The sequence below is a fragment of the Pelodiscus sinensis genome, chromosome 22 (assembly GCF_052426305.1).
Source record: "Pelodiscus sinensis isolate ZL-2025 chromosome 22, ASM5242630v1, whole genome shotgun sequence".
Lineage (NCBI taxonomy): Eukaryota > Metazoa > Chordata > Testudines > Trionychidae > Pelodiscus > Pelodiscus sinensis.
Genome location: NC_143073.1, coordinates 13,946,561 through 14,015,255, shown reverse-complemented (window position 1 = coordinate 14,015,255; position 68,695 = coordinate 13,946,561). Strand labels below are relative to the sequence as shown.

The following is a 68,695-nucleotide window of genomic DNA, read 5'->3' as shown; positions in this document are numbered from 1 at the left end:
TCCGTGCAGCTAGGCTGAAGCAAAGAGGAGCAGCTGCCCGGCCAGCTGGCCGTGGTGTTCAGCCCAGGTGCACCACGCTCCATGTGGTCTGGCGCAGAGCAGAACCTGCCTGGCCAGCTGGTCGTGGAGTTCAGCAGACTACGCTTCGGCTGATCCGGTGGCTTCTCCTCTGCTCCAGCCCACGTGGAACTTGGTCCAGCGCAGCTGCCCTGCGCTCAGCCCCGGGAGCCTGCACCTCGCTCCAGCTGGGTTGGAACAAAGAGGAAGGGCTTCCCTATCAGCAGGAGCGCGGCGCGGCCTCCCCGGGCTGAGTGCAGGGCGGCTGGGCTGGAGCAAAGAGGAGCGGCTGCCCGGCCAGCTGGCCATGGCGCTCAGCCAGGGTGCACCACGCTCCAGGTGGGCTGGCGCAGAGGAAAAGCCGCCCGATCAGCTGGAGCGGGACTGGTGCCTCTTCGCCTGAGATACGACTCCCTATTCCCCTCCCCAGTGCACCCACCCTGCCGCCCCAGAGGAGTCACTGATTCCGGGTTCACCCCCCAGAGCACTGGGGCTCTGCCCTTGAAATAAGATCCCCACGTGGCTCTTACTCAATGGGACAGGCAGAGCCAGCGCTCTGGCCGAAGCGGGACCAGCTGATTTCCAGCTCAGCCGGCCGGTCGGAGCGCCACATGGCTCTTGCCCAGGGTAAGGGGTAGCGGTGGAGAGATGGGGATAGGGGACCAAGGGCACCTACCTGTTGCTGCTGCTTTACCTGCGCGGATCCCAGACTGCCAGAGGTCAGGCCCCGCCTCCCGCTGCTCCTATTGGCTGGTGCCAGCGCAGCGGGAGAATCTTTCTGCGGCTCCCTGCACACTTGTGTCCCCGGGAGCGGGAGGGGGAAGAGCCGCGCGCAGCCGCTTCTAGCTGCGCTCAGGCATCGGGAGATTTTCAGAGACACGGGACGCCCTGGCTACGGAGAGGACCCAGAGGTCCTGGCTCGGAGCCGTAAGCGAGCAGCCCGCCCTCGCCCGCCTCTGGCCCGCAGTTACTGCCTAGCAGGGGGCGGGAGTCTCCTCCTCCGGCTATAGCTGCGCCTGGGCTGCCCGAGGCTGGGGGGAGAGGGGAGCGCTGTGTGCAGGGCACAGGAAGGGGCTGGAACAGCTGCGAGCGGGGCGTGCTGGGAAGGAGGATGCAGGAGGAATCAGGCAGCGCAGCCTGGAGATCCGACCCGGGCAGGTGGAAGTGAGGTGGGAAGAGAGCGCGGGGACCCGGCTGCGTTTCTCTTGGGTTGTGGCTACGGGTGTCAGAGGGGCAGGTGGGAGACTGAACTGTCTGCAGCCTGGGAATTCAAGGGGGAGGGGGGAGTTATTGAATCCTGTCCCTGGTTCTGCCACTTCCCTTTCCCATAGGGATCCAAATTCCCTCTGCAGTTCTTCCCCATGGGCTGGCTGTAAAATACCCGGAGATTCCCTGATACTCCCTCCATTGATCCACGTTCTGTTGTCCTCAGATCTCCCCCCCCCCCCCCGCCCCCAGACTGGGTCTCCATTATTCTCTGCTGGCAATTCAAAATCTGTTGGGAAGTCAGAAGAGAAAACAGAATGTTGGGGTAGAGAATAAGACAGAATATCTTATTGCCTCTGTAAAAATCCATGGCACTCCGATGTCTTGAATACTGCCCGTAGATGTGGCCACTTCATCTCCAAAAAGGTATCTTGGGGAAAAAGTTCAGAAAAGGGCAACAAAAATGATTAGTGGTGTGGAATGGCTGCCCTATGAGGAGAAATTAATAAAATTGGGACTTTTCAACTTGAAAAAGAGATGACAAATGGGGGATATGATAGAGGTCTATAGAATCATGCCTGGTCTGGAGAAAGTGAGTAAGGAAAAGTTATTTACTTGTTCCCATAACACAAGAATAAGGAGTCCCGTGACACCTTAAAGACTAACCGATTTATTTGAGCATAAGCTTTTGTGGGTTAAATCCACTTTGTCAGATGAAGACTACAAAGCTACCCCTCTGAGATGGAAAGTAGGGGTCACCAAATGAAATAAATAGCAAGCATGTTTAAAACCAACAAAAGGAAGTATTTCTTCACACAACACACAGTCATCCTATGGTGCTCCTTGCCAGAATATGTTGTGAAGGCCAAGACTTTGACTCCTGGTCTACAGTAGGGCTTTATTTCAAAATAACCCCCCATAAGTTGAATGAATAAGTGGAGCATCTACAGTACTGAGACCATTATTTTAAAATAATGGGCCACTTATTTCGAAATCTGTATCCCTGCTTTTCTTGGGGAATATTCAAAATAGCGGTAGTGTGGATGCTCCGGTGCTATTTCCAAATAACTATTCCCAGGAGTAATTCAGACTAATTACTCCCCAGTGCTTCCTGGGGCTTTAAGTGGAGGTAGCATATCCACGTTAATGGAGCCTGCTTTGGACTTATTTTGAGGCTTCTCCATACTGTGGATGGGCTATTTTGATTTTGTTATTTCAGGAGTTATTAAATCAATGTTAATTATTTTGAAATAGTTTTCTAGTATAGGCCTGCCAAACAGGGTTCAAGTTGTATCTTCTGTAACCAGGACTCTGTGGTTTGGCAACATCTGTGGTCCCTGGATCACAGAGTCCAGGTATAGGGAGGTCAGCCCACAGGACAGGAGCGTGGCAGAGGAACGGGGACTCATCCAGGAGTCCCATGGAGCCAGGTAGCACCACCGTGGTCTGATCTGGCCCGAGCAATTGGGCAGTAGCAGGGAGCCGGCAGTGGCCATGCAGCTCCAACTCTGATGGCAGCCAGGAAGCTCTGACCCTAGCACACAGCTTCAGCCCTGGCAGCAGTGAGGCCAGCAGAATCTGGAGAGCTCCAGCCCAGGGAGTGATGGCTGGCCAGGCAGCAGTGGGGTGGGGGGGCGGGGTAAAGGGCGCAGTGGTTAGCACAGGCCTGGAGGGGAGGGACCCTTCCCTAGTGTAGCAAATCCCCTTGTCCAAGACCAGTCAGGTCCTGAGGGTGCCGGACCAGAGAGGTCCAACCTGTAGATAAATTCTACAGATTCATCAATGGCCCAGGAAGGGCAGGGACGGTGTCCCTAGACTCTGACTGAAGGTGGGAATGGGTGATAAGAGACGAATCGCTTGATAATTCCCTGTTCTGTTCATTCCCTCTGGGGCATGTGACATTGACCGCTGTCGGCAGACAGGACACTGGGCTAGATGGACCTTTGGGCTGACCCAGAAGGGTTGTTCCTCTGTTCATATTTGAGGTCCCCTCTGCCCTCGGTTCTGTGGAAATTTGTCCTTGTTCAGGGAGGAAATGGTTGCTCTCAGTCATTCCCCAAATGGGATCAGGGTTGGTGGGGAGAGCCCTGAAGCATGGCTAGTTCTGGGGTGAGGTGGCCATTCCCTGCCAGGGCATGGAGTGAAAGGACGAAACAAGTTTCCTGCATGGAGACTTCCCAGACCCGGGTTACCTATTCCCAGTTGCTATATCTGACTGACAACACAGTTGCCCCCTCACCAATCCCATCCTCCTTGCTCTCCCGTTCCCTCCTCTAGGGAGCTGGCTGAAGGTTGTGAAGTCCAAGACTATAACAGGGTTCAAAAAAGCTAGATAAATTCATCAAGGATAGGTCAATCAATGGCAATTAGCCAGGATGGGCAAGAGCCCATCCTGCCACTGCGCAGGGCAGAGAAATGGTTGTGGTGGGGCCAGTTCAGATAGGGACTACTGGGGAGGGGGTTTGCCACTGGGTTCGCACTGGAGCAGGGAGGGGCAGGAAATATACAGAAGGTGGGAGTGTTTGGGAGTTTTGGAGGTTGAAGCAGGGCAGGAAAGTCACAGGGTGGAGAAAAGGAGGCAACTAGGCTGTGGCAAACCTGCTGGGACTTGTTTAACACGTGGTCTGGATTCTAGGGACAGAGTTTGGAGGTGGAAATGTCATAATTTGTGGAAGAGAAAACAACCCACCTGGGGGGACCAGCAAACAGACCAGACTCTCCAGCCTGGTCCCAACCAACCAGTCTGACCCAACTAGCCAGTGGCTGCTGGGATATATGAAGGGGGCCCCCAGCAGGATGGTTCAGGGGAGCTGCCCCTCCCCTCATATCCAGCTCCTTGCAATGAGGGGGGTGTTGGGCTTCCTACCAGGGAATTGTCCCTCGGCCCTGCTGGCGGCTGCATCTCCTGTATCAGTCCCTGCCTAGTAGGGGTTAGGCTGGATCTGCTGGGAGAGATAAGGGGCTCTCTCCATCCCCTCACCCTGGTGTTTCCTGGATGCTGATAGGTAAGGAGGGATCCGTTTTGACTGTGGGCCACCCAGACTTCGTGTGATTGGCTCCTCTCCTCCATGATGAGTGGGGCTGTGAGTGAGGCAGCAGGAACTGAGTGTTGGGCTCTTGCTCTTTCAGGGTCCGGTGCCCTTCGAGGAGGTGGCTGTGTATTTCACCAGGACCAAGTGGGCTCTGCTGGACCCGGCTCAGAGCCCTCTACAGAGCCGTCATGCAGGAGAACTACGAGAATGTGACCTTGCTGGGTAAGGAGTCCTGGCCCCACAGTTCTCAGAAGGGGAAACGAGTATGGAAGATTCACATCAGTCCTACAATGCAGCCTGTCCTCTGCCCCATCTCAGCATCACCCCAACATGCCCATGACACACACACTAGTGCTCTGCCTGCCCTGCTACAGAACACTGGGATCAGAGCACAGGAGCAGTTTCGCACAATGCCAGACATCTCCTCTTAGCTAAGGGGAAACTGGGGCTTAGGTCCAGCATAACCAACAGAAGCTTCCTGCCCCTGCCCCTCACTCAGATACGGAGCCTGCTCCACCCAAACCAGCTCTGACTTGCAGAATGACGCGAGTCCCTTACTGTCAGCTGGGGGATTCCTTCTGAGTTGTTGCCATCCCTTGCCCCTCACTGAGCCCTGGGGACCACTAGCAGGAACGACACCAGACAGCTGACAGCCCTTGGGGCAAGAACTGCCCCTTGTGTGCCTCTGCTATCACAGCCTGCAGCATTGAGCCCTAAAATGGGGGCAGATGAGGTCCCTCAGGGTTCATACCATAGAGCAGGGGTCTATAACTTATGGCTCTAGAGCCAAATATGGCTCAGGACAGAACGAAATATGGCTCTTTTGTCATTCCCAAAATACACACAACTTTTTAAATTAAAATGAAAAATTAATTCAATATTTTAAAAGCGTGTAATTATTCATGTCAAGATTTTTTCTCTATTTCATCTTTAACTGTTTGTTTTAACAACCATCCATCCTCTCCATTCATTGGGGGTCATTCATATTCTGTTTTTATTTGATTGGTCAAGAAATCTTTCCATCATCATACATGATGGTGAAATCTGAGAGACCCTTAATAGTAACAATGAGGAAGGGAAAGAGAGATGACAAATACTGAAATTTTCAAAAGGAGAGAACAGACTTGTATGCATTTGCGGATAGGCCTGGGTCTCCACACTGTCTCATTTGTAGAGAGAGACTGTTCTCAAACATAAAACATGAATTTCATGACAAAACATGCAGCAATTTCTACGAAATACTCCGAGGGTGACCCACACATAAAGCCTGTGAGGAGCTGCAGTGAAAAATGAACATTGGACAAAATAGCCTGCTGGCATGGTCTAAAAAAGGTGGGAGCTTAAACTCCACAAGCTTTGAGGTCTCATGCAGCATTATTTGAAAGGGGAAGCCTTTCACTGACAGGGATTATGTGAAGATATTCATGCTAAAAATTGCTCATGAACTATTTGATGAGTATCACAATAAGGACAAAATCTTACAGAAAATTCAAGACACGCCATTATCAGCATTCTTAGACTGCCTTTGTTGACCACTTGCTCTGAGTTTCAGTGTAGTTTGGCTCTTTGGTTTGAAAAGGTTGCTGACCGCTGCCTTAGCACCATGTTTCTCAAAGAGGTCCACAAAACCACTTTGAGAAATCTGCTAACTGACTGCTCTGGCGTGTTAACTTACCAGCACTGCAGGCCTGGAGTCTTGCGGCTCCTGTTGGCTCCAGTGCACCTTTGTTTCCTGTGGCTCCTGTGGGCTGCAAATGATGAATCGGAGCCACGAGGTTGCGTGGCTGTGGCACTGGTATGTAAATACAGGCAGTCCCCGGGTTACGTACAAGATAGGGACTGTAGGTTTGTTCTTAAGTTGAATTTGTATGTAAGTCGGAACTGGTACATATTGTAGGGGAAACTCTAGCCAAACATTTCTCCAGAGCTCAGTTTTATTCTCCCACACCTCACTTCCCTCAGTCCTTTATTCTCAAGCTGAGGTGTCTGCTGAGAAAAGCCGCTCCGCGTCTCCCTAGTCTGCCAACCTTCCCACAGTACATTCTACTCCCTCCTGGGTGAATTGGTGAGCTAGGTTAGTTCCTGTGGGCTAGCCATGTTAATCTGTAACTGGAAGAACTTAAAATCAATGAATGGTCCTGGAGACTAACAAAAAATGTAGATATCATCATGAGTGTTTATGGGCACATCCCACTTCATCTGAAAGCTCATCTAAAGAAGTGGGTTGGGCCCACAAAAGCTCATGATACTATCTACCTTTTTAGTTAGTCTCGAAGACGCTGCAGGACCATTTGTTGTTTCTTAAAAATGTTTAGGTTAATACCTATCTCCCTACCCTTCCTGGTATCTTTTGGATAATCCACAGTGCCATCTACAGGCTGATGTGCAGCTTTGCAGGCCTGCTTTTCTTGTCTATAGGTAATAACTGCAGCTATATCAGGGATAGGGAATGTTTTTGGATCGGGAGCAGTGTTCCCTCTAACATTTTCTATCCTTGTGTGGGTTGAATTTTCTTTTGGGTGTGTTGAAATTTCTTAGGTGCAACACCAATATTGAGGTAGTGTGTGGATGTGCACCACCAATACAAACAAAAACCATATGTGTATATATATATATATATAAATAACAGTCCATATATGTGGAAGAAAATATATTAAAACGAGATATTTAACAAGGAGCAATGCTTATTATATTTAATATGAAATTAATAAGATGAAAATGAACACTACCCTTGGAGTACATGTATCATCATCTTTTCTAATAACTCAAGCTAGAAAACACACCAGAATGCATATTATCCACACATAGCTCTGTTTTAAGATGCTAAACAAATCTAAAAGTCAACTATAAATAGTATTTGTAATGGGAGCATGACTAATACAATATTTACTGACATTGGAAAGGTGAGTAAAAAGGCATTCACTAAGGCTTATATAGTTATCTGGGGAATGTTTAGGATTCATGGTGTAAAAACAGATAAAAGTTCTCTGGTTTTAAACTTTCACCTTTTGTTTGTCACCAACTCAAAGAGTAGAAGCCCCAGAACAAATTAACACATGGCTTCAGGGTTTGTAGACAGATGTATGTTTCAAAGAACTTGCAAATAAGGTTTCAGCCTACAAAAAAACTAGCATCACACCTAGTACTTGCTACTTCTAACTCATAAGAAACAGAGCTCTACCACATAAAGATCTGGCCTTAACAAAATACAATATACCATGTATTAATTAGTAACACAGGAGTTTAAAAAAATCATTAAGATCAGAGCTTTAGATATCTGCAACACTCCAAAAAACTTCTTTTAAAATAATCTTTTTCTTTCTTTCCATAAGCCATTAACACCTATGTAAACTTTGACATGTAATCATGCAAATATCCTCCTGGCACCGCCCTCCCCCCCCCCCCCATGCAACCTATCCCTCCCCTTCCAACCCAGCCAGACAGGACTGCAGCAGGTGAGTCAGGAGGACACCCCAAATAAACTCCCGCCCCCACCTCACTGCACAGATGCCAGCACCCACCCATCTCCTTTCTCCTACCTACTACTGTGCAGTCTGCTCTCCCCAGCCCTGCTGGGAGCTGGGATAAAATCCTGCTTCTCAGACTAGCAGGCACCAGCAGTCTAAGACAAAATCAGCAGAAACAAATTATCCACACCTCCCCCACCTCAGGACACAGCACAAACAAACTCCCCTTCCCCCCCACCTCACTCCAATGACAGCACCCCCCACCTCTCTTTCCCCACCTACCCCATGCAGTCATACCCTTACCTTCCTTCCCAGTGCAAGAGACTTGAGGAGACTGCTGGGTTTCTGCCTCTCCTTTTCCTCCTAATAGGACTCTCCAAACTCCTCTCTCCTCTGATTATCTCCCCCCCCAGCCAATTAATTAACTACTCACTTCCTCTCCTCCAGCCACTTATTTTCTCCTTAGCATGCTTACCTGCTGTGGGAACTCCTCAGTTCAAGCACACAGCTAGCTTCATTTAGCTGCTGCTCCTTTGACAAAGTGTTTGAGACGTTTGTCCAATTTGTTTGTCCATTTGTACATTGGACAAACGTCTCAGACACTTCGCCAAAGGATCAATGCCCACAAAACAGATATCAGACAGGATCACAAAGAAAAAACAGTTTCTTGCCATTTCAACCAGAAAGGACACTGTCTCAATGACTTAACTACCTGCATCCTGCTACAAAGACCTTTCAAATCTGCATTTGAAAGGGAATCCTCTGAACTGTCATTCATGCTAAAATTCGACACTCTACATCTGAGTTTAAACAAAGGATCTAGTTATCTTACCCATTACAAAGATAGCTTCCCCAATTATCACCTCTAATATCATTAGCCCACAGACATTCACCTCCCCCCCCCCATCCCCCTTCTGTTCTGAAATGTGATTTGTCCTTTTCATATGTGTTCATTTTTTAAAATTGTATCCTTTGGTATATATGGTTGTGACTATTTTCTTTCACTACTTGATCTGAGGAAGTGGGTCTGGCCCACGAAAGCTCATCATCTAATAAACCATCTTGTTAGTCTTTAAAGTGCTACATAGTCCTGTATTTTGCCTCATAATAAGTGTTCTCATCTTTGAGGACCTGGAGAGCATGCCCTGGGATTTTATTGGAGTTAACAGACTAACTTTTATGTCTAAGTCTTATGAATTATGCTGATCTCATTTGTTGTCTTTCCTATGACCAGGATTTCCAGTTTCCAGGTCTGATATGATCTCCCAGCTGGAACAGGGGGAAGAGCCATGGGTCCCAGTCCTCCAGGGTTCAGAACAAAGAGAGATCCTGAGACATCCCTGCGCAGGCAAAGAAACATTAAACCAACTCCAAATCTGTAAGTGCCTAAAAAGAAACATATGGGATACTCTACAAAGAATTTGGGAGCTCTCTTAGTTCTCTCAGGATTGTCACCAGCAGGTGTGGTACCCTTAGTGCAAATATAGCTTATAGAATCATAGAATCATAGAATAATAGGACTGGAAGGGACCTCGAGAGGTCATCGAGTCCAGCCCCCCGCCCTCAAGGCAGGACCAAGCTCCACCTACACCATCCCTGGCAGATGTCTATCTAACCTGTTCTTAAATATCTCCAGAGAGGGAGATTCCACCACCTCCCTTGGCAATTTATTCCAATATTTGACCACCCTGACAGTTAGGAATTTTTTCCTAATGTCCAATCTAAACCTCCCCTGCTGCACTTTAAGCCCATTACTCCTTGTCCTGTCCTCAGAAACCAAGAGGAACAAATTTTCGCCTTCCTCCTTGTGACACCCTTTTAGATATTTGAAAACCGCTATCATGTCCCCCCTTAATCTTCTTTTTTCCAAACTAAACAAGCCCAGTTCATGAAGCCTGGCTTCATAGGTCATGTTCTCTAGACCTTTAATCATTCTTGTCGCTCTTCTCTGTACCCTTTCCAATTTCTCCACATCTTTCTTGAAATGTGGCGCCCAGAACTGGACACAGTACTCCAGCTGAGGCCTAACTAGTGCAGAGTAGAGCGGCAGAATGACTTCACGAGTTTTGCTTACAACACACCTGTTGATACAACCTAGAATCATATTTGCTTTTTTTGCAACAGCATCACACTGTTGACTCATATTCAACTTGTGGTCCACTATGACCCCTAGATCCCTTTCCGCCATGCTCCTTCCTAGACAGTCGCTTCCCATCTTGTATGTATGGAACTGATTGTTCCTTCCTAAGTGGAGCACTTTGCATTTCTCTTTATTAAACCTCATCCTGTTTACCTCTGACCATTTCTCTAACTTGCTAAGGTCATTTTGAATTATGTCCCTATCCTCCAAAGAAGTCGCAACCCCACCCAGTCTGGTATCATCTGCAAACTTAATAAGAGTACTCTCTATCCCAATATCTACATCATTGATGAAGATATTGAATAGTACGGGTCCCAAAACAGACCCTTGAGGAACTCCACTTGTTATCCCTTTCCAGCAGGATTTAGAACCGTTAACAACAACTCTCTGACTACGGTTATCCAGCCAATTATGCACCCACCTTATCGTGGCCCTATCTAAGTTATATTTGCCTAGTTTATCAATAAGAATATCATGCGAGACCGTATCAAATGCCTTACTAAAGTCTAGGTATATGACATCCACCGCTTCTCCCTTATGGCTTCTTACAAATCTTAGCTGAGACCTGGCATTAGCTTTCTCCCTTCCCATTGATAATTTGAATGGGATGAGAAGCCAGAATTGATTCCTCTCCTCTCTTTCGTACGGGGGATGACTATGGGGAAATTCAGTACCTGGTCTTTGTGTGACTTCTCTCCAGCATTTATTTTGGTTGACTTTCCATTTTCCATCCTTGTTTGAAGTCTCTCTCTCTTGCAGACGGTGATGCCAGGGTGCATGGGAATGAGGAGCAGAAATCTCAGCAAGAAGATGCTGAGCAAGTGGAAATACCTAGAGCATTATCACAAAGATCTAAAGGGAATGTGTCCAGGAGTCATGGGCAGGGAAATAACTGTGAGACTGAGAACAGAACAGAGAAAAAGCAGGGAAACCAGCCAAGGGAGAAATTGAGTAAATTAATTTGTCAGGAAATTCAGAAGGACCTCAGGGAAATTACATCCCAGAAGGAAATCCTAAAGGGAAAGAGACAAAATACATGCACTGAGTGTGGGAAAAACTTTAGTTGCTGTTCAGCCCTTATTAAACATCAGAGAATTCATACAGGTGAGAAACCCTTTGAATGTGGTGAGTGTGGGAAAACTTTTACCCAGAACTCAAACCTGATTAGACATCAGAGAACCCACACTGGTGAGAAACCCTATGAGTGCTGTGATTGTGGGAAAAGATTCACTCACAACTCAAATCTTATTGTACATCAGAGGCTTCACACAGGTGAGAAACCGTATGAATGTACCAAGTGCGGGAAAAGATTCACTCACAGCTCAGAACTTACTACGCATGAGAGAATCCACACTGGAGAGAAACCTTATGAATGCCATGAATGTGGGAAAAGCTTTACTGCCAGCTCAGCCCTTATTACACATCAAAGAATCCACACAGGTGAGAAACCCTATGAATGCTGTGAGTGTGGGAAAACATTTACTGTCTGCTCAGCCCTCATTACCCATCATAGAATCCACACAGGAGAGAGACCCTATGAATGCTGTGAGTGTGGGACAAATTTCAGTGATAGCTCAGCCTTTCTTCAACACCAGAGAATCCACACTGGAGAGAGACCATATGAATGCTGCAAGTGCGGGAAAACTTTTACGCGGAGCTCAGACCTTACTACGCATCAGAGAATCCACACAGGGGAGAGACCCTATGAATGCTCCGAGTGTGGGAAAACCTTCACTCAAAACTCAAATCTTACTGCCCATCAGAGAATCCATGCAGATGAGAAACCCTATGAATGCTGTGAATGTGGAAAAAGCTTCACTCGGAGCTCAAATCTTATTGCACATCAGAGAATCCACACAAAGGAAAAGCCCTATGAATGCTGTGAGTGCAAGAAAAGTTTTACTGACAGCTCAGCCCTTATTACACATCAGAGAATCCACACAGGTGAGAAGCCCTATAAATGCTGTGTGTGTGGGAAAAGCTTCACTCAAAGCTCTAACCTGATTGCACATCAGAGAATCCACAAAGGGGAGAAGCCCTATCAGTGTTGTGACTGTGGGAAAAGTTTCACTCAGAGTTCACAACTTACTACACATCAGAGAATTCACATAGAAGAGAAACCCTGTGAAAGTGTTGGGTATGGGAAAAGATTGACTGACAGCTCGGCCCTTCTTAAACATCAGAGAATCTGCAAAGGAGCTAAACGTCACAAAAACCTCCAGAGCGATCAACACATTTTTAAAAAATAGTCAAGTATCCCATTCTATCACAGAGATAATGGATTCTGTTACTTTGACGGACCTCTGTTTCAACAGATTCCAGCTCCCAATGCTGAACAAGTTACTACTCTGGCCCCAGGGTGTCCACAACACCCACTGGTGCTGGTGGTAAGCATCCATAGCCAGAGCAATTCCCAGCACCTGACTGAATTAAAGTGGCTGCAGGAGTAAGAAGTTAGCAATTTCCTGCCCCCTCCCCGAAAAAACCCCTGAGTCTGGACACAGCCTCAGTGTGTGAGAAACTGATTACACCTTCCTAAGTGGAGTACTTTGCATTTGTCCTGATTAAACTTTATCCTATTTACCTCTGACCATTTCTCCAGTTTGTTCAGATCATTTTGAATTATGATCCTCTCCTCCAAGAAGATAATGAATTATTTCGATGCAGAGAATCCAGGTGAATGTGTCTACCTGGATTTCTGGAAAGCATCTGATACAGTTCTATATAGGAAATTATTAGCTGAATTATAGAAGTTGGAAATGAATAGGAGAATTGAACAATGGATAAGGAACTGGTTAAGGGGGAGATGACAACAGGTGATACTGAATGGGGGGGTGAGTCACTTGGTGATTGCCTGTTCTGTTCATTACCTCTGGGGCACCTGCCTTTGGCCACTCTCAGAGGACAGGATGCTGAGTTAGATGGACCTTTGGTTTGATCCAGTGTGGCTGTTTTTATGGTGCACAAGATCCTTATGCCTCTCCGGGACAAGCATAAAGATCTTGCACAAAATGGGGTTTTTGCACAAAATGGAAGTGGTTGCACGGCTTCTTTTTGCGCAAGGGGTTTTTGTGCAAAAAGAAATGGCAGAAAATATACTAATGATGTTACAACTTATGCTAATGAGTCCCTTATTAGCATATTTTCTGCTGCAAAAACTCGCAGCGTGGACGTAGCTCCAATGATTCCTAGCCTGACTCCTGTTGACAAAATCAAACCAGCTCCAAGGAGCTGCGCTAGGTAGGTCAGCAGGACAACAGCATATCTCAACATAGCTCTGAGCACACTGCTATTGTTGATGAAAAGGGGATTTTTTTGCACACTCAAGACCAACAAAAGGTTTACCAATAAAAATACTAGTGTAGACAAAACTTGGCTTTCCAACCTAGGGCTTTAATCTAGGTTGAAAGCGAGTGGATAGGGTTGCTGGATGGTTTAACCAATAAATACCAACCATCATCACCACAACCCCCCCCCCCCCCAAAAAAAAAAACCACTGGGGAAAAAATTCAGAGAAAAAAAGGGGGGGGGGAACCAAAATTGTTGAGCAACAAAAAAATTAAATTAAATTAAAATAAAAAAAACAGCATGGCCCCTTTAAGAAATGCTTTTGAGGCTTTTTGGCCCTAACAGGCTGCTGGCAGCCGTCCGTCATCTTGTCTTCCTGCTCTGGGCCAGACAGCTCCCCTGTGGAACCAGGTAAGCACCCGATATTTTCACCTCCTGGATGGGAAAAAATCAAAAAATACCAAACATTTTAGGTGCCCGGTATTTTCTGAATTTTTTTTACCAGACAGGAGGCGAAAAAACCAGACACCTGGCAACCCTACCTCCAGGATGGCGCCTCTCAGGGTCTTCATCACACCTGTCTCTGATGAGAACCCCTCTGTGAGTCCACTGCCGGAGGGGATAGTGCAGCCCTGTTCTCCAGCCCAGAATGGCTCCCAGCCAGCACCGAACAGGAGGGTTCATTGAGCTTTGAATGAAGCAACGGCTCCCTCAGGCCTGTTGGCCTGGCCCCCCTCAACCCCGCACGACTAAGTCTCCCCTGCTGCCTGGTGGACCCTGTTTGCCCCCGCTTGCCTCATCCCACAGCCCTTCTTCCAGCTCAGCCTCTGATCCCCCCCCAGCAGCCTCTCCCCTGTCCGTTGTCTTCTCTCCAGGTAACCAGGGTTGCCTAGGCCCCTCTCTTCTCCACCTCCCCCCCCCTTCTCCCCTGTTTATTCTCCCCTGGCTGGAGCCATCTGGGCAGGTCACCATAGTCTCCCTGCAGCCAACTGTCCTCACGCAGGCCAGACCTGTCTGTGCCCTCCAAGCTGCGTCATCGGGGTACGTCTACACAGCGACATTATTTCAAAATAACTAGTTATTTCGAAATAACTTAGTCCGTGCCTACATACCGGGCAGTTATTTCGAAATAATGTTGAAATACATCACCCTCCAGCAGAACTAAGGGGTTCAGGTACTGATGCACCTGTGCAGCCACTCTGGCTCCCCCAGACTTGTTGGGCCCTACTCCATGCAGGCATAGAACAAATGCAAACACTCCTGTGTTTGTACAGCACTTTGCTTGGCGGCACAGTCATTTTATATCAGGTGCTTTGTGGCAGGGCTAAGAAGCCCTTGTCTGGGGTCAAGGCCCTGCTATGCCAGCCAGAGCTGTCTGATAAGAAGGCAGTCTCACACTCTGCACGTGAATGCCCCGGGGCACGCTGCCACAGCTGCCTTTCACTGCTGCTGTGGGACTGCGGTGTGGGACTTCAAACCTCCAGCAGGGGGCTCCACTCTTCCACACAGCTCCCCTGGCAATGCATCTGCCCCATTGTCCCACAGCCAGCTGTGGCAACTGAGACGGGAAAAGCTTTTAGAAACTTCTCCCGCAAGTGGCTCCTGAGGGAAGCTGGGGATAGAACCCAGGAGTCCTGGCAAAACCCTCACTTAGGGTACATCTAGACTACAGGGTTTTGTCGACAGAAGTTTTGTCGACAGATACTGTCGACAAAGCTTCTGTCGACAAAGAGCGTCTAGACCACATCCAGTTCTGTCGACAAAGCAAGCTGCTTTGTCGACATAACAGTTTGGACGCAAAGGACAGTGTAGATGCAATAATGCCTTCTATCGACAAAATTCTGTCGATAAAAGGCGTTATTCCTCGTAGAATGAGGTTTACATACGTCGAGAAAACTGCTGAGTTTTGTCGACGTTATGTCGACATAACTCAAAGGCAGTGTGGACGCAGGTATAGTTTTGTCGACAAAACCCTGTAGTCTAGACACACCCTTAGTGACTTCCACATCAAGGATGTTCGAGGCTGGTAGCCTCCTCAGTTGTTTTCCCATGTGTGCCAGCCCCTGAACCCCAGACAGAGCAGCCCCTGGGTGTCCCCAGCAGGGGGTGACTTGCACTTGAGGCACAAGATGGGACTGCAGCTACCTGCATCCAATTCGCAGCTCAGGAGCCCCCTGTGCCCCTGTGCAATCAGTGCATCTCTCTCGCTGAACTGTCATTCATGTTAAAATTCGACACTTTCCAAAAAGGACTCAACAAACACTTGAACTATCTCGCCCATTACCAAGATAGTTTCCCCAATTATCACCTCTACTACCATTAACTCACAAACATCCCACTCTCCCTACCTCTAATATCATCAATTCACAGACACTTACCTTCCTTCCTTCCCCCCCCCCCCCCGTATCCCCCTCCTGTTCTACAATGTGATTTGTCCTTTTCATATTTGTTCATTTTTTTAATTGTATCCTTTGGTATATATGGCTTTGACTACTTTCTTCCACTATTTGATCTGAGGAAGTGGGTCTGGCCCACGAAAGCTCATCATCTAATAAACCATCTTGTTAGTCTTTAAAGTGCTACATTGTCCTGCATTTTGCTTCAGCTACCCCAGACTAACACGGCTACATTTCTATCACTATTCTGCATCTCTCTCAGCGCAGCTCCCCAGCTGCAGCATGGGGAACATAATGCTGCCTTTCTCCGTTTCATCTGGAAGCTCTTCTGGGCTGGGCATGTCCCTTCCTGTGTCTGCGCAGCACTCAGCACTACAGGGGCTCGGAGGGATCCACTCACTCCCCTCTCATGCCTCTAATTCTAGTGATCACAGTGTGGGATGCGAGTGCTGCTCTGGGGTACAGATACTGAGAATTCAGCAGAAATAGGAATTTTATTGGGGAGTTTGCAATTTCATATCCACATTTGTTCCTTTTCTTCTAAGCATCTGGTGTCTTCCCTTCTGTGTTCCTTGGCATGAAGACACCCAGAGGCAGAAAGGGACAGTGACGCCTGTCCAGGCAGCAGGCGAAGCTGGCTGGGGAGGTGTGAACACAGCTGTCTGCCAGAAGAGGTGCTCTGTGCATGTCAGTTGTTGGCAGTGACCTCCTCAATCCAGGACAGGTAATTACACACTGTAGTGTAGACTCCCGGGTAGTTCTTCTGGGCACACCCAATGCCCCAGGACACCACCCCTGTCAGCTTCCCATTACAGACCATCGGCCCACCAGAGTCTCCCTGCAGGGAACAAAGAGCCAACCTAGTACGGCTGGGCCAGGCCCCTTCATGGCATAAGAATTGGCAAAAGGCTGTGCCCAAACAAGTAGGAGTCAGGGCCCTAGGGCCAGATGTGGCTGTTAGCCCAAGCCCAGGCGATGCTGGGAACAATGGGACAACCTGCCCATCCAGGCCCCCATTCTTCTCCTTCACACATGCCAGCACCAGGGATGTGCCAGACCACACCACTGGGGCCAACATAGTCAAAGCAGCTTTGGCTAGTGCACAGGTACACTGGGGTCTGTGGGAGTTCACTAGCACCTATGCCAGGTCCGGTGCAGAATCTGGGATTTGCCTTGAAACTGTAGATCAGACACTATTCTTGGTATGGATTTATTGTCTTGCATTAATTCCAGCAAGCACTAATGACCTTGTTCTGCAGACTGGTTTTCAGGTATCTAAAAGGGTGTCACAAGGGGGAGAGAGAAAAATAGTTCTCCTTGGTCTCTGAGGATAGAACAAGAAGCAATGGGCTTAAACTGCAGCAACGGAGGTTTAGGTTGGACATTAGGAAAAACTTCCTAACTGTCAGGGTGGTTAAACACTGGAATAAGTTGCCTGGAGAGTTGTGTAATCTCCATCTCTGGAGATATTTAAGAGCAGGTTATATAGACATCTGTCAGGGATGGTCTAGTAGGTACTTGGTCCTGCTGTGAGGGCAGGGGACTGGACTCGATGACCTTACAAGGTCCCTGCTAGTTCTAGCGCTTTATGATTCTATGGAACCGAGTTAAGGACTCCTCTTTGGACCCTTCTCTGCCCATTAGAGCAAACCCTAGCACACATCTCCCCCCGCCCCAGGCACACACTAACAGGATCTTACTGTGCACTAGCACACACACACATAAGCACACACTAGGACCACCTTCTGAAGATGCTAATAATAAAACATACATACATTAGCACACACAACTCAGACTACGTTCACAAATGCACCATTCTGCTGATGTTGATAACACACCTCCGTGTACTAGCACACACATCTCGGAAACACGCTCTAACATCAATGTTCCCTCTTTTCTATGCAGGTGTGGATTGGTCCTATCCATGTGCTGTGACAAACTGGGGATTTTATTCTCCTTGTTATGTTGCATGTGAGTTCTTGTGTCCTACAGTAAACCCGGCTGTCTGCCTCAGCTACCCTGGACACTGTACTAATACCTAGATGGAGATAGGAATGATAGGCACCCACACCGACATAATGGCCAATGCCCTTTGTAATGTGCGACCAGGTGACTCCATTTGCTGGGGAAGCAGGACAAAGGCTGATGAAGGAGCCTGGCTGGGGGGGCTGAGACCAGGAGCTGGGAGTAGATCAGTCTCTGCTGGCTTGGGAGGCGGGAGAGGACCAGGGCCCCGGCTCTGGTCCCCACCGCTTCCAAAGAGGGATTGCGCTGACTGCCTCTGGGCTCTGTGCTGACGAGTCTGCTCTGCGCTGTGTCCCTGTGAACCAATAATCCTTCTGTTCTCCCTGCTGGCTGAGAGTCACATCTGGCTGCATCTGGGAGATGTAGGGCCTGGGGACTCCCCACACCTCGGTGACTTGTGCAGAATAAGGGTTTTTTAAGTGCACCAAGATGTGTGTGAATGTGCACAACTAGTAGAAACAAAAAACCTACCTGGGGCGCTCTCCTAATCAGCTGGGCAGCATTAGAATTTATCCTGAATGGCCTCATAGATGCCCAGCTGACATGGAACAGTGTCTAATGCCCCCTTCTGCAACTTCAGAGGGGGAGCCGAGTTAGTTTGTAACTGGAAAAATAACGAATAGTCCTGCAGCTCCTCACACCCAATACATGATGGGACACTCAGAGGAAACAGCCCCAAGCCCTGGAAGTGCCCTTCCTAATGGCAGCAGTGCCATGATGAATCCCCGAACCTCACGCCTCCAGGACACATGGCTCAGTGTGCTGCCCTTGCCACGCCTCAGCCTGGTGACTTTGGCCACGCATTGAGCAAGCAGCTTTCACTTTGAATGCCATTGCAGCTGAACGAAATGCAACCAGCCCCTCTCCCAAACACCGCACCAGCCATTCCCACCATACCTGGCAAGAGTCTTTGCCCCCCTCCAGATAGCCAGCACAGAACATGTTGGTGGTGATGCGGCCGGGGTAGGAGGCACGGCAGGCAGAGTCAGAGAGGATGGGCACATTCAGACACTGTAAGGCAGCCGGGTACTGAACTGCAGAGGAGAGGAAATGGGGATTGAATGCCAGAGCCCATTCAATGACAGAGAAGATGAGGCCTGGTTCCCACACTGCCCGTGCCAGGGTAAATCAGGAGTAACCCCATTGGGGTCGGTGGGGCTAATTCCCCTTTCACTCAGCCTTGTGTAAGTCCGAATGAGTGCAGACAGGCCCCTCCCTCACTGCCCAAGTTGAAGCTGTCCCCGCAGTATCTTACCCCCAGAGGTGAGGAGGTTGCCCCAGCCGGAGACCCGGCACACCGTCCCAGGCACAGGGCAGCTGCTGTCAACAGGGATGGGCTGCACGTAGGCGTTGAACCGGGCTGGCTGGGCCAGCTTCACCAACATGATGTCATTGTTCATAGTGAGGTCGCTGTACTTCGGGAACCGGATGGCTTTGGCCACCTGTATATGCTGCTCAGTGCCCTCATCGGCAGTGGTGTCATGCTCTCCAAGATGGGCCACTAGGGTGCTGGGCCTGCAGGGAACAGCCACAGAGACACAGCGATTCAGGGCTGGCAGGGGCCTTGAGAATTCGTCACATCCAGTCCCCTGGACTTAGGCAAGACCAGGATCAGCCCTGACAGGAGATTGTTCAGCCTGTTCTTATGGGTGCTCCATCCCTCTCTCAATGCTTCACTGACCTGGAAGCTACCTAAGCTAAACCCACTGAGCACAGGCCTTGATTCTTGTCCCGCCGTTAGTGGGCAGGGAGAACAGCTCAGTCAGTGGCTTCTTTATAACACCCAGGAATGGATTTGAAGAGTGTCATCAGGTTTCTCCTTCAGGCATTTTTTCTCAGCCCTAATCATGCCCAGTTGTTTCAGCCTGTCCCCAGCGGTAGTGTTTTCTCACCCTTTCATCATTTTTTTCGTGGTCCTCTGGGCTCTCTCCCGCTTCTCCACTCCTTTCCTCAAGTGAGGTGCCCAGTATGCCAGCCACAGCCTCCTCTGACATGCAACCCTTCTCTGACACATCCTAGAATTCTACCAGCCTTTTCTGCAATTGCAGCACGGTGCTTCCCAGCGTTCAGTTCCTTGGGAAATACAACCTAGATCCGCACATAACACCCCCACTGCCGGGTCCCACTGAAGACCGGCTTCACCTCCATGGGGGCAGCGAAGAATTCCTGCCAAAGGCTCTGCTGATGCAGCAGCCTACTCACCTTTTGTAGCAATGTGCTGCCGAGATGATCCACCATTCATTGATGAGAGACCCCCCACACCAGCGGTAGTCGGACCCATAGGTGAAATAGACCTGCCAGGGCTGGGAGTGCGGTGAGCACACATAGCCGCCTATTATCTTGTCATCCTCCTCAAGTTGGGAGGCCACTGCAAGGCAAATGCAATGGGGGGATTAGCCCAGGGAGTCAAAGCGAGGAGGAAGGAGAGGACTGGGTAGAGTGCAGTTACCTGTGGTGCTCAGGAGCAGAGCGAACCAAAAGAGCTCCATGCTGCCAAGCTGAGCTGGGCCCCAGGATGCGGTGAGTTTATAAGAGTTGAGCTATCCAATGATTAGTAAGAAAACCACATCTGTCTCCCTAGGTAAATAACTGTCTGCTCCATTTGCTGCATTCCCTGGCTGCAGGGCAGGAAATCGGGGCTAAAATTAACTCAGGGTGCAATGTGCTTCCTATGCCAGGTGGCTGACATTTGCTCTGCCTTTAATATGGGATAGAAGTGATAAAGAGGCACTGGGCATGTCTAATCCACGAGCCCAAGGTTTGGCAGCCCATATAAGGCCTCCGAATAGGAGGCTTCCCCGGAAGGAATAGGAAGGAAAACCAGAGTTTTTTTATGAATATGCTGGACTGGGAGTGTGAGCTCCTGAGTCTAGAGTGCTAGTCAGGAATTTCCCAGTTCACTTCTTGGTGGTGGTGTTGGAGAAGCTATTGAGCAAAACAGAAGCGGTTTGCAAAGCAGAGCTGGATTTGATGGATCTCTCAAACCCAAACATTTTTGGATAAAATAATTTCAAAACTGTGGACCCAGCAAGTTTCCATTTTTTTGAGTCAAGCTAACTTTGTTTTGAACTGTTGGAACATTTTTTCATTAAAAAATGAAATAGGAAGGTAAATTGAAACAAAATGTTTTGAACAGAAGCACATTTGACATGAATCAAAATTATTTCTGAATGGGAACCAGTTTTGGGCTTGATCCTGGTTCTGGTACAGGTGCCCTATGGTCACTGGATCTCTCTGAGCTTTGGTCCCCATCTGTAAGAGAACTTGTGTTAACTGTTTTCCCCAGGGCTTGGACGGAGTGCTCGTCTGAGCTAGAAACATTGCAGTGGTGCAGCCGCACAGAGGTGAGAGAGTTCTCCTGCCATCAGCAATGTTTTCTCTAAGCCAGGGGTGCGCAATAATTTTTGATGTGGGGGCCACTCAAAGATTTTGGAAAGTGGTTGAGGGCTGCACTCTTGCAGGATATTAATGGAGGAATTCTGGAGTCCGGAATGGAGGTTGGGTGCAGAAGGGAACTTGGGGTAAGAGAATGGCGTCTGGGAGGGAGTTTGGTTGAAGCAGGCGGTTGTGACCATCTTCACTACCAGATGGTTTCCTATTTAGGAAATGAAACTATTAATGTGTTGCCAGCGCTGTTCCCCACTCTGGCACTCTGAGTGCAGAAGATAGGGGCCTACAAGAGACCTTAAATACCTTGCTTCTATAGGCTCTGCTTACAAAAATTCCCAGAGTCACGGACTTTGGGAGGTAGCTGCCACCACCAACTGAAAAGAAATTCCTTTCTTCTTGAACCCAGGAAGAAAGTACTTGGACATCTTCCAGAGGTGTACCCCAAGCTCTTTTACCAAAGAAAGCTTGAAAAAAAAAAAAAGAGAAAACAAGCTGCAGTCTCTGTTAGCTGATCACTCAGTCTTAGGCAGGTAGATACTCACAGACAGATCTGTTTCTTTCCAGGAAACAAGAATGAACTCATCGCCTTTAAAAAGGTGATTTTATTAACAAAACAAAAAAAAAAAAGTTGATAAAGCATACTTGGTTGCTGATTGTTACAGAGCAATGGAGTAAAACAAATTAAAACGCAAAGACCATCTCTGGGTACGCTCTTAGATAGTGAATGGGGGAGGGAAGGCATAGCTTCACACAGAGAAGTGCAACCAAACAACCAAAACAAAAATGCCCTGATTGCAACTAAATACACCCTTTCCCTCTTCTCACGATCCGTGATGGTCCATACTTCAAGGCCCAGTTCACTCCCATGTCCAATATTTCTTACAGGCATGGTAATTCTGAGTACTGAATCTGCTCCCTGCAGCCCTTAACTTAGAACTTGCACAAAGAGAAAGGCAGCAGGATTTTAAATTTCAGCACTGCATCCCATTGCTTCTTCTGGCTCCCTGCCAACACCCTTGCTAGCTGCCTGAGTTTAACCCTTTAATTATTGGTGCTAGCCAGTACTCCACCTATCCATCATTGTAGATTGCATTTCCGGGGGGTGGGGGGTGGGAGGAGAGGGGCAAGAAAACTTAACTTCATCAGTGTGTGTTCAACATGTGTGTTCAACACACAGTTAGTTTAATGGGGATTTAGTAATTCAGCCTTCATGATGTGTTTTGTTAGTTTTGTCTCATAGTTTAATGAATTGACTCAAAAGAATATCAAGTCATTTGTTCCTTATGCTGCATGCACTGGAACCATACAGGATGTGGATAGAGATCAGCTGGCCTAGGTCAGAGCCTACCCATCCCCCTCTAAATTAACCCTTTGGATCTCACAAGGCAGCAACTCCAACTGGACTATGGCTGTCTCAGGCTAGTCTACACTACAAGTTTTGCAGGAAGAGGCAATGCAAATGAAGTGTGGATTAGCATTTTCTCACGCTTCGTTTGTATACTCTCTTCCAATCCATATTTGCGCTGAGGGTTTTTGCGCAAAAACAAGCAATGTAGACGCTTCCTTTTTGCACAAAAAACCCTTTTTGCGCAAGATCCTTATGCCTCAAAAAAGGAGTTATACCAATCTTGGGCAAAAAGGGGTTTTTGCACAAAAAGGAAATGTCCTCACTTCTTGTTTTTGCGTAAAAACCCCTAGCGCAAAAATGGATCAGAAGAGAGTATGCAAATGAAGTGCAAGAAAATGCTAATCCGTGCTTCATTTGCATTGCCTCTTCCGGCAAAACTCGTAGTGTAGACGTAGCCTCAGACCACTGAGGTGGAACAATGGAATGGGAGACAGAATCATTTAGAACACTTGGCTGCTAATGAAGCCGTGTTCGCTTCAGGCACCTCACCCCGCTGGAGCTTTTCAGGAATGAGTGTGGGCGGATTTCAGCTACAAGAAGAAAATGTTCACTGCTACTGCCTATTTAATTTGGTCTCCTTTCCCCCTTCTTGTTCCTCTCCTCTTAGCCTCTCTTCTTTGCTGGGAGGAAGATGCAAAAACGTCTTTCCCACTCGGTTCCCAAGAAATTAGCTGAAATCCAGACTTGTCACTGAGAGGTTTTTTACTATTATTTTTACGGGCTTTCAGCAAAAGTGCACTGAGGTGGTCAAGGTTGAGTATAGGGGTTTACCAGTGCTCCAAAAGCATAATAATATAATAATATGAGTAGGATTATGTACATCAGCTGATCCCTGGTGCATTGCATTTTACATTGTATCACATTTTTTAATTGCCTTACTCATATTTTAATCTAATCTCTGTACAGATCCTATTTCTGGTGGAGAGGCTGAGCTGGGCCTTAGCACCCCTTCTCCACAGGGGCCAGTCCCTTGCAGGTCCCCCTAACCCTACTCCTTGTGTTCCTCTAAATGCTCCAATCTCTGTCCAGAAGCCTGACTAGGGTTGGAGGGACGTAGAGAGTGACCTAGGGAGATTGGCATAAGTATAAGGAAGCCAAACCAGCATCTCAGGGCCCTGTTATCAGATTATGTCAAGATCATTGTTGAATCATTGTTATTTATTTCCAGCAAAGCTTGTACAAAATGTGTCATGTACAGTGTCACTAGAAAAGTTATGATTTACTAATTCACTTTACTCACTAGACACCCTCCTCCCCCCCACACACACACACATAGCCTTGGGGGCAATCATTTTTGTATGAATGTATCAATTTTGTTTCAGAATATATAAATATTAGACATGTACGCATATCTCAAATGTTGGCCCCTATCGTATGACCCAGGAGGGTCAGCTCATGGTGAAGAGACTATTCAAGTTGAGTGGCCCATCAAGGAATTCTTAGCTCACAATGGACCATGGACGAGGCCCATCTGCACCTGATGGACTTTAGTGTGAACATTCAAACTAGAGTGTGGGTAATGGTTTCGGCTGTGACTAAAGAAATCGTTCATGGACCTGTGTGACTTCCCCGTGTGACTCCAAACACTATCTTGTTACCTGTAATTACCTGTAATTTTCCACAGCAAGAACAATGGGCTTCCCTTCACTTGGCAGAAACTCTAAAAGACCTTGGAAACATCTTGCAAAGATCAGCGTTATTTTGACTTTTTCTCAGTAGTTTGTCCTGAATTAGATACTCTCAGTAGTGTCCCATGAAACACACCTTTTACTTTAGCATCTATCATCTTTGTAGCTAAAGTTAAGAATATTGACTATACATCTGTACTACAAAAGTGTTTTGCACCTGGAGACCATCCACCAGACAATGAATCTAATCTGTCTGTCTAGCTGGGAACAATTCATTGGACCATTAGGGAGGACAGGAGGTCTTTGAAGATGCTCATCTACCAGCTTCCTGGAAAGCTTTCCTGTGGATGCTGCAAATTAACTTTTGAGGTATGACTTCAGGATCATATGATCAAGTCATATGTTACTGAACTCCATCTTGGAATACCAGTATTTTTCCACTAACTGGCATGGGAATTAAGTTTGGGAACAAAAGTTTTCCACCATATGCAAAACCTATTTCAGGAATGATAAAATCAAGGGTTGTTCTTCACTGAATCTCCATCCAACATGACTGTGGTGAACATCTAAGAAACAAGGATGTGGGAAGGGAGAGAAGGACAGGCCCCAGGCAGGAAAAGTACCTGTGAGAGAATTATTTGGAGTTTTAAGCTGCAACCAAGATCACCTTGCCATCGAGTACCTCTGCAATCTGCTTAAAATAACATTTAGGGTGAAAAATTACTACTTGTACTCCAGTCATCTGAAGAAGTGTGCTGTGCCCATGAAAGCTCATGCTCCCATCTACATGTTTTGTTAGTCTAAAAAGTGCTATCAGACTATTTGTTGTTTTTTAAGTTTATCCTGTATAGACTAACTCGGTTACCCCCCTGAAGCTACTTGTAACCAGTTTCTTTAGAAAGTTAAGCTTATAATGTTTTTGTTTTGTTTACTGAGTAATCTACTTTGATCTGTCTGCTATCCCATATGCTCTTTTGTACTGAATAAGCTTATTTTTGTTTTCTCTAAAGTTTGTAATATTTATAACTGAGGGGCAAGAAGGTGGGCATATCTTCCTCCACATTCAAGGAGATTGAGAGACGAGGCAAATTTCATGAGCTGACTCGGTACAGTTCTCTAAGAAGTGCAAGACAACACAGAGACAGTGTGCATGTCAGTGCTGGGCAATTTTCAAGCTGAGTCTTCCCATGTGGAGCTGATTTCAGTGTCTATGTTTTCCTGCAGCAAAGTGTATCCCCACCGGTATGTGATGGAGGAGGTTTGAGGGCCTGGCTCAGCAGAGCAGTGTAAGAAAGCCCAGACTGGTGGATCAGGCAGGTGCAGTGTTACCCCAGTACATCAGATGGTAGCCCAGAGGGGGATGTAATCCATCACAGTAGTTCCTGTAGGGGCAGGACCTATGGGCTTATGCTATGGACATCGCCCTCCATCAGAACTAAGGGGTTCAGGTACTGATGCACCTGTGCAGCCACTCTGGCTCCCCCAGACTTGTTGGGCCCTACTCCATGCAGGAATAGAACAAATGCAAACACTCCTGTGTTTGTACAGCACTTTGCTTGGCGGCACAGTCATTTTATATCAGGTGCTTTGTGGCAGGGCTAAGAAGCCTTTGTCTGGGGTCAAGGCCCTGCTATGCCAGCCAGAGCTGTCTGATAAGAAGGCAGTCTCACACTCTGCACGTGAATGCCCCGGGGCACCCTGCCACAGCTGCCTTTCACTGCTGCTGTGGGACTGCGGTGTGGGACTTCAAACCTCAAGCAGGGGGCTCCACTCTTCCACACAGCTCCCCTGGCAATGCATCTGCCCCATTGTCCCACAGCCAGCTGTGGCAACTGAGACGGAAAAAGCTTTTAGAAACTTCTCCCGCAAGTGGCTCCTGAGGGAAGCTGGGGATAGAACCCAGGAGTCCTGGCAAAAACCTCACTCAGTGACTTCCAGATCAAGGATGCTCAAAGCTGGCATCCTCCTCAGCTGTTTTCCCATGGGTGCCAGTCCCTCACCCCTGACAGAGCAGCCGCTGGGTGTCCCCAGCAGGGGGTGACTTGCACTTGAGGCACAAGATGGGACTGCAGCTACCTGCATCCAATTCGCAGCTCAGGCGCCCCCTGTGCCCCTGTGCAATCAGTGCATCTCTCTCAGCGCAGCTCCCCAGCTGCAGCATGGGGAACGTAATGCTGCCTTTCTCCGTTTCATCTGGAAGCTCTTCTGGGCTGGGCATGTCCCTTCCTGTGTCTCCGCAGCACCCCGCACTACAGGGGCTCAGAGGGATCCACCCACTCCCCTCTCATGCCTCTAATTCTAGCGATCACAGCATGGGATGCGAGTGCTGCTCTGGGGTACAGATGCTGAGAATTCAGCAGAAATAGGAGTTTTATTGGGGAGTTGCAATTTCATATGCACATTTGTTCCTTTTCTTCTAAGCATCTGGTGTCTTCCCTTCTGGGTTCCTTGGCATCAAGACACCCAGAGGCAGAAAGGGACAGTGACGACCGTCCAGGCAGCAGGCGAAGCTGGCTGGGGAGGTGTGAACACAGCTGTCTGCCAGAAGAGGTGCTCTGTGCATGTCAGTTGTTGGCAGTGACCTCCTCAATCCAGGGCAGGTAATTACACACTGTAGTGTAGACTCCCGGGTAGTTCTTCTGGGCACACCCAATGCCCCAGGACACCACCCCTGTCAGCTTCCCATTACAGACCATCGGCCCACCAGAGTCTCCCTGCAGGGAACAAAGAGCCAACCTAGTATGGCTGTGCCAGGCCCCTTCATGGCATTAGAATTGGCAAAAGGCTGTGCCCAAACAAGTAGGAGTCAGCGCCCAAGGCCGGATGTGGCTGTTAGCCCAAGCTCAGGCAAAGCTGGGAACAATGGGACAACCTGCCCATCCAGGCCCCCATTCTTCTCCTTCACACATGCCAGCACCAGGGATGTGCCAGACCACACACCTGGGGCCAACATGGTCAAAGCAGCTTCGGCTAGTGCACAGGTACACTGGGGTCTGTGGGAGTTCACTAGCACCTACACCAGGGCTGGTGCAGAATCTGGGATTTGCCTTGAAGCTGTAGGTCAGACACTATTCTTGGTATGGATTTATTGTCTTGCATTAATTCCAGCAAGCACTAATGACCTTGCTCTGCAGACTGGTTTTCAGGTATATAAAATGGTGTGTCATGGCTCCTTCCCCACTCTGGCATGATAAATGCAGAAGTGGGGGCCAGCAAGTTTACCCCAAAGCCTTATCTACCAGGCTTTGGTATCAAACTCCCCCCAAAATCTTAAAAACCTAGATCTTGAGAATAAAACTTCCGCTGCCACCACCCAAATGTTGATAAAGAAATCAGGGGAAAGATCATTTGAGAAATCTTACCCCTAAAATAAAAATCAAGGCACACAATTAACCACTGCCAGGTTAATAAAAAGAAAAGAAAGAACTTTTATTATTACAACAATATTCCTGTTGCAAACATAATGACTAGATAGGGAGGTAACAAAATATACTCATGGAGAAACTCCATGGGCCTAGAACTTAGTTAGAAAGAAAAGCCAAAACATCTTTTAAGCAGTGCCAGATCTCAGATCCCATACCCAATCCATAAAACAATAAAACCTAACAAAACTACCTAAACTTTACCCTACTTACAGAAAATGAAGAATGGTGTCTTGGAGAGAGAGAGACATGCTTCTCCCTCTCTGTAGCTGCAGAGAACTCTCTCAGAGAGACAAAAGGGGAGAAAAGAACAAACCCAAATTCCTTTGTCCCAGTTTGAAAAGTCCCACCTACATTCCTATTGGTCACTCCACCTGGCTAGGTGTAGTTAACCCCTTAATCCCCAGGCTGCTGGCTAACCCTCATAATCATGACAGGGTGTCACAAGGGGGAGGGAGAAAAAGAGTTCTCCTTGGCCTCTGAGGATAGGACTAGAAGCAATGGGCTTAAACTGCAGCAAGGGAGGTTTAGGTTGGACATTAGGAAAAAGTTCCTAACTGTCAGGGTGGTTAAACACTGGAATAAGTTGCCTGGAGGGTTGTGTAATCTCCATCTCTGGAGATATTTAAGAGCAAGGTTAGATAGACATCTGTCAGGGATGGTGTAGTAGGTACTTGGTCCTGCTGTGAGGGCAGGGGACTGGACTCGATGACCTTACAAGGTCCCTGCCAGTTCTAGCACTTTATGATTCTATGGAACCAAGGTAAGGTCTCCTCTTCGGACCCTTCTCTGCCCATTACAGCAAACCCTAGCACACATCTCCCCCCACCCCAGGCACACACTAACAGGATCTTACTGTGCACTAGCACACACACCAGGCATCCACTAACAGCACCTTATTGTGCACTAGCGCGCGCACACACACACACACACACACACACACAAGCACACACTAGCACCACCTTCTGATGATGCTAATAATAAAACATACATACATTAGCACACACAACTCAGACTACATGAACAAATGCACCATTCTGCTGATAACACACCTCCATGCACTAGCACACACATCTCGGGAACACGCTCTAACATCAATGTTCCCTCTTTTCTATCCAGCTGTGGATTTTTCCTATCCATGTGCTGTGACAAACTGGGGATTTTATTCTCCTTGTTATGTTGCATGTGAGTTCTTGTGTCCTACAGTAAACCCGGCTGTCTGCCTCAGCTACCCTGGACGCTGTACTAGTAATTCTATGGAAATAGGAATGATTGGCTCCTGCACCGACACAATGGCCAATGCCCTTTGTATTGTGCGACCAGGTGACTCCATTCGCTGGGGAAGAAGGACAAAGGCCCATGAAGGAGCCTGGCTGGGGGGGCTGAGACCAGGAGTTGGGAGTAGATCAGTCTCTGCTGGCTTGAGAGGCGGGGGAGGACCAAGGCCCCGGCTCTGGTCCCACCGCTCCCAAAGAGGGATTGCGCTGACTGCCTCTGGGCTCTGTGCTGACAAGTCTGCTCTGTGCTGTGTCCCTGTGAACCAATAATCCTTCTGTTCTCCCTGCTGGCTGAGAGTCACATCTGGCTGCATCTGGAAGATGTAGGGCCTGGGGACTCCCCACACCTCGGTGACTTGTGCAGAATAAGGGTTTTTAAGTGCACCAAGGTGTGTGTGAATGTGCACTACTAGTAGAAACAAAAAACCTACCTGGGGCGCTCTCCTAATCAGCTGGGCAGCATTAGAATTTACCCTGAATGACCTCATAGATGCCCAACTGACATGGAACAGTGTCTAATGCCCCCTTCTGCAACTTCAGAGGGGGAGCCGAGTTAGTTTGTAACTGGAAAAACAACGAATAGTCCTGCAGCTCCTCTGCAGACTTGCACATAAGTGCACTAGCACACACACCAGGCATACACACTAACATGCACCACCTCCTGTGCATATCAATGCCCACAAACGCCTTGCCTTACACACCTTTCTGCACAAATGCCCACCTAAGCCTCTGCTCCCATTCATGCCCCATCACTCATGTGCATGCACACACGGACACCTGTCTGCACTTGACTCCACACCCAATACATTATGGGACGCTCAGAGGAAACAGCTCCAAGCCCTGGAAGTGCCCTCCCTAATGGCAGCAGTGCCATGATGAATCCCTGAACCTCACGGCTCCAGGGCACATGGCTCAGCGTGCTGCCCTTGCAATGCATTGAGCAAGCAGCTTTCGCTTTGAATGCCATTGCAGCTGAACGAAATGCAACCAGCCCCTCTCCCAAACACCCCGCCAGCCATTCCCACCATACCTGGCAAGAGTCTTTGCCCCCCTCCAGATAGCCAGCACAGAACATGTTGGTGGTGATGCGGCCGGGGTAGGAGGCACGGCAGACAGAGTCAGAGAGGATGGGCACATTCAGACACTGTAAGGCAGCCGGGTACTGAACTGCAGAGGAGAGAAAATGGGGATTGAATGCCAGAGCCCATTCAATGACAGAGAAGATGAGGCCTGATTCCCACACTGCCCGTGCCAGGGTAAATCAGGAGTAACCCCATTGGGGTCGGTGGGGCTAATTCCCCTTTCACTCAGCCTTGTGTAAGTCCGAATGAGTGCAGACAGGCCCCTCCCTCACTGCCCAAGTTGAAGCTGTCCCCGCAGTATCTTACCCCCAGAGGTGAGGAGGTTGCCCCAGCCGGAGACCCGGCACACCGTCCCAGGCACAGGGCAGCTGCTGTCAATAGGGATGGGCTGCACGTAGGCATTGAACCGGGCTGGCTGGGCCAGCTTCACCAACATGATGTCATTGTCCGTGGTGCGCTCGTTGTACTGCGGGAACCGGATGGCTTTGGCCACCTGTATATGTTGCTCAGTGCCCTCATCGGCAGTGGTGTCATGCTCTCCAAGATGGGCCACTAGAATGCTGGGTCTGCAGGGAACAGCCACAGAGACACAGCGATTCAGGGCTGGCAGGGGCCTTGAGAATTCGTCACATCCAGTCCCCTGGACATAGGCTGGACCAGGATCAGCCCTGACAGGGTTTTGTTCAGCCTGTTCTTATGGGGGCTCCATCCCTCCCTTGGAGCCCAGTTCGATGCTTCACTGCCCTGGAACCTAATTAAGCTAAATCCTCTGAGCACACCCCTTACTTCTTTTCCCGCCATTAGTGGGCAGGGAGAACAGCTCAGTCAGTGGCCTCTTTATAACACCCAGGAATGGATGTGAAGTCATCAGGCTTCTCCTTTAGGCATTTTTTTCTCAGCCCTAATCATGCCCAGTTGTTTTCTCACCCTTTCATCATTTTTGTCGTGGTCCTCTGGGCTCTCTCTTTCTTGTCCACACCTTTCCTCAAGTGAGGTGCCCAGTATGCCAGCCACAGCCTCCTCTGACATGCAACCCTTCTCTGACACACCCTAGAATTCTACCAGCCTTTTCTGCAATTGCAGCACGGTGCTTCCCGGCGTTCAGTTCCTTGGGAAATACAACCTCAATCCGCACATAACACCCCCACTGCCGGGTCCCACTGAAGACCGGCTTCACCTCCATGGGGGCAGGGAAGAATTTCTGCCAACGGCTCTGCTGATGCAGCAGCCTACTCACCTTTTGTAGCAATGCGCTGCCGAGATGATCCACCATTCATTGATGAGAGACCCCCCACACCAGCGGTAGTCGGACCCATAGGTGAAATAGACCTGCCAGGGCTGGGAGTGCGGTGAGCACACATAGCCGCCTATTATCTTGTCATCCTCCTCAAGTTGGGAGGCCACTGCAAGGCAAATGCGATGGGGGGATTAGCCCAGGGAGTCAAAGCGAGGAGGAAGGAGAGGACTGGGTAGAGTGCAGTTACCTGTGGTGCTCAGGAGCAGAACGAACCAAAAGAGCTCCATGCTGCCAAGTTGAGCTTGGCCCCAGGATGCGGTGAGTTTATAAGAGTTGAGCTATCCAATGATTAGTAAGAAAACCACATCTGTCTCCCTAGGTAAATAACTGTCTGCTCCATTTGCTGCATTCCCTGGCTGCAGGGCAGGAAATCGGGGCTAAAATTAACTCAGGGCTCAATGTGCTTCCTATGCCAGGTGGCTGACATTTGCTCTGCCTTTAATATGGGATAGAAGTGATAAAGAGGCACTGGGCATGTCAAATCCACGAGCCCAAGGTTTGGCAGCCCATATAAGGCCTCCGAATAGGAGGCTTCCCCGGAAGGAATAGGAAGGAAAACCAGAGCTTTTTTATGAATATGCTGGACTGGGAGTGTGAGCTCCTGAGTCTAGAGTCCTAGTCAGGAATTTCCCAGTTCACTTCTTGGTGGTGGTGTTGGAGAAGCTATTGAGCAAAACAGAAGCGGTTTGCAAAGCAGAGCTGGATTTGATGGATCTCTCAAACCCAAACATTTTTGGATAAAATAATTTCAAAACTGTGGACCCAGGAAGTTTCTGTTTTTTTGAGTCAAGCTAACTTTGTTTTGAACTGTTGGAACATTTTCTCATTAAAAAATGAAATATCAAGGTAAATTGAACTGACAGAAGCATATTTGACATGAATCAAAATTATTTCTGAATGGGAAGCAGTTTTGGGCTTGATTCTGGTTCCGGTACAGATGCCCTATGGCTACTGGATCTCTCTGAGCTTTGGTCCCCATCTGTAAGAGAACTTGTGTTACCTGCGTCCCCCAGGGCTTGGACTGAGCACTCGTCTGAGCTAGAAACATTGCAGTGGTGCAGCTGCACGGAGGTGAGATTTTCAGGAAATACAAAACCTGGTCCAGGAGCAGATGGGCAGCCACCATGTGGCCCTGGCCCCAGCTCCAGGCTTGGGGAGTCAGGGACATCTGAGAGCTGCCCAGCTGTTCCACTGCCAAGTCCACCAGAAGCAGCAGCAGCAGCTTGCTCTGGCACACTGCTGCAGGGCTCTGCTGGGAAGGGGGCGAGGAGACCTAAAATTCTCTGCACACACACAATTGCACACTCCAGAGGGAACTTAGCTGCAGAGGCCTCCACAAACCAGGCCAGGGAAGTGGCTCAGCAGGGCAGTGCGTGTGGGACAGAGCAGTCCCACGCTTCCTGGGTGCAGGACTCAGGACAGGGCCCTGGGGGGCATAGAGGGAGCTAAGGCCCTGCCCTGAGGGCTGTTGTGAAGCCTGCAGGTTTGGGGTGTGAACAGGATGGAACTCACTCCCCACCCCACCACTCCAGAGCTTGGTGGAAAGGCAGAGAGACTTCCCGAGGTAGGTCTCACACCTCCAGCCAGCACCCCGAGAGGGTCTTGGGCTTTCCCAGGGTGCCTGCCCAGCCAGAGGCAGTGGTGGGTGGGAAGGGTCACTGGCCAGGCTGCTGGTAGGGTTGCCAGACGGTTTAATGAAAAATACTGAACACTCTTTCCCTCCCCCCCCCAAAAAAAAAATCACTGGGGAAAAAATTCTGGGATGCGGACCAGCTGATTAGCTCATAGCCAGCAGCGTGTGTTTCTCCTGGAGGTGAACATCCACGCATGCCTCAGTGCACATAATAAAATTTATTCTGCACATGGTTTAAAAAAAATTAGAGGGAACATTGCCAGGCACCAGGAATATTCTTGGCCCAAAACCCAGTTCCATCAAGATTTGGAGTCTGGTCTCTCTCCCATCCCCTCATGCTCCCCCACAGTGCATCCCCTGGCCCTGCCTGCTTCTCCCAGGTGATTTACAAAGGCCCGCCTCCAGCTAGTCGGCAGCGCAGCTGGGTTAGAGCAGCTTCTGGCTGCTTGCTGCATGTGACTGTGGCACATTCCTGTGGCCCGGGGGGGGGGGGGGGGGAGAGAGTCTCTGGCATGTCTTTGGCATGCTGCCCCAACAGCTCACAGACACCCCCACCCCCACGTAAGAGCCATTGCCAGATGGGGGTGTCCCAGGTAAGTGTCTCACCCCCCTCCTCTTGTACTGCCTCCCATACCCAGCCCCCTCCTGGTGCCTCCACCCTCCCCCACTCTCTCCAATCCCCAAACTCCCTCCCAGAGCCTGCACACCCACCCCTGCCCAGCCCGTTAACTAAGCCAGACTCCCTCCCACACCCACATTCCCTCCCAGAGCCTGATCCTTCTCCCTGTCTGCGCCAAACTCCTTTCCAGAGCCTCCACCACCTCAGCACCCCCCACCCCCACCCCAGCCCAAAGCCTGCACCTGGCAACCCAGACTCCCTCCCACAGACTTAGGCAGGTAGGGGAGGGACTTTGGATGGGGGAAGGAAGCAGCCTCTGGGTATTCTGGACACCATGATGGATGGACCAGCTTACCATGACTTCCAGTTTGCTCTGCAGGGCTGGCCGGGCCATGTTATTTTTGCAGCACTCCACCAACATTTATGCCATCTGCAAACATTTTCTAGTTGTGATTTTATGTTCAAGTCCAGCATAGGGATAAAAATGTTTAATAACATCAGGCCTCATAAAGATCTCTGGGAACCCACCACATATACTTCCATTTGGTGATGAGTGCCCATTGGCAACTGGTTTTTGAGATATCATTTAGCTGGGGGGAGGGAGAGTTATAATAATAACAATAATGGAGATTGCCTATCTCCTAGAACTGGAAGGGACCTTGAAAGGTCATTGAGTCCAGTCTGCTGCCTTCTCAGCAGGACCAAGTACCATCCCTGATGAATTTTTGCCCCAAATCCCTAAATGGCCTCTGCAAGGACTGAGCTCACAACCCTGGGTTTAGCAGGCAAATGCACAAACCACTGAGCTATCCCTCTCCTGCAAAGTTGCTTTATTGATCTTGTATACTGCTGATAAACAGTGTTCCCTGTAAGCTGCATGCTTGGGTAGCCACCCAGGAGGGATTTAGATGCTGCCAAGATGATTAGAAGATTACCCACTGCCAGCAGCATGTGTTTCTACTGGGGGTGCACATCTGCTCCTGTCTCAGTGCACATAAAATGTATTCTGCAGATGGATGGAAAAAATTAGAGGGAGCTGTTGCTGATAATATATTCAGCTAGTTATGTGGTAATATAAGTCAATGGCATCTGTGCACTTAACTTTATAAATCAAACTTGTCATCTCAGCAAAGTGTGAAATCAGAATTGTTTGATAAGATCAGTTCTTCATAAAATAGGCCTGGCATTAATTATATTCCTGCCTTTTAATTCTCTTTCATTTGAATCCCATGTCAGCTTTCCACCCTTTCACTCTTCTGATATTTCCTTCATATTTGAAAAAGTATTAAAAATTACCATCAGCGGGCCAGAGAATTCCTTGGGCAGCTCTTTTAGGACTCTTGGGATAAAAGTGCTCTATGTTTGCTGATTTCTATTTATCTGTAACATCCTGTGTTGGCATACACCTCTGTATTTATACCCTATGCTCTACTGTAATAATCTTTGTACACTCCTTGCTGCTGCTACTGCCCCTGAATCCCAAACCACAGCTTCCTCCTGATCTTGCCCCTCAATCCTTAAATAAGCCCCAGGAAAGCACCATCCTTTAAAAGGTGAACTAGCTCCAGTCACTTGTTTTTAGGGACATTTACTTCTTTTAAGGAGAGGGAGGAAAACGGGGGGATGGAAGAAGGAACCCCAACTTGGCTGGTTTCAAGGTTCTTTAAAAGACAACCAGGATTGATACATTTCTTATTGTGCTCCTCCAGCCTGATCACACTGTGATCCCAGGCCATTAGATTTCATCCAGCCACTCACATTGAGCCCAGTAACTTGTGTTTGGCTAAAGCATCAAGTGGCAACATGGGGGGCCACTAGCCATGTGACCTCCTCCCCAGCCCAGCAAAGGGCTGGAACAACCCCCCTTTGCCCCAAGCCTAGGCAGGCCTTATAAATCAACTTCTCCTTCCCCCCAGTGCCTCCTAGGGCCCACAGCTAAGACAGTCTTACCTGCCCTGGTTCCACGTCTTCTGAAAGCAGCCCCTAGGTGCCAGGCACATGGGTGGCCACGAAGGCTGCGTATGCTGCCCTTCATTGGCCAGGGACCATGACCAATGGGCACATCCAGTTCCGGGGGCACCCACTGGATATCCCAGAGACTTGGGATAATACAGCTTGCTCAGGCAGGGAAAAAAGGGAGGAGGTGTAGCCTTATATATTGAAAATGTAGCTCCTTGGACCAAAGTTAAGATGGAAATAGGAGACACGCTTGTTGAAAGTCTCTGGGTAAGGATAAAAGGAGGGGGGGGTCAAAGGTGATATCGTGGTAGGGATCTACTACAGCCCACCTAAGCAGGAAGGAGAAACCCTCCATCAGAGGAGGGATTTTCAGAGTAGCCTCACACTAGGAGTTGAAGACAACTTAACTAGTTCCTAGAGGGAGTCTGAGACTGGAATGAGATGGCAGGGCTGGGTTGGCTCTGATGGTTCAGGAGAGCCCTTCCAGTCTATGCTCCTAGACAGCACATAAACCCAAGTGCTAGGGAAGTCATTGTGTCAACAACTACACAATTAACGGATACGCATAGGCTTATTGGTTAATCATGTTGACTACATGCATTCTTCTCCCCCTCCCCCTTTGCTGCTTCTGAATCAGGAACCAATTCGCACAGTGAGCAGGAGCTGGTGCCCGTGAGGTGCTAGCCTTAAGCAGGCTCCCCAAAAGCACTGAATCCACCTGTCCCCATAATAGAAAGGCAGCAGCACAGAGAGTGAGGGGAGCAGGCTGGAACCATTACATGCGGGGAGCCAACATTCAAGCCAGCTCCCTGCGCTTATTGGTTCCTGCAGACCCACTTGCCCAGCCTTGCTGCCTCCTACAGAGGCAGGAGTGGGGGCTGGCAGGAACGAGCCAGTGCTGGGGGGAAGCCATCTCAAAGTTGGTTTCCCCAGCCCAAGCTCCACATCCCACAGAGCAGTCTCTGTCTGCGGCAAGCCTGGATCTGCCATGGACAGAGGCTGCTTCTCGGCATCATCCCCTATCCACAGGGGGTCTGAGCGCCCCATGGAGAAGCCTTTGTCTGTATCAGAGGCAACAATGCAGGGCAGCAGGTAGCCAATCTGCGTCAGGAGCTGGTTTTTAAATTGGCTCCTCTCATGGACTGGCTCCTGCCTGCCATCCCATGCTGCTGGCTCAGATACAGAGGCAGGGGGCTCCCCGGAAGTGGGGCCAGGAGCACACTGATTGCCAGCTCCATCCCCAAGGACTATTGTATATTCGTGTAACAGCTAAGTTTTCATGCAGTTACACGACTATTCAATTACACGATATCTAACATCCCTACCAAGTACAGCAGCTCATGTTTTTAGCTTTGGACATATCCCTCTACACAGAATAGAATACAAGGACTGGAAGGGACCTCGAGAGGTCATCGAGTCCAGTCCCCTGCCCCCATGGCAGGACCAAATACTGTCTAGACCAGTGGTCTCCAACCTTTTTACACCCAAGATCACTTTTTAAGTCTCAGAACAGGCGAAGATCTACTGCCCCGCCCCTTCCTTGAAGCCCCGCCTACATTACATGAGGAAATCTAATGTAAATGTACTGCGCAGGTGCACAGTTCAGAGAGGGCTCAAGAGCTACTCTTAGAGCCCCTGAGATCTACCCGTAGCTCGCGATCTACTGGTTGGTGACCACAGGTCTAGACCATCCTTGATAGACATTTATCTAACCTACTCTTAAATATCTCCAGAGATGGAGATTCCACAACCTCCCTGGGCAATTTATTCAACTGTTTGACTACCCCGACAGTTAGGAACTTTTTCCTAATGTCCAACCTAAACCTCCCTTGTTGCAGTTTAAGCCCATTGCTTCTTGTTCTATCCCCAGAGGCCAAGATGAACAAGTTTTCTCCCTCCTCCTTATGACGCCCTTTTAGATATCTGAAAACTGCTGTCATGTCCCCCCTCAATCTTCTCTTTTCTAAACTAAACAAACCCAGTTCTTGCAGCCTTCCCTCATAGGTCATGTTCTCTAGACCTTTAGTCATTCTCGTTGCTCTTCTCTGGACCCTCTCCAATTTCTCCACATCTTTCTTGAAATGCGGTGCCCAGAACTGGACACAATACTCCAAGGCTACATCTAGATTGTATCCCTTTTCCATAAAAGGGATGCAAATTAGACGTATCGCAATTGCAAATGAAGCAGGGATTTAAATCTCCCCTGCTTCATTAGCATAAAAATGGCTGCCGCTTGTTTCGGCATGGAGCTTTGCCGGAAAAAAATCGCCACTCTAGACACGGATCTTTCGGAAAATAAAGCCTTTTCCGAAAGATCCCTTATTTTAAGAGGGATAAGGGATCTTTCGGAAAAGGCTTTATTTTCCAAAAGATCCGCATCTAGACTGGCGGTTTTTTCCGGCAAAGCTTCATGCTGAAAAAAAGCGGCAGCCATTTTTATGCTAATGAAGCAGGGGAGATTTAAATCCCCGCTTCATCAGCAATTGCGATACGCCTAATTTGCATCCCTTTTTCTTAAAAGGGATGCAATCTAGATGTAGCCCAACTGAGGCCTAACCAGCGCAGAGTAGAGGCATGAGAATGCCCCTCTGAGCATTAGAGTCCAGTTCTTAAGTGGGCTCTGCTAGCACAAGCAGCCAGGCCAGGCCAGAGTCCTAGCAGCTCTCTCAGTTATGTGATGCTCCTCAATTCCTCCAGCAGCCATGCTGTCCTGCTACAATCTTCACTTGGGACATGGTCCCTGGTGTGGGAGGCACATAATGGAACCTGGGGAGGGATGGAGGCCAGTGGCAGATTTGGGGCCCCCAGAAAAATCTCCTCCTACCATGGACCCAGGGTGGAAAGGCTCTAGCAGAGCTATCAGTCTCCAGGCTGCAGGAGGGAGCAGTCGGGGAAGGCAGTCAGGGGGGTGAGGCCTCAGAGTGGGGGTGGGGTTCTGGGCTCCAACCACAGATGAGACCTCCGTTATAGTCCTCGCAGAGAATGAGAGCTGGATTCCAGCCAGGCCTAGGCTCTGAGAAAGAACCACCCCAACGGAGGGCTCAAGTGAGAGGCATGGCCTTGGCTGGAAGAGCCAGTGCAGGTGGGTAGCTTCCCCACAGGGAAGCTTCACTTGCTGCTTCATGGTCCCTAAGGGGCAAGTGAAGGTTTCAGGCAAACACAACCAGAACTACATAGTCACACACACCACTACACACGCACACTCCCTGCAGCATGTTTGGTCACTCAGGAAGCCCACCCGTCCATGGGGAAAATGGGCACAGATCTGGTGGTCAACATGCCCTTGAGAACCAATGCTGCCATAACCCTGTTAAAACAAATTTATTTTAAAAAAAAAAGCAAAGCTCAGCTTTTAAAACAAATGGTATAAAAACAAGCCATATAAAAACAGCCGCTTAGCTAGCAACCTCCTGGCCCAAGCGTTGGCATGGCCCCTCCAGGATGCCTCTAAAGACTTCATAGCGGTGGTTCAGGTCTTTGCGGCCATGGATGCGGTATCTTGTCCCCAAAGCCCCGTGTGGGGAGGCCACACCATAAAAGACCCTCTGAATTCTGGAGTGGACCAGGGCCATGGCGCACATGGCACAGGGCTCACGGGTGAGGTACAGGTCATAACCGGTGCAGATGTAGGGAAGGCCATCACCAGATACAGCATGTTCATCAGAAGGCAGAAAGGTGCAAGCAGGATAGTCGTGGTAGCTGTAGGCTCCTCCACCCTGGCCGCAAGCCACCAGGTCAATGCAGACCATGGTGGCATGCAGTAGTGGGTGGAGGCCCTTCCTGCAGTCATGACCCACAGCCAGGACCCGTCCTGTGGCCGTGTCAACCACAGCAGCGCCCACTGGCACCATCCCCAGCTCCGCCCCCTGGCGTGCAGCATGGATAGCTTGCTCCATGTGACCTTGCATGGCTGCCTTGTCTTGTGGAGTGAAGAGTTGCCCGGCCAGAGCCTGGCTGGTCCGCTTGTTTTCATGGAAGGCTGTGGGCCAGTGCCGGGCGGCTTCTTCGAACTGGGGCCGGGTGAGGGGGGCACGTGCAGGCACCTGCACTAGGAAGGGCTCTCCCAGGCCACAGATGTCCACCTGTCCATCCGGGAGCAGCTCCGACAGTGTCTGCAAGGCCCCTGTGTCCTGCGAGGGGCTGGCCAGGCAGAGGAGCACCTCCAACGGCTGAGTTCCGCCACGTGCCCGCACACGCTTAAGGTGTGGGAGCTCCGTAAGGGGGCGCGCAGCCGACAGCTGCTGCACCAGGCGGGATGTTTCAGTCTTGAGCAACACGGGGGCAGCATAGGCCAGGATCAGCTCCACCTCCTGGGATTCCAGCTCAGGAAGTACCAGCAAGGCCTCCCATGGGGGGTCATCCAGCTCCTGCATCTTCCTGCGCTTGTAGTCTGGCTCCATCGCCCCAGGGCCTGCTGGGAAGGGAGTGGGTTGGACGTTGGGTTCCTCTTCACCCCAATACCTCACCACCTCTTCCCCAAACTTCCCCCCCCCCAGCCACCCACCCCTCCTGTGGGGGGCTGCATCTCCCCTCAAGCGCTAAGGGGATCTTCAGAGACTGCACCTCCCAGCTATCCCTTTCCCTCCTCAGGGGACTCACTTATGACCCCCATATTAACCCCACAGCCATCTCCCTTCTTCATATGGGGGGGGGGGCTCTTTCCTCCCTCAGCCCCAACGATTCTCCTTTCTCCTCCACGGGAGGGCGGCCCCTTAGTAACCTGCTCCCTGCCCCTTTCACCGGGGGAGGGGAGGGTGTCCCCTTCCCCCACTATCTGCCCCCCCCCCCAACATGGGGGGCGGCTCCAGCCCCCGAACCCGCCCAAGGGCCCCTTCTCCCAGCCCTCAGGATCCCTTCCACTTCTCCCACAGAGCCCCTGCCAGCATCCCTGACACCCCCCGCGGGACCCTCCTTGGCCCAGCCCCCCAGAACCTCCCCCGCACCTGCCCCCCACTCTCCAAACCAGACCCCGCCTCCTGTCCCATCCCCTCACGCCCATTGGCTCCTGGTGCTGCCCATCAGCAAAGCCGAGCGTCCCGTTCCCGGGCAGGGGCGAAAGAAACGCGGAAGCCTGAAGGGACAGAGAGCGCGTGAGGCCGCGGTCCTCCCAGAACATAGAAACGGGCGGGCAGAGCGGCCCGCAGCTTTACCATGGAGTCCGCCCTCCGGATGGACGGTCCCAGGATCACGGAGTACGGCTGGCAGAGGAGCCGGCGGAAGTGACATCGGAACACGGGGCCGGAAGTGCGGCATGCGGAAGTGCGGACCGGAGCCGGAGCCGGAGCCGGAGCGCTGCCATGGAACCCGGGCGAGCAGCCGGGCAGGGGCTGTGGCGCTGCGGGCGGCGGCTGCTCTGGGCCACCTCCCTACTCTGCGTCCTACTGGACCTGCAGCTGCCAGGTAACCATGGCAACTCGCCGGAAGCGGCCCCTCCCTCTGCCCCTCAGAAGAATTCCCGCAACCCCGCTCCTTTCGCCCTTGGCCCCACCCTCTTCCCCGCAGGCCCCACCCTCACCGGCTCAGCTCGCGCTCTCCCGTCTGACCCCGCCCCCGCCCAACCATCCGACTTCCTAGCCCCGCCCCTTTCTTCGCTAGCTCCGCCCCTTCCGTCAAACCGAGTCACCGAACTGGCCCCGCTGTCTCTTTAGCTCTCCACTGGCTCCTTCCACCTGCTGCTGGCCCCGCCCCTTTCCTGTTGGCCGTGCCTATTACAAGCCACTTTAGTTCCTCACTGTCTCCTCCTCACCCCCCGATGGGGAAGTCTAGGGGTGACCAGAGAGCAAGTGTGGAAACCCGGGGAGAGGTGTTTAGAAGACAAAGTCCCAAATATGGAGACTGGCCCTATCCCAGCGGGGCAGCTGGTCAGCCCAGGGCAGATGACAGCCTGAGTGGCAGGGAAAGGGTGGAGCTCTGGTGCCAGCAGGGCAGGAGGAAGGGCAAGCTGGGGATGGAGTGGCTGGGTTCAGGAGAGGGAGTGTGGTTAGAGGGGAAGAGGACAGGGCCTGGTGGCTGAGGGTGGAAGGACATCAGGGAAAAGGGGTGGGCATGGGGGGAAGGTGAATGTCCCAAGAACCTTAGGGAAGAGCAGGTGGGGTCAGGAAAGCCGGGAAGAGTGAAGGAGTGGTGAGGTGGGGTCAGGGCAGGCAGGAAGGGGGAAAAGCCATGGGAGTGGGAGCTAGTATGGAAAGAGACCAGGCTAAGAGAGTAATGGCTGGACTGGGTGTGAAAGGGCGGGACCAGGAGAATGGGGATGGTGCTGATTGAAATGGTGCCTGGCAGGGCTGGCAGAAAATGGACAGGCCATTCAGTTTTAGACTGCTTAGGGAAGGTGGAAGCTCCTTTGCTGGAGTTTTTCAAAAGGAGGCTGGGGAGTCATCTGGCTGGATGGTTAGACACAACAAATCTTGGAAGAGAGTTTGACTAGGTGACCTGTGTTTCTATGATTAGGGCTTTATCAAATTTGCGGTATGTTTTGGTCGATGTCAAGGTCATAGGATTTTAAAAATCATAAATATAATGATTTCAGCTACTTCACCTCCAAATTTTAGGGTGTTGTACTTTTAGGGGGCCTGACCCAAAAAGAAGTTGGGAGAGGGCACAAAATTATTGTAGAGGAGGCTGCGGTGCTGCTACCTTACTTCTGCATTGGGCTGGGACATCAGAAAGTGGCAGTTTCTGGCTGCAACCCTAGTTCTGAAGGCAGAGTCGTCACCAACAGCAGCGCAGGAGTAAGGGTGGCAATACTATACTATGCTACCTTTAGTTCTGCACTGCTGCCTGCAGAGCTCAGTCAGCTGCTGCCACCCTCTGGTCACCCAGCTGTCAAGGCAGCGGTGCAGACATAAGGGTGGCACAGTATAGTATTGTCACCCTTACATCTATGCTCCACTGACAGGGTGCTGCCTTCAGAGATGGATGCCCGACCAACAACTGCTGCTTTCTGACTGCCCAGCTCAGAAGGCAGCACAGAAGTACGGATAGCAGTACTGCGAGCCCCCTAAAATAATCTTGTGACTCCCTGCAACTCCCTTTTGAGTCATGCCCCCTATTTGAGAACTGTTGGTCTTCCCAGTGGAATCTGTATAGTGTAGGGTAAAAGTGACACATTTTTCATGGCTGTAAATTTCGTAAGGCCCTAGCTATGATGCTGTACTAGAGTGGCATTAAATACAGTGGTGTGTAGAGTGGGGTCAAGGCCCCATTTCCACAAATGGGGACTTCAGTGGGGCACCCAGCCCTGACTCCCCTCTACCCAGTCAAGGTGAGACACTTTGTCCCCTGCAGGTTTGCTGGCTTCCGGGCAGGCTGAGATCGAGAACCATCTGGAAATGGGGCGCAAGCTGCTGGCAGCTGGTCAGCTGGCTGAAGCACTGTCTCATTATCACTCAGCCGTAGGTAAGTACGAAGAGAGAAGGGGATGTCACCAGCTAGCCTGGGAGCGTGTCAGACCGGAGTGACAATAGCCTCCTCCACACTTACAGCTGTGCCAGGCAGGCATGGGGCATATGGGACTCCCTGGAGGAAGCAGACAGGAGCTTGGCACCAGGGAGGGTTGTTTGGCACAGAAGGAACTACTCAGGATGGCTATGGGTCAGTTTCATGAATGGGGCATTGAAGTTGGTGGGAAGCAGGTAGTGAAATGGGCTATTTCATGGGCATGTAGGAATGGTCAGCTCAGACATAAGGCCCATGTAGCAGTATACCAGCAGTGGGCAACCTGCAGCCTATTGGGGCTCTGTGTGTGATGCAGGAGACATTTTGTTTATTGTTGCTAAATTGAACTGGTTCCTTTCCATGTAGTTTTTCCTATTGGTATTATTAAAGTGACACACATGTAAAGCAAGGGCATGTAAAGTGAGATGCATGCTGATTGCACACACACTGACTGTGAGAGCTGTGTGCTCCCTCTGCATCCAATCAAAGCACTCCTACAGTTCAATCGACACCCCCACAAATTCTAGATACATGAGCACACTTGGCAAAACTACCTCTCCTAGGAGATGATCTTCATTACAACAATCTTACAGGCCACTGAGATGAAGAAGTGCCACTCTTGCAGCTCACTCACTAGCCGAGGTAGCCCATCACTGCAGTATACTCTCTCCAACACTGCATGCTTTGGAGGAAGGTGTACGTACCCTGCAGTAGCAAGTAGGCAAATGTTGTTCCCATATCAGCTGGTGTTTATCAGAGATCAGTATAAGTCCTGGAGTACTATGTTGAATATCCCTTCCCAAATTGGATTTCATTAATGATGATCGCTATGCTAGCCCTCCACAGACACGGCCGATTCCTTTGTGACTTTTGGCCAGGAGTTCTGCAGCGTGGTTGCATGTTGGAGGGAACAGAGTTTCTTTTGATCAGATTTTGAATTCCCCAACTTTTCCCTGTGTTCCCATGTTACAAAAGCAGGTGCTCCAGTGAGGAAGGCTTGTTGGCTTATTGATCAAGGTAGGGCCTAGGAGCTCTGCTCAAGATTTAAACCCCATTATGCTAGGTGCCAGACAGATGGATACAGAGAAATCCCAATCCACATGACAGATGGATTTGGGAGGACAGAGTAGCAATAAAACAAGCAGAGGCCTCAGCTCTCTGTTCCCTTTCAGTCTCAGATCACTGGGGTGTGTAAGGTGGCAAAAGGAGGCAGGGAGAACAAATCTGGGCTGGACTAGGAGAGGGGCCAGCACTAACATATTCTACCTCCTGCAGAAGGCGACCCCAAGAATTACCTTACATATTACAAGCGAGCGACTATCTACTTGGCCATGGGCAAGTTCCGCTCGGCACTGCCCGACCTGTCAAAGGCCATTGAGCTCAAGCCGGACTTCCTAGCCGTAAGTCACACTCACTGTTCTCACCTCTGACTTGTGGGGATATTAACTAATGGCAGGTTATTTTTGCTGCCACATGCAGTGTGATTGAGAGGCTGCTGCTGTCATGGGGGATGCGGCTGTGTCCCTTTTGAACTGGGATGACTTGGTCCTCCAAGGACGTTGCCGCTTCTCCATGTGGAACAGCCCCCCTGGCTGTTGATCTTTTACTGGCAGATCTGGTTGGGAATTGCTCAATGGAGGATTTGTTTAGGTCAGAAAAAACCAGTCTGTTCACAGCTGACAGAAAACCACCCCAGAGTCAAATTCCCACTTCCAGATCCCATGCAGTGATATAACCCTGGGGTTATCAAGTCAGGCTCTGAAGGAATACTGAGGTACGTTCCCAAAGTGGGGAGGTTGGCTGTAGTCAAGGGGGTCAGTGCACTCAGTTTGTGAGACTGAGATTCGTAGAGTCTCAAGGCCAGAAAGACTCCTTGTGAGCACCTAGTCTGAGCACCTGTGTAATAAACACCGGAGAACTTCCCCAAAATACTGCCTGGTTGAACCTTAGAAGATCTCTTCAAGATACATCTGGTGGTGATTTAAACATGACCAGAGAAGGTCAGTGGTTTCAGCTGTTAGATACCCTCACTGTTAAAAGTGTAAGCCAGTGGGTCCCTCCCAACCTGTGGTCTGTGGACCCCTGGTGGTCCATGACAGTATTGCAAGGGGTCTGTGGAAAGTTTAAAAATAAGGATCGGGCCCACTGAGGTAGGCCCAATCCTTACTTACTTTTTCTTTTTTCTTTTTTTTTCCTCCCTCAGGGACGGGGGAGTGGGGCTGTGAAATTTAAACGATTGAAAAAGGGTCTGTATGCTCAAAAAGGTTGGGAACCACTGGTGTACGATTTATTTTCAGTGTGCATTTTCCATCTGCAATATCCAGCCATTGAGCTGGTTAGACCTTTGTTTGCTATCCGTGGTTATCAACCAGGGGGACACATAGCCATGGGGCGGACGTAGAGGTCTTCCAGGGGATATATCGACTTATCTAGATATTTGCTTAGTTTTACAACAGGCTACATTCAAAGCCCTAGCAGAATCAGGACAAACTAAAATTTCATACAGACAGTGTCTTGTTTATATTGCCCTATGTACTGTACACTGACATGTAAGTACCAGTTTAAATTCCATGGTGAAAATGAGACCGTCCTCAGTTTTTCGGTATTGGTGTGGCTGTGTTGCTTTTGTATTTTTATGTCTGATTTTGTAAGCAAGTCATCTTTAAGTGAGGTGAAACTTGGTGGTATGCAGGACAAATCAGCCTCCTGAAAGAGGTACAGTTCTTAAGTTCTTATAGCTCTAACCAGTTGGTTAGTCTGGGAGTTCTCTCTCCCCCATTCTGCCTGAGCTCAGACACAGATGTTTATAATGATTTGCTGCTAGCACTGGTTCAAAAGCAGCTTGGCTGAAATCGTGTTGACACAAAGACATCAGTAGCATTGTCCTTCTCCTTTCCTGGCCAGAGCAAGGAAGGTAAGGCACATGACTGGGAGAGCTCAGTGGATTCGCCCCACTGCCTCCCTGCTTGGCCTGAGGCCAGTCCCAGCCCTTCTCTGTGACTCACTTTCCCTCTCTGGGGTAATGACATTCCCTGTCTGGGATTAACCTGGGACTGTGAATTGCATTGATATGCTAGGAGGTGAGGTGCAACAAGAAGCATGAGCTAAAATGTACAGATTTTATTGCTGGCACTCACTAGGGTCTTGAAAATCTGGCTGCCTATTTTTCTTCTCCCTAAATATGGTATTTCTGGCCTGGATTTTCAAGGTACACCACTGAAAACAGGGCTGGAATTTGCAAACAAGAAGCAATTTCAGGGCAGTTCTCTGCCCTGTGCTCAGATGGTCACAATAGTTCTTTGTTGTCATAGAATCCGTGATCCTGCCCCTCTTTGCATAACACTTTGAGATCTACAGGTGCAAGTGCCACGGAAGAGGTACCTGTTGTTACTGATAGGGTCCAAGGCCAGAGGAGAGCTTTGTCAACTGGTCTCACTTTCTGCATAAGGCAGGCTAGAGAATTCCCTGAACTAATTCCTCTTTGAAGTAGAGCAGGCCTTAGAGGGGACGTCTACACGGCAATAAAAAACTCACAGCACCGAGTCTTGGAGCAGCTGGCTTAGGCTGCAGGCAATCATGAAGGATTTTAGAGCCTCGGCTCCAGCCTGACTCTGAATGTCTATGCTCCTGGTTTTAGCCCTGTGAGCCTGAGTCAGTCGAACTGGGCTGATCCCACAGCATACATCTACCCTTTGAGGAAATGGCTGATTCTGATTTTAAAAGTCACTTTAGCTAGATTTTTTAAAAGGAGAATGCCTCTAAAAATCTAGCACCGGGGGTCAGGAGGTTATTACAGGGGGGTTGTGAGTTGCCAGCCTCTGCATGCTGGGGAATACAGAGAACTCTGTGCGCCAAGCTGCCAGCCTGAGCCTTTCAGAGATGCGTGACTGGAGAGGAGTAGCTGCTGCTCAGATTTGAAGGTAGCACTGCATCTAACAGCGGCACAGAAGTTGTTTTTGTGGGTAAGAATCACTTCATCAGGTGCATGGAATGGAAATATGTATTAGCATAGAAGGGAGTTACTTATCAAGTGTCTATCTGTATCTATGCACGTCTTTTGGGGGGCTTGAAATATTTTCATAGGGAGTCCCAGCAAAAAAAATTTGAGAACCCCTCCACCTCACTTTTCCTGATTGTAAAACGGATAATGACGCTAAATCTTCTCTGGAATGTGCTCCGAGGTCCACAGATGAAAAGTGCTGGAAAAGAGCTGGGTATGAAACAAAAGGGCCTAGATGGCCTAGCCACAGAGGATCGTATCTTGGGTACTCTAGGAAGGATCTCCTGGAATCAAACTTTGGACATCCATTGTTAGAGACCTTGTTGGCAAAACGTGGTGGCTATTAGGGCCCTGATTCAGCCAGGCGCATGAGCACAGGCTGCGCTGCCTTTTGCAACAGACCATGCTTAAGCATTAAGAACTGTGCTTTGATTGACGGCACCAATCTGAATCTGTGGTTGCCAGAGTCTTTTGCTGCTCTCACCCTGGAAATCTGCTCTGTATTCACTCCAGGCCAGGTTACAGCGGGGCAACATTTTCCTGAAACAGGGCAATACAGAGGAGGCCAAACAGGACTTTGAAGCCGTGGTGAGTGCCATGAGAAGAGACCCCCAAGGTTGGCCTCGGGAGAGGCATGGGAATGGAATGTCTTGTGGTTGGGGGGGAGGGGAGTTTCCAGAAGCAGCTCTGCGGAATCTAAGCAGCCTGAGCTGATGTTCTGGCTTTGCTGCATTATGTTGTGTAGCATCACCCCTCCCTGCCATGGCGTTGCCGCCCACCCTGTTGCTTTCCCCCCTGCTGTGCTGCCTGCCCAAGCGCAGAGGGATCTCTGAAAAGATGTTTGTCTGCAGCCCCCCAGTGCAGAGATACAACGTTCCCTCTAATCTTTTCCACCCATGTGTGGATTTTTTCCATCCTGGTGCAGAATACATTTTTTGCATGCATCAAGGCATGTGTGAATGTGCACCACCAGGGAACACTAGTTACAGGCCCATCTGCCTGCGTATCTGTCTTCTGGTGGGCACTGGTTGGAGAACTTTGCTAAAGGGCCACCTTTGGGCATCTGGTGATCCTTGTTGGTTTTTTCTCCTTCACACCCCTCCAGCTGCAGAGTGATCCCAGCCACAAGGAGGCTCAGAGCCAGTTAGCTAGACTCACTGAGTTGGAAGTGTCCATGCAAGAAGCCCAGGCAGCTTATCAGAGAACAGACTACTCGGGAGCCATCAGGATCCTGGAGCAAGCCATTGAGGTATCTGTCAAGAGGCGGTTGCTTGTGGGGATCACACCATTTCTGAGAGTAGGGGAGTGTCGCTCAGTTGCCCAGGGACGCTGCTGGCCAGTGCTGTTACAATGGTCCTTTGTAACCTAGTCAGACTACATCTCTCCATGTTATATCTAGGTCGTCACTCTTGCGGAGGCAAAGCAGTGCATCATGGAATTTGTAGTTCCACTACCTCATGTCCCTGCTCTCTTCCATGGGATGGCCTCCCTGGACTGATTGTGGTGCCTCATAGGAGGCACAGTCAGGGCTCCCTTGATGTAGTGCTGAGGGTCAGCAAGCAGGAGAATGTCATGTCTCATGGGGGTTGTAGTTCAGTTGCCACACAATTCACTTCACCTCTGTAGGCAAGGCTCCCCAGCCAGACTACATCTTCCATGATGCACAACGCTCACGGATTCCCATGATGTACCTCATCCTACAAAAGGGGAGACTGCAGTGCATCATGGGAGATATCTGCCCGATAGAGATCAATGGGAACATAAATCAACCAAACTACATTTCCCATGGTGCCTTGTAATTTCCCCTCTTGGAGAAGGGGAGGTAGGGCATCATGGGAGATGTAGTCCAGCTAGTAAGCCAGGCCCATAGCAGAGAATGGGGACATGAGGCATCCAAACTACAGTTCCCACAGGGCAATGTGGCAACATTTTCAAATTGAAATATTTCAGGGGGTTTGGCCTAAATTTGGAGGAATTTTGAGCAGTGAGATTTTTAACCAAAAATCAACTTTTTTCCATGGGGAAGCAGATGCTTTTGACAAAAAAGTTGTCAATCTCGCAGTTTATACCAAAACCCAACAAATTGTGAAGGTACCCAGCATCTTCCTTGTGCAGTGAACAAGCACCCAACAATTCAGGAAAGTCTTTGGGTCAGTCTGGTCCCTGGGGTGCCCCCTCAACTCTGAGCATCTGCTGCTCTGAGGTGTGCCGGATTTAAGGCCAGAAAGACAAGTGGACCAGAGTCAGGGTGGCAGCAGTGGGTTGTTTATCTACAAGCCAGCTCCATTTTCAATCTCACATCTGCCTACCACGACCTGGGCTGGCTGAGGCCCAGTGTGGGAGCTTGAGGAGGTGAGCATGCACCAAGGGCAATTGTGCAGGAAAACTGGGGCAGTGGATGAAGCTGGGAGTAAGGGATGCTGGGCATTGGGATCTTGGAAGTGTGCTCTGGTCCCCCTGCTGCCTTATTAAAATGCCAGAGGGATCTTGAGCAAAGGGGATGGTGGGTCTCCCTGGACTTGGTTCAGGTCCTGCTTCAGTTTCCTCGCTGCCCACCCATGCACCATGAAGTCCCCTTTCCCTTTCATCAGTCCAGGCACATAGAGTCCTGCTGCCCAGCCCCTTCCTCGGACTGATGCTGTTTTACACACAGGACGTGGCCTCGCCTTTCTCCTCACTTTTGGATTCTTCTTTCCTGCTGTGCCGGGGGCTTGGAAAGGCCGGATTCTGCCCCGTAAAGTTGCAAAGTTGGCTCCAGCACTGGCCATCCCAAGAGAGGGAGAATGGCAGAGCCGAAGCTGGGCAGGCTTGGTTGGGGGTTGTGTAACGGGCCCTGCCGTGCACCCCAAAGCAGTGTGGCCCCTAGGCACAGACTTGCTTGTGCTCAGGTTTGCTCCCTTGGCCACAGATCTCCCCGTGGGACCCCGAAGCCAAGGAACTACGTGCCGAGTGCTACCTGATGCTGGGCGAATACAACAAGGCCATCCTCGATCTGAAACCCACCACCAAGCTCCGCGCTGACAACCGAGCAGCTTTCCTCAAGCTCAGCCAGCTGTACTATGGCCTGGGGGAGCACGAGGAGGCGCTGGTGTGAGTGGGGGAGGGGAGGAGGCCCTGGCTAGGGAGTGGGGGATCTTGGGGGGGAGGGGAACTCTGGGCCCATCTGCACCCCTAATTCCCACCTCCCCACCAGGTTTCTTGAATCCCTGCCCCAGAGGTGCCAGTCCTCAGGGAGGTGACATTGCCTGCATCAGACATCCTTCCTTAACTTTGAGCCCTGACCATGGACACAGGAAGGGCCAGGGATGTGCTGGGATCTCGGGGAGGGGAGAGGGGGACTGTGACATTGCTGCATCTTCCAGAAACCTGCCCCACCTGTCACCTCTGCCCCTCCCCAGGCAGGTGCGCGAATGTCTCAAGCTGGACCAGGACGACAAGGCCTGCTTTGCCCATTACAAGCAAGCCAAGAAGCTCTCCAAGCAGCTGGAGACAGCCGAGGAGCACGTCAGAGCACAGAGGTGATGACCAGGCCCCTTCTCCCTCTATCCCCATCTCTCCGTCAATCCAGGGGTTGTGAAAGGCCGTTTCTTTCCAGCCAGTGGGCCTTGGCACTCTGAAACCTCTAGGGGGTACCTGGAAATATCCCTCCCCCCCTTCCCGGCCACATGTCTAGGGAGCAGCCCCTGGATTGCCAGAGTCTGGCATGTTGGGGATAGTGGAGGGGCTGAGATGCAGCCAGCTCTGGAGTGGGATGCAGGGGCAATATATATGGGGATCTCCCACCTGGTGCTCAGATGCAGCCATCGCTGGGTGTAGTGCAGGGGCTGATTAAACAGGAATCCATGGGGCATGTGGGGGCATCTTGCCTGCAGCCAAGCACTCGGGGATCTCCTCTTTACAGAGTAGCGCCCACCTTTAGGCTCCCCCTGCACCTTCCCCCTGGAAGCCCTGCCTGGCTTTAGGTCTGGCATATTTTGGCTTTTCCAATATCCTCTGCTGGTGCCAGCCCTGCGTTTGGCCCGGTTCCCTTCCCCCACTTTGCCAACTGGTGCCCTGCTGGTGAGTGACGTGTGCTGCTCCCGGGGGACAGGTATGAGGACGCCATTGACAAGTACAAAGCGGCCATGAAGACGGAGCCACAAGTGGAGGTTTACACCACCAAGGCCAAAGCACGCATCTGTCACTGCCTCTCCAAGGTGAGCCCCCTCCTTGTGCTGGCATCTGTCCTGCCTGCCGTGGGGTGAGCTTGTGGGGGCAGGGAAAGGCAGGTAGGAGAGACAAACAGCAGGGCTGGGATGACCCTGTACATGGACGACTCACCCAGTGCTGACATGTGGCTACCTATGGAGTGGAGCACAGGGACTCTATACATGGACTCCTTGCCTGGTCCTGAGATGTGGCCATCTCTGGGGTAGAGCGTTGGAGCTGTATATATAAGGACCCCTTGCCCAGTGCTGAGATGCAGCCTCCAGTAGGGGACAGCAGGGTGCTGAGGAGCAGCCACCTCTCCTAGATTTCATAGCGTTTTGGATAGCCATGGGTAACTCAGGCTAGTGTTTGGGCCACATGACTGGGTTCGCCTTCATCTCAGTGGGCTGCGAGACTGTCCTAACCAAGATGGTCTCCCAGGCTAGAGCCGTTTTTCTAACTGTGCTTGCGTGCCTCCATTCAGGGTAAGCCAACTGCACAGTAGCAGCGCTGTGATTGGCTGCAGAGGGAGCTCATGACTCTCACAGTCAGTGTTGTGTGCAGTCAGCGCGTATCCTGGCTTTATGTACATGTCACTTTAGTAATGCCGGCAGGAGAAAAATACGTGGACAGAAACCAGTAGAATCTGGCAACCCTGTGTGTGGGAAACAGTGAACAAAATGTCTCGTGGGCCAGAACTCCAATAGGCCACGTGCAGGCCACTGGTTGCCCAGCACTGATTTGAGGCCAAAAGGTCTCTTTAGAAGATCTAGCCTGATCTCTTAGTCCCAGGCCAGTCCATTCCCCCTGTGCAGAACCTGAAGCCTTCAGCTGGAGTAAAGATTTCAGTCCTCAGGAGGCCCCACCTGTTATGAACCCCAGGCAGAGAATTAAGCAGGGGAGATGAATGGTTAACCAGTTAACTGATAAGCATCACCCTTACCGGGAGATACTTACTGGCTGGTAACTGATGGCCCAACCTGGCCAGAGCAGCCCCTGCCCATTTTGGGGTGTCCGGACCTGCTGTGCCATGCCATGGGCAGAGGGCATTCCTGCCTGCCCCTGTTTAAGCGGTTAACTGGTTAAACATAACATTTAAATGGCTAACTTATTAAACAGGATTTTACCTTCCTAATCCATGCCCCATGCAACCCTCTTTTCCAGCCCCTGCCAATCTGACCAGAGCAGAAATTCCTTCCTGACCACCAGTCTGGGGCTGGGTTGAACTCTGAGCTTGTGAGTAAGAACCAGTCAGTTGGGCACCTAGAAAGTGGGTTCTCTGGCCCGCCCCACCCAGTGTCCCACATCCAGCTGTGGCTGATGGCCAGCTCCGAGGAAGGCAAACGCTCAGAATACAGCAGGTCATTTGTGCCTCGGGGAAAAAATCCTTCCTGACCATACAGGCACCTAGCTGAGGCCCTGAAACATGAGACTGGATTGTAATCACAGCAAGTCTGTTCCCCAGGAGCTCTGTCTCTCTCTGCAGTTCCTGTTAGGGTCCCTTTTACAAGTCCTCCTAGCTTTCTCCTGGCTCAATTGCTCTCACGTGCAGGCCCAGTAGACCCACAGGAGCACAGCAGGGTCTGGTCCCGTCCAGCAGGGGGCAGCAGAGACACACAGCAGGGCCCATCTTCTCTAGCAGGGAGACATTACACACACACACACTCTCTCTCTCTCTCTCTCTCTCCATGCACACAGCCTGAAGTCAACATCTTTGTTCTGTGTAAAGGGGCTTTGAAGAGGCCTTTGTATCTAAGCCCCACCTGTGCCAGCAGCCTGAGGGCATAGTGGTATTTACAAAGGTTGTGGGAATCAGTTGGATAAGGAAGAGGCCAGCTGCAAAATCTCTTCATCCCTTTCATCCTTCTCAAAACCACATGCTGGCTCTGAGTAGAGCTTCCGGGAGGAAACCGGATGTTTGCTATTGCTCCAGTACACCCCATCCTATGCTCCACTTGCCTGTCTTTGAATGTTCCTATGGTTAGAACTGGTCAGAAATTGGGCATTAATTTCCAGCTGAAAAACTTATCTTTCATTAGAAAAATAAGATTTTTTTCCCCCCTCATATTGACACCTAACACTTTTCTGGTTTTCTGATGGAAAATACAAAATATTCTAGAAAAGCAGAGATTCTTCCTGTGAAACTTTCCTCCCAGTGTTCTCTTGGAGGAGAAACACTTCGCTGGTAAATTATCCAGTAGCCCTACTTGTGCTTGATGGACTAGACTGGAATCAGAACCCCTGGGTTCAATTCCTGGTGCTGCCGCGGACTCTCTGCAACACTGAAGGCAACACATTCAGAAGCTGCTATGGGTACGTTTACACAGCAAGACATTATGTTGAAATAATTTTGAGATGGAGAACTTCTTACTTTGACTCCTGTAACCCTCATTTCATGAGCAGTAAGGGAAGTCGAAGGAAGCAGTGGTAGATTTAGGGCAGGGCGAGCGGGTCGGCTGCCCTGGGCCCTGCGCTTCCTGAGGCCCCACACATGCGCCGTGTCAAAGGGGGGGCCCACGAAATTTCGCTGCCTGGGGCCCCACGACATGCCCAGGGCCCTGCGGCACTCTCAGCCACCCTTGGAAGGAAGTGTGTTCTTTCTTTGACTTCCTGCTATGCAGACAGCGCCAAAAGCCAAATTAAGGTATTTCAACTTAAGAACATAAGAATGGCCATACTGAGTTAGACCAAAGGTCCATCCAGCCCAGTACCCCTGTCTGCCGACAGTGGCCAATGCCAGGTGTCCCAGAGGGAGTGAATCGAACAGGTAATGATCAAGCAATCTCTCTCCTGCCATTCCTCTCCACCCTTTGACAAACAGAGGCTAGGGACACCATTCCTTACCCATCCTCGCTAATAGCCATTTATGGACTTAACCTCCATGAATTTAGCTAGTTCTCTTTTAAACCCTATTATAGTCCTAGCCTCACAACCTCCTCAGGCAAAGAGTTCCACAGATTGACTGCGCTGTGTGAAGAAGAACGTCCTTTTATTTGTGTTAAACCTGCTGCTCATTAGTTTCATTTGGTGGCCCCTAGTTCTTATATGATGGGAACAAGTAAATAACTTTCTTTTATTTACTTTCTCCACACCACTCATGATTTTATATACCTCTATCATATCCCCCCTTAGTCTCCTCTTTTCCAGGCTGAAAAGTCCCAGTCTCTTTAATCTCTTCTCATATGGGACCCATTCCAAACCCCTAATCATTTTAGTTGCCCTTCTCTGAACCTTTTCTAATGTCAGTATATCTTTTTTGAAATGAGGAGTCCACATCTATACGCAGTATTCAAGATGTGGGCGTACCATGGATTTATATAAGGGCAATAAGATATTCTCCATCTTATTCTCTATCCCTTTTTTAATGATTCCTTACATCCTGTTTGTTTTTTGACTGCCACAGCATACTGCATGGATGTCTTCAGAGAACTATCTACGATGACTCCAAGATCTCTTTCCTGATTAGTTGTAGCTAAATTAGCCTCCATCATATTATATGTATAGTTGGGGTTGTTTTTTCCAATGTGCATTACTTTACATTTATCCACATTAAATTTCATTTGCCATGTTGTTGCCCAGTTACTTAGTTTGGTGAGATCTTTTTGAAGCTTCACAGTCTGCTTTGGTCTTAACTACCTTGAGCAGTTTCGTATCATCTGCAAACTTTGCCACCTCACTGTTTACTCCTTTCTCCAGATCATTTATGAATATGTTGAATAGGATTGGTCCTAGGACTGACCCTTGGGGAACACCACTAGTTACCCCTCTCCATTCTGAGAATGTGCCATTTATTCCTATCCTTTGTTTCCTGTCTTTTAACCAGTTCTCAATCCATGAAAGGATCTTCTCTCTTATCCTATGACAACTTAATTTACATAAGAGCCTTTGGTGAGGGACCTTGTCCACATGTTTGTTGACCCCTTCAAAGAACTCAAGTAAGACAGGATTTGCCTTTACAGAAACCATGTTGACTTTTGCCCAACAAATAATTTGCCCGGTACTGACATTAGACTTACCCATCTGTAATTGCCAGGATCGCCTCTAGAGCCCTTTTTAAATATTAGCATTACGTTAGCTATCTTCCAGTCATTGGATACAGAAGCTGATTTAAAGGATAGGTTACAAACCATAGTTATAGTTCTGCAGTTTCACATTTGCGTTCTTTCAGAGCTCTTGGGCGAATGCCATCTGGTCCCGGTGACTTGTTACTGTTAAGCTTATCAATTAATTCCAAAACCTCCTCTAATGACACTTCAATCTGTGACAAGTCCTCAGATTTGTCACCTACAAAGGACGGGTCAGGTTTGGGAATCTACCCAACATCGTCAGCCGTGAAGACTGAAGCAAAGAATTCATTTACACAATTGACGTTGCTGAAGTTGCATATCAACTTTTGTCCTGCAGTGTAGACATGCCCTGTCTGATTTAGCTGCCTAAAGGAGGATTGGGGGCCACTCACCCACAGAAAAATCAGTCAGAGGCCACATGCAAGGGAGAAACAAAAAGAAAAAACCCCTCACAGATGTGGCCCCCAACTGAGAAGCAGAAATAAAAGACATTCACCTCACTATCTCAAGCTTCACCTCAGAACCTAGGGGACTGGGGCTAGTAGATTTTGTAGGGCACCCTTAAGCTCTGATGTGGGGACAAAAATGAGGAGTTCAGTGCATGGTAGGGGGCTGCTGGTGAGCAGGCTGGGGTGGGAATATGGGTCTGGGAAGGAGGTAGGGTGCAGGGGTGGTCTGGGTGGAAGGGAGGGTGCAGGAATGAGCTGGGGATGCGAGGTTTGGGCCCACCTATGTGGATGCAGGGCATGGAGGCCGGGCATGGGCGCACCTACCTGGCGGAGTTCCTGGAGGAGCACATGGCTTCATGCCGCTCTGGGTGCTGCAAGGAAACGTCCCCCACCAGCACCGTAGGAGCAGTGCCTGTAGGGAGCGCTTTCCTGTAGTGCACGGAGCTGCTTCCCCCATGCCAGGCAGAGCCCGTGGGCCAGATCCAGCGCAATTTACCTGAATTGGGCCCATGAGGCTCCCCTCTCACTAGCGCACCAGTCATAGCATCCCTCATTTGGCTGGAATACCAGCTCGTGCCCTTGTGGGGGTCGGAGGTTGAGCCCCGAGCCTTGCATACTAGATCAACGCAAGCTGTGGACAGTAGGTTCCCCATCCCTGCCCTAAAGTGACTGAATTTAAACTCATTGCTTTTGAAAATGGCACCTTGAATTTGTGTGCCTTGGTTTCTCTTGATGATATGGGGAGAGAGTACCCTTTCTTGCATTGCAGGGGGACTGGTGAGGGTGGATCTCTGAATGAATATATGTAAGAGGGGTGGACAATAATTTTTGACGATTGAGGACCACGCTCTTCCATGGTATTAATGGAGGAAGTGGGTGTGGGATGGAGGTAGGATGCAAAAGGGAGCTCAGGGTAAGGGATTGGGGTGCAGGAGGGAGAGTGGGATCTGGGAGGGAGTTTGGGTGAAGGAGGCACATGTGACCTAGGGCAGGGGACTGGGATGGAAGGGGTTGGGTTGTAACCTAGGGTAGGAGAGGATTGTGATCTGGGGCAGAGGATTGGTGTGGGGATATGAGTACAGGAGGGGGGAAGAGGGTATATTAAGTGGAGGGGTAGAGGGTTGAGGAAGGGAGGGGCTGGGCTGCCAGAGGCAGGCTCTGGCCAGGAGACTTACCAGCCAGCAGCCCAACCAACCTGCAGGGCCATGTGCTTGTGTGAATAACTGAGCTGGCGGGAAGGCAGGCATGGTGGTTCGTGTGCTGCCTGCTGTTCAAACGGGCAGCTCCCATTAGCCATTTTCTGGCCAGAAGCTGGCCAATGGGATTATGCTTGGGGTGGGAGTTACACCTAAAGCCTTCCTCCCGCCCCTTTGGGATCACAATTTTTAAAGAGAAACGGTCCTGCAGCTGCTTTTCTGAGCAGTGTGCAGGGCAAGCAGGGGAGCCTGCCTGGGACTTCCCAACAGTGTTCCCTCTAAGATTTTCCATCCTTGGGCAAGTTGAATCTTCTTTTGGGCAGGTTAAAATTTTGTATGTGCCCCACCAATATTGAGGTAGTGTGCGGATGTGTACCCTCCAGTACAAACAAAAACCATAAATATAAATATCTATTTAAATAGTCCATAGGTGTGGAAGAAAATATATTAAAACAAGGGATAATTAACAAGGAGCAATGCTTATGATTATTTAATATGAAATCAAATAAAAAGAAAATTAACACTAACCTTGGCAGAAGAAGTGGGTTGTGCCCATGAAAACTCCTGACACTATTTATATATTTTGTTAGTCTCAGGTGCTACAGAACCATTGTTTTTTTTAAGGTTTTTTAGTTACAGACTAACATGGCTGCACCTCTGAGACCTTGGAGTACATGTATCATCATCCTTTCTAACCGACAGATGCATGTTTAAAAGATCTTGCAAATAAGGTTTCATCCTACAAAACAGCTAGCATCACACAGCTTGCTGCTTCTGACTGATAAGAGCTAGAACTCTACCAGATAGAAAAGATCTGGCTTTAATGCAATATAATTTACCATGTATTAATTAGTAACACAGGATTTTAAAAAATCCTTAAGATGAGAGTTTTAGATGTCTGCAATACTTCAAAAAAATCTGCTAAAAGAATCTTTCTTTCTTACATTAAGCCATTAACACAGGGTTGGGCAATAATTTTTGATGGGGGAGGGGCCACTCCAAGGATTTGGTAGGTAGTTGAGGCCTGCATTCTTCCATTATATTAATGCAGGAGGTGTAGGGATCAGGGATAGAAGTTGGATGCAGAAGGGAGCTTGGGGCTTGGGATCTGGGAGGGAGTTTGGGTGAAGTAGGGGATCGTGACCTGGGGCAACGGACTGGAGTGAGGATGGGTTGCAGAGCCTGGGAGGGGGTTGTGACCTGGAGCAGGAGTGCAGGGATTTGGGCTGTGACCAGGGATAGCAGAATGGGGTGCAAGGTCTGAGAAAGGGTTGTGACCTGAGGAGGAATGTAGGAGGGGATGCAGTGACTGGGAAGGTGTCTAGGGGATAAAGCAGGGGAGCAGAAGGTTTGGGTTATTTGGGGTAGGAGGGAAGAAGGGATGGAGAGGATGGGGGGGAAGAAGGGAGGAGCTTGGGTGCCAGAGATAGGCTCTGTCTGGGAGAACTTACCTGGCTTCACACCAGCAGCTCAGCAGGTTCCTTAGCCAGGGTCCTTGCCTTTCCACCCCTGTACATGCTCAGGGGAGCTGCAGGAGCTGTGTTTATTGCTCTAATCTAAACTGAATCCTGTGAGCCCCGGGGATGAGGAATGAGGGGCAGGTCACATGTTGCCTGTCCTGCAAACAGGCTGCTGCTATTGGCCGAAACTGACCAATAGGAGCTGCTGGGGCAGCATGAGAAACCTGTCTCCCCTCCCTCCAGGTTGTCAGCGTTCACAAACACACACATGGCCCTGTAGCCAGCTTTCTGGAGTGTCAAGCAGGAGCAGGGCAGGCAGGGAGCCAGCTGGGGCTTTCGCAGCCGGATCCAGCCTGCAGATCATCTTTTGCCCAGCCCTGGAGTAGAGGGTGGAGCCTGCTTTTCCATTTATAGCAGGCAGCAGAATTGTGCGGGAGGGAAGGTTGCATGGATTTGTTTGCAAGGCAGCAGTGGCAGGATGGGAGAGGAATCTCAGCTCTGGGTGAGGCAGGGACCATTCACACTGACATGGGACTGGGGTTAGAACATGTGAGCACCATGCGCAACAGTGCAATTTCTTTGTCTCCCTCACATGCACCCACACAGCGAGTTTCCCCCCCGAGACACCTGCACCACACCAGAGTGTTCCCAGTGTGACTAACGCAGCTAGATCAAGATGCGCGGTGTGTGTAGGAGACGAAATTCGCACCTGGGCAGCCCTCAAGGAGAGAGGGCCGTGGGAGAAAGAGAAGGCAGTGGGGCACGTTGGTAGAATAGTGAGCATGTGTCAGAGCACATCCTGGAGGAGAAGGCATGTGCCTGAGAGGAGGGTTAATGGGGGACATCCTTAAGAAAGTGGGGACATGGGGCAGCATGGGCATGTCCCAGAGAGGGTTTGGGGTATGTCTGGGGTGGGTCTGTGGATCTCAGCCCAGAGAGGATGGGGTGAGCTGTCGGGGAGCCAGTGGGGTATGTCTTGGAGAGGGTGGGAGACTTGTCCCATAGAGTGGGGGACATGGGTCTTGGAAATAGTGATGGTGCATATGTGGGTAGTTGGGCATGTCCTGGATAGATTAGGGGTGTCGTCCCCCCCCCCCAGGGAAAGAGGCATGTCCTGGGGGGCAGTCACAGAAAGAGTGGGGTGCTGTTGGGTGTGTCCCAGAAAGGGGTGAGGAGTATCCTGGGGGGGGTGCAGAAATAGAGAGGGATGGAACAGTCCTACAGTTGCAGCCTGACCCACCTCTCCTCCCCCGCCAGAGCAAACAACCCCAGGAGGCCATTGATGTTTGCACGGAGGCTCACCAGCGGGACCCACATAACATCTTCATCCTGCGCGACCGGGCTGAGGCCTACATCCTGAACGACGAGTTCCAGAAAGGTAGGGTGCAGGAGCAGCTCCCGCCCTGCACTGCTGGCGGGGACTGGCCCGCTGGCTGGAAAACTCCCAGCAGCCAGGCCGCAGGGCTCAGAGCAGGTCTCTGACCGGCCTTTGTTTGGGAATGTTCAGGAGACTTGACTCAGCCTGCCTGGATCAGGGCCAGCTCAGGAGCAAAGGCAGAGCCGTGTGCCCTCTGTGCATTATACCTGTGTGGTTTCGCCCCATCCTCCCGGCCACCACCAATGCTCTACTTCAGCACAGCCCTTGGGGAAGGAGTCGCTCCTTGCTGGCCACCCTGCTATCGACCTGGGCAGTGCGGCCTCGTGGCTTGAGCCCTGCCTGGGAGTCAGGATCCTGGACTCTCCCAGCTCTGGGACAAAGAGTGGAAACTAGGAGGTTTGAACAGGGGTAGGTCTGGGTGGCTGGACTCCCGGTTTTGTTGTAGGGCTGGTGTGTGTCTGGGGATGAGTGAGGCAGGAAGATCTGGGAGCCAGGAGACCTGGATTCTGTCCCACACAGGAGGGGAGTGTTGTGGCATAGAGTGGGAGCCAGGATCTCCTGGGTTCTCTCTCTGACTCTGCCCTGCTAAGTGGAAAGTCCGTTCTTTTCCCTTTCTGATCCTTTGTCTGTCTAGTGGAGCAGGAGCCTTTAGGCGCTGCTGTTATCCAAACAGTGATTAATAAAGTTAAGAGCCCGGGTGACTTGCAAGGAGATCCCTCGTTAGGAACATCGATGTTTTTGTGTGGGTCAGTTTCATCGGGGTCAGCCACCTTTGTTCCAGACCCTGACCTGAAACTGACTTGAGTTGATCTGAAACAGCTCAGAACTTAGCCGGGGAAAAAAGATGGAGGGGGAATTTACTCACAAAAAATTCCCTGATAATTGGGTGCTATTTGTTTTTGTCTAAATTTTTCAATGGAAAATCTTTTTTAAAATGACAGAAATCAGGACTGGGATAATTTCTGATGGAATATGGGAGAAAAAATTGATTTGGATATGCAATTGTGATACCTCCTGGATGATCTAATTTGAGGGCTGGGATCCCGTGTTGGACTGCATGTCCCATGATGCACTGCAAACACTGCTCTTGGAGATGGGAGACATTGTAGTTTGGGTTCTTTGAGTTGGGAGTGCCTGGTTAAACATGCCCTGGCACACAGCATAATCTGCTTTCTTCAGGATGGGGAGTGGGGCAGTGTGTGAGCTGTATTTTGATGCGTAATGCTCCCCTCATTCTCTACATAGGCTGAGCTCCACCTCCCATGATGCATTCTGCCAGGGCTCCCATAATACAGTGTTGTGGCCCAGCAGGAGGCGAGACCATGATGTAACATGGTACTTGGGTGCCTCATGACCTCAGTTGGGCTATATTTCCCATGATGCATCCACATCTGCCTTCTTCGAGATGCGATGCACCAGGGAACCCCATCACTGTGGTGCATCATGGGAGCTGTAGTTTGCCTAAAGCATGAAGCTCACAGAGAACATAAGAGCAGCCACACTGGATCAGACCAAAGGTTTATCTAGCCCGGTATCCTGTCTTCCAACAGTGGCCAGTGCCAGATGCCCCAGAGGGAGTGAACAGAACAGGTAATCATCACATGATCCCTCTCCTGTCATCCATTGCCAGCCTCTGACAAACAGAGGCTAGGGACACCATTCCTACCCATCCTGGCTCATAGCCATTGATGGACATATCCTCCATGAATTTATCTAGTTCTTTTTTGAACTCTGTTAAAGTCCTGGTCTTCACAACATCCTCTGGCAAGGAGTTCCACAGGTTGACTGTGCGCTGTGTGAAGAAAAACTTCCCTTTGTTTGTTTTAAACCTACTACATATTAATTTTATTTGGTGATCCCTGGTTCTTATTATGGAAACAAGTAAATATTTTTCCTTATTCACTTTTTCTACATCAGCCATGATTTTATGGACATTTATCTTATCCCCCCTTAGTCTCCTCTTTTATAAGATGAGAAGTCCCAGTCTTTTTAATTTCTCTTCATATGGGACCTGTTCCAAACCCCTAATCATTTTTGTTGTTTTTTTCTGAACCTTTTCCAATGCCAATATATCTTTTTTGGGAAGAGGCGACCACATTTGTACGCAGTATTGAAGATGTAGCTGTACCATGGATTTATACAGAGGCAATAAGATATTTTCTGTCTTATTTTCTACCCCTTTTTAATGATTCCTAACATTGTTTGCTTTTTTGACTGCTGCTGCACACTGAGTGGATGTTTTCAGAGGATTATCCACAATGACTCCAAGATATCTCTCTTATGTAGTTGTAGCTAAATTAGTCCCCATCATATTGTTTGAATAGTTGGGATTATTTTTTCCAATATTTATTAACATTAAATTTCATGTGCCATTTTGTTGCCCAATCACTTAGTTTTGTGAGATCTTTTCAAAGCTCTTCACAGTCTGCTTTGGTCTTAAATGGAGATACAGGGCAACCAAACTACATCTCTCATGATGAACCATGATCACCTCTTTTTAAGAGACAATGCAAAAACAAAAGTTAACTGTTGCGCTAGTGCATCTTGGGAGATGCCCAGCCACAGAGTAGAACCAGGCACAGGAAGGACCCAAACTACAAGTCCTAACAGCAGGGAGTGCCTGGCAGTTGGCATCAAAGGCTCTGGGCTGGTCCCGCCACAAAGGGAGCCATGGTGCTGGGCGGTAATTGACCAGGGGATGAGGGTTGCGCTGTGAGAAGTCTGGTCCTGGGGCATGGCATGAGGTAGCTCTGCTTGGTTCACAGCGGTGGAGGATTACCAGGAGGCCAAGGAGTTTGATGGGGAAAATGAAGAGGTGAAGGAGGGGCTGGAGAGAGCTCAGAAGCTCCTAAAGCAGTCAAAGAAGCGCGACTACTACAAGATCCTGGGGATCCGGAGGTGAGTGTCCACACGTTTCATCTACCCATCGGCTGGGCCGGGAACACAAGAACGACTATATAGAATCAGCCCAAAGGTCCATCTAGCCCGGTATCTTGTTTTCCAACAGTGGCCTGTGCAAAGTGCCCCAGAGGAATGAATAGAACAGAGAATCATCAAGTGATCCATCCCCTGTCACCCAGTCCCAGCTGTTGGCAAACAGAGACTAGGGACCCCATCCTTACCTACCCTGGCTAATAGCCATTGATAGACCTACCTTCCATGAATGTATCTAGCACTTTTTTGAATCTTGTTATAGTCTTGACCTTCACAACATCCACTGGCAAGGAGTTCCACAGGTTGACTGTGTGTTGTGTGAATAAATATGGTCTTTTGTTGGTTTTAAACCTGCTGCCTATTAATTTCATTGGGTGACACCCCCCCCCCCCCAAGTTCTTGTACTATGGGAAGGAGTAAATAATTCTTCTTTTTTCACTTTCCCCACCCCAGTCATGATTTAATAGATCTCTATTATATCCCCCTTCAGTTTCTTTTCCAAGCTGAAAAGTCCCAGTCTGATTAATCTCTCCTCACATGGCAGCTGTTTCTTACCCCCTCATCATTTTTGTTGCTTTTTTCTGAACCTTTTCCAATGCCAAGGTATCTTTTTGGAGATGAGGCAACCACGTCTGCACCATCTCCTATATATCTGGGCGAACCATCCTATATATTTGAGAGAGTTTGTCTGTTTGACTGTGTCCAACTGTCTGTCTGTCCAAGAACTCCTAAATGGTAAGATCTAGGGCCACCAAGTTTGGTAGGCAGCTTCCTCTTAAAGCAAAGTAAGGATTGGGTTGTGCCAGGAGACCAGGATGTGCCTGGAATGGGATAGTTTCTCATAAAACCAAACAAAAAAGAGACCGAATCACCAGGCAAGTGAAAGGGGCTGGCTGGGGGTGCCCCTCCTCCATCAGAGACTGCCACAGCCCAGATCCTCCCGCCCACCAGGCACCGTTTGCTGGGGGTCTCAAGCGCCTTCACCCTGATTCATCCAGGAACATTGCTGGCTGTTGGCCCTTGTCAAGGAGCAAGGGGAAAGTGCACCGTTTGCTTAGTTCCTCACTCTGGGGAGGGCGGGGGCAGACAAACCTGGACCTGCCCCAGCTGAGGAACATGCCTCCCTCCCCTAGCTGTGCCCGCTGGAGCTGCAGTGGCCATGAAGAGGCGCTTCTCCCCTCGCCCCACGCTGCTGTGGGAAGAGAAGGTTGAAGTAGTCCTTTCTCCACGGGGCAGCCTGCATACTGAACCCCTCACCCCCGCCCCACTCCAGAGCAGTGATTTAAATGAAGAAAAACAATAATTAATGAGTCAAGGTTCTGAGTAACGCCTGGTAAATCTTCTAATGAAATTATAGAGGAGCTTATTCGTATTCTTGATCCCTTTCCTAACCATCCCCGACATGCTGTTTGCTTTTCTGACGCAGTGCCTGTGGGGAGGGGGCTGGGGGCTTGGACTGGGGCGCTCCCTGGCCCAGCCCCCTGAGCACCCACAGCCCAATGGGAAAGAGTTTCTGGACCCCTGGGCCATAAGGAAGAGGGGATTGGGGCCCAGAACTGCATGTTAATTCCTGTCTGAATTTGTCCAGTTTCAGCATCCAGGTTCTTGTTAGACCTTTGCCTGTGTCCCCGTGTAGGTCGTTCTAGCCTGAGATCACGGTTCTCTGCCCCCCTTCACGTCCTGTGTGTCCGAGCGGGAGGCTCTCGCTCTAAGGCTAACTTTTTGCCTGAGGGCACGTCTTGGTATGGAAATTGTATGTTGGGCCACGAATGCTCACGAAATTGGGGGTTGGGATGCGGGAGGGGGTGAGGGCTCTGGGGCAGGGCCAGAAATGAAGAATTTGGGATGTGGAGGGGACTGTTGGCTGGAACACGGGATTGGGGCACAGTGGGAGTGGGTGCTCTGCATGGGGGTGCAGGCTCCAGGTCTGGGCTGGGGATGAGGAGATTGGGGTACAGGAGGGGGCCCTGGCCTGGGATAGAGGGGCTCGGGGCAGAAGGGGGAAAAGGACTCGGGCAGAATGGTGGGGAGCTGGGGGTGCGTACTCTGGGATGGGGCTAGGTATGAGGGGTTTGGGGTGAAGGGGGGGTGCTGGGCTGACATTGGGGCTCAGGGGTGCAGGATCCAGGCATCAGTTACCTGAAGTGACCCTTGGAAGCAGTGGCCTGTCCCTCTCCGGCTCCCAGGCAGAGGCAGGGCCACGTGGCTCTGCGTATTGCCCCGTCTGTAGGCTCTTCTCCCACAGCTCTCACTGGCCACGGTTCCTGGCCAATGGGAGCTGCAGAGGCAGCGATGGGGGCAGCATGTGGCACCCCCTGGCTGCCCCTGCTTCCAGGAGCCGCACAGAGCTGCTGCCCGTGCAGAGTGGGGCACAGGAGACCCCCAAACCCCTTTTCTAGCAGGAGCTCCAGGGCCAGTTTAGATGGTTCAACGGGCTGGATGCAGCCCGCAGGCTGTAGTTTGCCCGTCCCTGCTCCAGCCTCTAACTCTTGTGGCCTCTCCAGGTTGTCAACATCCTTGTGGAACTGGGGACCTCAGAGCCGGAGGACAGGCCCAATGGCTATTAGCCAGGATGGGCAGGGATCGAGTCCCTAGCCTGTTTGCTAGAAGCTGGGAATGGGCGACGGGAGGGATCCCTTGATGTTTCTCTGTTTGATTCATTCCCTTTGGGGCTCCTGGCATTGTCCGCTGTTAGCAGACAGGACACTGGGCTGGATGGACCTTTGGTCTGACCCTGTCTGGCCGTTCTTATGTTCTCGTTGGTGGCATGGCTCATGTAGACGGGGCCCTGGCTTGCATAGCAAGGCGGAGAGTCCGGCCGCCGGTGCTGGGTAGCTCTCCCTTTGGTGTCCTTATGCCACCTGTTTGGGTTCCCCAGGAATGCCAACAAGCAGGAGATCCTCAAGGCCTACCGGAAGCTGGCCCAGCAATGGCATCCCGACAATTTCCAGTCTGAGGACGAGAAGAAGGAGGCGGAGAAGAAGTTCATCGACATTGCAGCCGCTAAAGAGGTCCTGACGGACCCTGGTAAGGCCTGGCCAGGGGGTAGATGGAGCGCCTGAGACTCAGCAAGGCGTCCCTGGCATGGCCACCCTTGTGGGCCCTTCCCAGCCCGCTGCAGCTGCTCCAGTCCTGCCCGAGGCAGCGATGTGGATGTTGCCTCCTGTGGCCTTTCCCTGCTCCCAGCGGTGCCCAGCCCCAGAGTGGGAGGCAGCCTCTGCCTGGGGGAGTCTGTAGCTTAAACCTTCCTGACCGAGCTTAAACCTTCCTGATGCCTGGAGCGGCCAGCCAGTGGCATTCTCCCTTCCAAACGGGGCTGCTCTGGGTGTGGCAGGGTGCTCGGGTGCCCATAGCAAAGCCCGGTGAGTGGCATGATTTGCCACCGTGTTCCCTTTCATCACAATTCCCAAGTCTGAGCCAGGCCCTGGTGGTGAAAGTCTGCTGGGAGTCCCCCCCCCCTTCAGTGTGCTGCCCCCTGTGGGCCCACACGATCCCACCATGCCTCCGAGCCTGGTCCCCGTTTCCCACTGGGGCTCTCAGCACCAATGGCGGCTGAGAGGGGCTTCCCTGCGTAGAGAGCACCAGCCGCTGGGAGGCGAGGCACACGGGCCTTTCCAGAGGCAGCCAGTCCCCAGGCAGCGGTTGGGTTAGTGGGGAAGAGCCAAGGAACAGCTGTTACAGGTGACAGCCCTGGGAAGCCATGTTCTCCAAGGGCCCCCTCTCCGGTCTCTGTGTTCTTGGCCCCCTGTGGCTCCCCTTGTTCTCCAGGGGTCGCTGGGCTGTTGGGGTGTGCAGCTGCCTCTGCTTTAGGGTTAACGTCTCTGATTCCATGGGTGATCCAGGGCTGGAGCACCCATGGGGGAAAAAATAGGGTGTGTTCAGCACCCCGCAGCCACAGCTGTTTGGTGGCTTGTAGAAAGCCTTGGGGGAGGGTGGAATGCAGCAGGTGGACAGGCGGGAGCCTTGGGGAGGGAGTGAAGCAGAGGTGGGAGGAAGCGGCATGAGGGTGGGGCCTTTTTGGAGGGAGTGGAGTGGGGTGGGAAGAACTGGTGTGACGGGCCTCAAGGCAGGGGGCGGAGTGGGACGGAGGCCCTGGGGGACGGGGCAGATCAAGGGCAAGACCTTTGGGGAAGGGGCAGAGTGGGACAGGACCTTGGGGCAGAGTGGGGATGCAGCACCCCATGTCAGCGCTTATGTGTCCAGCCACCAGTGTCTCCATAGGGTCTTCTATTCAACTGTGTCCGAACAGTCCCAAGCCCCCAGCCCTTAGCAGCCTCGCCCAAGGGAGAAATGACCTCTGCCCAGTCCATGGGCAGCAGTGCCTAATGGGTAGGCACAGAGACAAACTCAGATATTCCCCCAAATCCCCTGCATCACCACACCTTTCTCTTCCAGACATGCGGCAGAAGTTCGACGCCGGAGAGGACCCCTTGGACCCCGAGAACCAGCAAGGGGGAGGAGGGCATCCCCACCAGTGGCCTTTTGAATTTAACCCTTTCGGCTCTGGCAATTTCCACTTCAAGTTTCACTTCAATTAACTCGGGGGCGGGAGGAGGAGCTCCAGACTGTGCATCGAGGGGAGACTGGGGGCCAATGGGCCAGGTGCCTGTCTCTACTGTAATGACTCTGCATATGCACCGGAACCGCCTCCCACTCAAGGTGCCACATTTCTTTTCGGGCTGAGGTGCCGGGCCTGGGAATGGGTCATCTCTGCAGCACGTGCTTTCCAAATGACCTGCAAATGGGTAGAAAAACGGCTTCTTGATGGTATGTCGAGGCCTGCGAGGATTGCTCTTTCTATGCCAAATTTCCTGGAGAACTAATTGGATTCTCTCCGTGTGCATCCCATCTTTGTAGGATCTCAGCACCGATGTGCAACATGCGCCTAACCCCCCTCTTCATCGAGACGGGCATCTGTTTTCATTCAGATCCTCTCCATCTCCTCTTGTTTGTTTGCCAACGCCCAACACGCATTTAGGAGAAAAGCGGCCTGTGCTGAAGTTCAGTGTGACGGTGGATTAGAAATTTCCCATCAAAAGGGGGTGTCATTTGCCCAGGTGTAACTAGGCAAACTATTTGCCACAAGGAAACTTTCTATGAAAAGTGTCTGCTGTGGAAAGTTGCGGCTTTTTGTTGGAAATACAAACAAAGGCCTCAAAAGTGAAAAATTTTCAATCTGGACTCATGGGAGTTAGGGCCTCATACCTCTTATTCCCTATAAGCATGGCCTGTATCTCCAACCATCTAGCAAGGGCTCTCGTGATGCACATCTCCCCCTCCAATAGAGTAGGCAGTGGTGCATCCTGGAAGATGTAGTCCAGAAAGGGAACATGCAATGCCTGAACTACATCTCCCATGAAGATGTCAGCTTGCCCGGACCAACCAGTCCTGCAAAGCAGGTAAAAGACATTTCTGCTGTGCACGGGTGTGGTTGATTTACAAACAAATCAGAATCAGTTGGGGGAAAAACACTTTCTGGATTCTTAGTATTTTTTCAATGAACCAAAAAAAGCCTTTTTTCCCTTAAAAAAAAAAAAAAAAAAAACTCCCTTGCACAGTGAACTTGCCCAAATTCCAGGATTAAAAAACCCTTTTTCCTTGTGTGTATTTTTTTGCAGAGAAATACAATTTGTTTCCCCTTCCTGCCAAATGTCCCTCGCAGGCCTTTGTGTAGAAAGATGCAGACCTCATTAGTATTTTCCTTTTCCAGTTTTCTGGTGGGCTACATGGTTCTCTATTCCTGACTGACTTTCCTCTACGAGGACTCTGCTAATCCTGTCAGGGCGGATGAAAGCAGGACTTCTATTCCCACCCTCCGTGCTGCTCGCTCTGTCTGGTAGTGTTGCAGTCAGTCCCACTGATATTTTATAACTGATCCGGATTTCTCCCCCACCTCCCTTTGCTATTTTATAGATACAGTTTTAATGTTGATTTCATTCCAGGAGCGGGTTACACACTGTAATCGTTGCGTAAGTAAGGGGCAACTGAAGTGCCCCAACCCTAAGTGCTGGGATTAAAGTTTGTATTGCAAACAGGGTGCCATTTTTCCTTTCCCTCTTTGTGCTAGGGTCTGCCTCTTTCAGCTTGCCTGAGATGACATGAAAAGGCAGAAAAGAGTTGTGTTGCTTTCTGGAGGTCTGAAAGGGTTCTTCATAACCTTAGCAACATCCAGGCTCCAAGGTCTTTTCCTTGAGGGGTGGTGTTAAGGTGGGAGACTGGTTGTGATGTCTCAGCTCTATCTTGCCCAGTGGGAATGGAAGATA

General features: G+C 50.3%; 5 protein-coding genes across 8 annotated transcripts; 2 read left to right on the top strand and 3 right to left on the bottom strand.

Moving 5' to 3' along the window:
* Nucleotides 1–909: 909 nt before the first annotated feature.
* Nucleotides 910–12,485, top strand: LOC142818226 (uncharacterized). The gene is made up of 4 exons (XM_075907171.2): nt 910–984; nt 4,393–4,517; nt 8,997–9,140; nt 10,662–12,485. The coding sequence occupies exons 2-4, from the start codon at nt 4,484–4,486 to the stop codon at nt 12,149–12,151; spliced, it is 1,668 nt and encodes a 555-aa protein (XP_075763286.2). The 5' UTR covers nt 910–984; nt 4,393–4,483; the 3' UTR covers nt 12,152–12,485.
* A 3,576-nt stretch (nt 12,486–16,061) lies between these two features.
* LOC102443518 (trypsin-like) lies at nt 16,062–20,208 on the bottom strand. Its single transcript, XM_075907195.2, has 5 exons — nt 20,061–20,208; nt 19,814–19,979; nt 18,867–19,126; nt 18,509–18,645; nt 16,062–16,424 (listed from the first exon to the last, which is right to left on the bottom strand). The coding sequence occupies exons 1-5, from the start codon at nt 20,098–20,100 to the stop codon at nt 16,275–16,277; spliced, it is 753 nt and encodes a 250-aa protein (XP_075763310.1). The 5' UTR covers nt 20,101–20,208; the 3' UTR covers nt 16,062–16,274.
* Nucleotides 20,209–26,376: 6,168 nt separating this feature from the next.
* Nucleotides 26,377–31,454, bottom strand: LOC149521818 (trypsin-like). Its single transcript, XM_025188014.3, has 5 exons — nt 31,303–31,454; nt 31,056–31,221; nt 30,125–30,384; nt 29,767–29,903; nt 26,377–26,751 (listed from the first exon to the last, which is right to left on the bottom strand). The coding sequence occupies exons 1-5, from the start codon at nt 31,340–31,342 to the stop codon at nt 26,602–26,604; spliced, it is 753 nt and encodes a 250-aa protein (XP_025043799.3). The 5' UTR covers nt 31,343–31,454; the 3' UTR covers nt 26,377–26,601.
* Nucleotides 31,455–38,631: 7,177 nt separating this feature from the next.
* Nucleotides 38,632–40,609, bottom strand: ADAT3 (adenosine deaminase tRNA specific 3). 4 transcript variants are annotated; one of them, XM_075907187.2, is made up of 2 exons: nt 40,477–40,609; nt 38,632–39,740 (listed from the first exon to the last, which is right to left on the bottom strand). In XM_075907187.2, exons 1-2 carry the CDS (start codon nt 40,577–40,579, stop codon nt 38,722–38,724), a joined length of 1,122 nt encoding a protein of 373 aa, XP_075763302.1. In that variant the 5' UTR covers nt 40,580–40,609; the 3' UTR covers nt 38,632–38,721. The 4 variants fall into 4 exon arrangements, with proteins under 4 accessions (XP_075763302.1, XP_075763303.1, XP_075763304.1 ...); XM_075907188.2 differs by having other exon boundaries at nt 38,632–39,737; nt 40,477–40,608; XM_075907189.2 differs by lacking the exon at nt 40,477–40,609 and adding an exon at nt 40,320–40,455 and having other exon boundaries at nt 38,632–39,737.
* LOC102445440 (dnaJ homolog subfamily C member 3-like) lies at nt 40,594–68,469 on the top strand. The gene is made up of 12 exons (XM_075907178.2): nt 40,594–40,726; nt 42,611–42,721; nt 44,036–44,160; nt 47,274–47,348; nt 47,866–48,009; nt 49,669–49,850; nt 50,159–50,278; nt 50,851–50,956; nt 59,378–59,498; nt 62,264–62,396; nt 65,311–65,459; nt 66,828–68,469. Exons 1-12 carry the CDS (start codon nt 40,624–40,626, stop codon nt 66,968–66,970), a joined length of 1,512 nt encoding a protein of 503 aa, XP_075763293.1. The 5' UTR covers nt 40,594–40,623; the 3' UTR covers nt 66,971–68,469.
* The last annotated feature ends 226 nt before the right edge of the window (nt 68,470–68,695 follow it).

Bases quoted from the DNA above. Each gene is read 5' to 3' on its own strand.
- LOC142818226 (XM_075907171.2), top strand. From the start codon at position 4,484: ATGCAGGAGAACTACGAGAATGTGACCTTGCTGG. The intron at 4,518-8,996 runs GTAAGGAGTCCT...TCCTATGACCAG, and splicing joins CGAGAATGTGACCTTGCTGG to GATTTCCAGTTTCCAGGTCT. The intron at 9,141-10,661 runs GTAAGTGCCTAA...TCTCTCTTGCAG, and splicing joins ATTAAACCAACTCCAAATCT to ACGGTGATGCCAGGGTGCAT.
- LOC102443518 (XM_075907195.2), bottom strand. From the start codon at position 20,100: ATGGAGCTCTTTTGGTTCGCTCTGCTCCTGAGCACCACAG. The intron at 19,980-20,060 runs GTAACTGCACTC...TTTGCCTTGCAG, and splicing joins TCTGCTCCTGAGCACCACAG to TGGCCTCCCAACTTGAGGAG. The intron at 16,425-18,508 runs GTATGGTGGGAA...TGTTCCCTGCAG, and splicing joins GGGGCAAAGACTCTTGCCAG to GGAGACTCTGGTGGGCCGAT.
- LOC149521818 (XM_025188014.3), bottom strand. From the start codon at position 31,342: ATGGAGCTCTTTTGGTTCGTTCTGCTCCTGAGCACCACAG. The intron at 30,385-31,055 runs GTGAGTAGGCTG...TGTTCCCTGCAG, and splicing joins GCAGCGCATTGCTACAAAAG to ACCCAGCATTCTAGTGGCCC. The intron at 29,904-30,124 runs GTAAGATACTGC...TCTCCTCTGCAG, and splicing joins CAACCTCCTCACCTCTGGGG to TTCAGTACCCGGCTGCCTTA.
- ADAT3 (XM_075907187.2), bottom strand. From the start codon at position 40,579: ATGCCGCACTTCCGGCCCCGTGTTCCGATGTCACTTCCGCCGGCTCCT. The intron at 39,741-40,476 runs GTAAAGCTGCGG...CTCCCTTCCCAG, and splicing joins TCCGGAGGGCGGACTCCATG to CAGGCCCTGGGGCGATGGAG.
- LOC102445440 (XM_075907178.2), top strand. From the start codon at position 40,624: ATGGAACCCGGGCGAGCAGCCGGGCAGGGGCTGTGGCGCTGCGGGCGG. The intron at 50,279-50,850 runs GTGATGACCAGG...CCCGGGGGACAG, and splicing joins GAGCACGTCAGAGCACAGAG to GTATGAGGACGCCATTGACA. The intron at 62,397-65,310 runs GTGAGTGTCCAC...TGGGTTCCCCAG, and splicing joins AAGATCCTGGGGATCCGGAG to GAATGCCAACAAGCAGGAGA.